This window comes from Gossypium hirsutum, chromosome A06 (assembly GCF_007990345.1).
Source record: "Gossypium hirsutum isolate 1008001.06 chromosome A06, Gossypium_hirsutum_v2.1, whole genome shotgun sequence".
Lineage (NCBI taxonomy): Eukaryota > Viridiplantae > Streptophyta > Magnoliopsida > Malvales > Malvaceae > Gossypium > Gossypium hirsutum.
This window is the reverse complement of record NC_053429.1, coordinates 65,840,543-65,907,769: the sequence shown is the minus strand read 5'-3', so window position 1 is coordinate 65,907,769 and position 67,227 is coordinate 65,840,543. Positions and strand designations below refer to the sequence as shown.

Here is a 67,227-nt window from a genome sequence, read left to right as displayed (position 1 = left end):
ACGATTGCCCATGGTTGTATAAGCCATTGCTATTCCCGAAACCCTTGGTCTGATATCTCAATGGATTTCGTGCTAGGTTTACCGAGGAGTAAAAATGGCGAGATTCAATATTTGTGGTTGTAGATAGTTCTCAAAATGGCTCATTTTATAGCAGTCATAAAACTGATGATGCCGTGAATATTGCTAATTTATTTTCAAAGAAGTGGTCAGGTTGCATGGCATGCCTAGGACGATTGTGTCCGACCGAGACGCGAAGTTTCTTAGCCATTTTTGGAGGACACTATGGGGGCGCCTTGGAATGAAGTTGCTGTTTTCAACCACTTGCCATCCGCAAACGGACGGCCAAACCGAAGTGGTCAATCGGATTTTGTCTACATTGCTTCGAGCTATCATCCGGAAAAATTTGAAGGCTTGGGAAGAATGTTTACCACATGTGGAGTTTGCGTATAATCGAGCTATTCACTCAGCTACCAAATTTTCTCCTTTTGAAATCGTTTATGGTTTCAATCCGTTAACACCATTGATTTAATGCCATTGCCTTCTAACCAATTTGTGCATGTAGATGGAAAGCGTAAAGCTGATTTCGTCAAGCAATTGCACCAACGAGTTCGAGAAAACATTGAGGCAAGGACCAAGAACTATGAACAACATGCTAACAAAGGTCGTAAACGAGTTGTGTTCGAGCCGGGAGATTGGGTGTGGTTGCATATGCGCAAGGAAAGATTTCCTATGCAACGACGATCTAAACTACTTCCGAGAGGGGATGGGCCATTTCAAGTCCTTGAACGAATTAATGACAATTCTTATAAATTGGACTTGCCTGGTGAATATAATGTTAGCGCGACTTTTAACGTTTCTGATTTGTCTCCGTTTGATGCAGATTCCGATTTGAGGACAAATCGTTCTGAAGAGGAGGGAATTATGTGAGCTTGCCTACGAACCAAATGGAGAATGAACAAGAAGCTATTAAGCTGCCCATTGGTCCAATAATGCGAGCTAGAGCTAAACGATTTAAAGTTGCTATTTTAGCATTGGTGGAACGGATTGAGGAAAATGAAAGCAAAGAGCTTAAAGACGAGCTGAATATTTTCAACTTCTTTGAAGTTGAAATTCGTTCTAGCTAATTAAATTGCTGCTGGATTTTAAACCATTTAAATAAGCATTTAATTAAGTCTTATTACAGCTTATTAATATGTTTTTATTTAATATAAGTGTTTAATATGTCTTAATTTAGTTACATTAAAGATGTCTTGATTTCATTTAGTTTGTCTAAATTATTACATGTCTTAAATCTGTTCAACCGAATTTGTGTCATGCTTTATTAATATTTAAGTTGTTTCAATGTTAAATTAGGATGTTCACATTATGTATTTACTTAGTTCAGCTTAATTTGATTGAAATTAATTAAGTTCATGTGTGTTTTTAGGTACAGCCAAATTTGAAGATTCATTGGGCAGATTCATGCATGAAGATTCAATGGATGTGAAGATGCATGCATGTTGGGTTCAATGCACCAAATGATACATGCATGGACTATATTAAAGATGGTGTGCTGATTGTTGAAGTTCTCTAAGTGACCATTCGGCCAAAAGAGATGATTTTCCATTCTCCAAAGCTGCCATTTATTTCCTTCACATTGCTGGGTACATTGTGGCTATTCGGTTCATGATGTTCACACCTTATGGTCATTCAAAACCGTCCATTCACACTTCCAAATGACTGTTCAAGTTGCTAATTAATGATGGTAATTTTTCAGCAAGAGTTGCTTCATTATTGACCTTATTAAACTCCATTGGCCGAATGTAGCTGCTGCCAATTTTCCAAGTTCGTTGAAGCTCTTCCTTGGTCTATATTCAGCCGAACATTGATTCAAGACCATTCATGGATCTTAGCTCAAAATTAGTTCAATGTTTACTTAGTTTTTAAGTATTGAACTTGACTATTCGGCTACTAGTCACTTAAGCTATAAATAGTTCTTGAATTTCTTGTAAAAGGACTTTTTGCCAAATTTCTGAATGAAATATAATTTTAGTGAGAAATTCACTCTCTTTATTCTCCAAAGCTCAAATTGACTTATCTTCAACGAGTGGCGTCAATCTGACTTTGTTCGAACTTATCACCCATTGGTGTGGCGTTCTTCATACTGTAGGTTCCTATTTTGCTAAATAGAGGGTCTCGGTTTTTATCCTATTTCCATTTCTTTCTTTGAAACCTTAAGCCCGGGTCCTTATTTGATAATAAGGGTTCGATCTTGTTTCATCGAATTACCCAGCAAACAACAACCCATCAAACTCCTTTGTTCCTAAAGCCATCCAACTTCAAACACCAAGACTTGAATTTGATTCAATTCCGACACTACCTAATTTCGATCGGGAAAGATTACGACTCGTCTTTACATCCGAAACGAGCTCGTATCAGTAACCTCACAAGAACAAAAGTTCTATTAAGTTTAATTGATCAAATTCTGTAACCTTTTACAATAAACAAGTAAGCTATTTATAAGCCTAAAATGCCTATTGATATTCGGCATCTATGTTGTTCACACTAACTTAATTCTGTTCACACAGGTATTTAACATGTTCGCACAAATAGCATTAAAATCCAGTTCATGCTTGAAGATGGTACATGAATTGGCCGAACCATCATGATGCTTCACTTGATGAATTCATGCATCCTTAGCCTTGAAGAATCTCCATAATTCCATGAATGTGCAGCTCTTTAATGATCCTACATCTCCCTTGGCTGAATGAGGCATTAATGTGCCTAAAATACTTGAATGGTCATCTTGAAAATGCATGAATCATGCATGAAACGTCCCATGTATTTTCCCCCATAAATATGATCCATGAATCTTCAAATACATGAGCTTTCAGCAACTCCCTCTTGCATGAACGTCCCAAATGCATGTGCTCCTTTAAATGCCATCCATTGAACCTCAATTGTGCATGCACACTCCCATTCATTGCACCAATCCGTTCATGAACCTGCAGCAAATTAAATCAGCAAGTTAAATGCATTTCAAACACATTAAATTAGCAGCATATGAACTCAATAATTTGCACATTAAATTTGGCCATACATATTAACAATTTTAGACATATTTAAAACAACATAATTAATTAAGTATTTAATTTAGATATAATTAAAACACTTAATTAATTATTTGTCCAGATTTTAACAAATTAACTAACTTAAGATAAACAACTAATTTAGCTAATGACAAATTAAATGGTTTATTTTAGCAAAATAAATGCAAGCTAAAGAAAGCTAAAAATAAGGGCACGTTTGGTTCGCTGTATTGGATTAGAGGTGTATTGGATTAGAGGTGTATTGGATTAGAGGTGTAATGGAATAGATGTGTAATAGCAAATCAACTGTTTGGTTGAATGTAATGGAATAGAGGCGTAATAGTAAAACTGTGTTTGGTTGAATGTAATAGAGGTGTAATAGCATAATGGAGAAAACTAAAATGACCAGAATACCCTTAGCATAAATTTGTTTTGGTAAATGATTATTGTTATTGTTATTTAAATTTTAATAAGATTATTTATTATCAAAAATAAATAATTTAATCATATTTAAACATAATTATTATTTAATATATTTTAATTAAAATATATAATTTAATAAAATTCTTAATAATTAGTAGAAATTTGTTTTGGTAAATTATTTTATTTAAATTTTAATAAGATTATTAATATCAATAATAAATAATTTAATCATATTTAAACATAATTATTATTAAATATATTTTAATTAAAATATATAATTTAATAAAATTCTTAATAATTAATATTCTTATATGAATTTACTCAAATCATAATATATGATACTATAAAATATAAATTAAAATAATAATTATTAAATATATTATAATTAAAATATATAATTTAATAAAATTCTTAATAATTAATAGTCTTATATGAATTTACTCAAATCATAATATATGATATTATAAAAGAAAATTTGAAATAATTAATATTAAATATATTTTAATTAAAATATATGATTTAATAAAATTTAAAATAATTATAACTAATAAATTATATTTTATGAATTTGTATAATTTAAAATAATAATTATTACATATAATTTAATTATTACATATAAAATTAGTTTAATTAAGGTAACCTAAGTTTAAAACAAATAAAATAAAGAATGAGGATTTGGTTTAGTGTATTAAGTATATCTATTTTGTTGACAAATCTAAACTAAGCTTTTTCTAATGACTAGATCGAAAGGGTGAAGAACCCCAATAAACAAGAACAAGTATAACTATTGTTTTCTATGTCACTGTGATCTTCTAATGCAATCCTATAACTAGGAAGAACCGCATATAATTGGTCGGATTGCGGCTTTGAGATCATCGTAAAATCTTTGCTCCGAAAATCTGCTAGCTCTTCTCCTTGCTGCTGTAGCTATCTTGAGTCTTTCAGACTCGGGCATCTTCACGATTTTCAGGACTGCATCTGCATATTCTTCTACATTTTGAGCAAGAAATCCTGTTTGTGTCCATCTTCATCTAAAACAATGTCCATTTTCGGGCCAGCAGAATTATGAGCTGAGGGGAGTCGAGCAAAATGAATATCATTTTAAAAACATTTTTAAAATGGAAAACAAAAGTAGCTCGAATCAGAAATTATAATATCAGTTGCCATGCTAGCTCACCTATAGGTATGGCTCCTGCAGCCATGTACTCTACAACACTAATGCAAACTGTAAACTGGTAAGAAATCACAACCATGTACTCCTGCAGCCATGTACTCCTGCAGCTCCTGAGTTAAAAAAAATCAAACTGTAAAGAGTTTCTAGAACTAATCAAGGTTCCAAAACTGAAACACCGGAACCATTAAAAATTTAGCTTGAAGGTCTATGTAAGTATGTGCACCTTCTCGGGACGAAATTGTGCAACAGATATGATTTTTGGAGTTTCCACCGACCTTTCCAAAGGAAGTGCCTGTTTCAGATGTATTGAATATTTGTTTTTTAATCAAGTTCTTTACTTGATTATATCTAATGTTCCAATTTTAAAAAATTCGATTAAAATTTTTGAACTACATCAACTTAAGAAATTCGATCCCAAATTCAAATTAAATATACCAATAAAAATCAACTTACTACATCACCACTTGCAAAATATAACTCTCCAAACATTACTATGGAGTAAACAAAAAAAAACAGAACATATATATGTCTTACAATTTTTCTTTAGTTTAGAAGGTTTGATAAGTTACCAAACCTCTTGAATTGCAACTACAGCTTCAGCTTGCCAACGATTTATGTCTGGAGCAAATCGGTAGCTAACAGTCCAATACCTACAAAATTCCACATAGAACATCAATTTACTGGAACAACAGTGGTCAGGATAATAATATATGACTTATGTAACTATTACACAAGTAATGGTACTATGACTTGAGAACAATTCAGCGACAACATGAAACTGGAAAAAGATCATCAATACAAACTACTATAGCAGCAATAAAATTATTATTGCAATTCCACCCAAAGTATATGGACGACATCCCATTGCCTCAGCACTAACATAGCACATTATTTTTCTTAATTGAACAATTGGGCAATAAACTGATTTAAACAACAAAGTTGAGCTAGTAAAGGAAGATATGGCAGCTATTAAAAAAAACATATCTTACATCTAGATCATACTTTTTAAAACAATCTTCACATAGTGCCCTATCATATGTCCTCTTTGTTTTATTTATTTTCCACATTAGCATGTTGCATCAAAGCTGGACATTGACAACAAATATGCCCCTCACTATAATCACTAAGGAGGAAATATTTATATTGGTAGACAGTTCCATACTGGTTGGAAAACTACTGGTTTTTTGTTGAGTTAGGAGCTCTGTCAATGGAAGAAACAAATGTATAATGATTTGGTACCGGAAAAGACAACCGAAGCAATGAGCCCAATGAAGTTAAACACCATTTCAAATAACTTCAGAGGTTTCTAGCAAGCAGTGAAAGATTTTATAGGTTCTGGAAAACAAATGCAAAGCGAAACTCAATCATTCGGTTAGTTGATTGTGTGGTTCTGTTTTGGTTTTAGAAGTGTTCAAACCACCGTGAGGCAATCTTAATGTAGAAGACATGAAATATTATAGTTTGTGCGGAAATGTGCATAAGAATATTGTGTATTGTTGTTGTATTTGATTGTGGAGCATATGCACAGTAATCCCAGAATTTGTAATTGATAACTCAAGGAATAGATATGATTTCTGCATTTACCTATTACAAAATGGTTGAGTTGATGTTTATCGATGCTTAATGCAGGCTAGCAAGCAGGCTGAGGACGCTCCCAAGAAGATAATCAGAGTTCAAAAGCGTTGTTGGAGATCCATACCACATTTGTCGAAGCCAGGAGAAACAACTTCGAACTTGATGAAACCAAACAGAAAATCCCCACAGCCTGAAATAGTGGATGCTAACAACATGCTATTGTATTCTCCCTAACTCATTCCTTAAATATAAATAGGTTGTGCAAGCAAGGTAAACCGAATAGCTTGCATAGGCAACTCTAGTTTGCAAATCCAATGAAAATAGTTGATGATAAGTGAGATATCAAACGAAAAGCTTTTGATATGATAACAAAAAGAAGTAATTCAGATTGAGCTAATGACCACATGATAGTCTTAAGATGTGAAAGATAGATGGTAGGAAATCATTTTCATTCACTCTCTTCTGAATCATCACCACTACTGTCTTGTGAATCAATTTTCATAGCCTTCACAACATTGCTTGCTTTAAAATCTTCAACAGCCTTGTCAAAAGTGCACCTCACATGCCTACACATCAACATTAGATTTTGACATGCATCTTTCAATACCTCTCTTGCTGGATCACCTACAAATTTTCACATAGAACAACTAAAGGAACTTGAACCCAACCAAAGTACTTGAAAAAGAGTGTTATATTGAGTTTACCAGTGGTTTGAACTATAATATTAACTCGAGCCTCTAAAGGATGAGGAATACTGTAGCCACAGAATGTAACCCTTGGGCTGCACAACATAAAAATGATAGCTTCCACTTTCAATACAATCACTTAAAACAAAGAAAACCCAGCATGAATCAAAGCCAAAAACAGAGGTGAGTGAACTGACTCTTGATTCAAAGTGAATCTAACAACGTTAGCTATGGTATGATCTTCATCAGTTAAAGAAAAAGTGGCAGGACTATTATCAGTGAAAGACCCGTGTTCTATTGTTTCCTTTAATCCAATTTCTAGATTTCCAAACCAAGAAACAAAACTATTAAAAGGATGAAATTTAATCCAATAATCATTGGGAAAACATATTTTTAAATAAAAAATAAGGTTGTATCTTCCTTACCGGTTCCAATGGACAGAACATAGTTTCACCGATAGAGAGGAACAGAAAACGTGAGAAGGAGGCTGCTTTCTGATTGGTGTTCAAAGTCCAGTTGTAACGCCAAAGAGAGGTAAGACAGAAAGGTAGAAGCGTGAATCGGTGGAGATAGAAAGGTAAGACAGAAAGGTGAGGAGAGTGGAGAAGAAAGGTAGAAGGAAGAAACAGAATACGGTGGATTTGGGTAAGACAGAAGCGTGAATTAGGAGGGTAAAACAGGGACCAAAACTCAATCCAGACCTAAACTGAGCACAAGGAAGGGATTGGAAATCGGTGGAATTTGGGGATTAGATCAGTAATGGAATAGACCCGTATTAGGCTAATACACCCAACCAAACAATGTATTGAGTGGGGCCCACGATTAGGGGTGTAATGGCTATGCCAATACACCCAACCAAACATGTTGTAAGCTCATTGGGTTAAGATTGAGCTGAATTGAGCTTGAGTGAGTTGACTTGAGCTCGAGTGAGCTGGAAACGAGCTAAACAGAGCTTAACGAAATGAAATTGAACTAATTCAGCTCGCATGGATTTGCAAACAATGCTTAGGGAGCTGATCCAAAAGTGTGCCCGGGGCATGGTCGTATCATCCCCTCCCTCTTTAAAGCGATTTGTCCCCAAATCGGGCCATTTACTCGCGAAAAATCATTGAAGATTCTGAAAGCCACAATTAACTCGGATCAAAAGAAGCTCATTCGCATGCCCTCCCTCTTTAGGAGGGTACCACTTCACATTGTCACCTTTAAAAGAATAAAACGAATTAGTGACACGATGAAGATTAAACACAAAGGAACTTTTTGAGATTTGATTCACAGTTTGAACAAATAATCCAATACCGGGGTCGAAAATAGAAATCGTTCTTACCTTTTTCTTCGATGGAAACAAACATAAATCACAAGGCATTTGATAGCTATGGTTTTGGAAGTCAACTTTCCATGGTTCGATTACCTTAGGCAATGATATAGAATGGTGTTCACCGGGGTCAAAGACAAAATTTTCTCTTGCCATTTCAATTTGATTTGGCAATTTCATGACCGACTTCATAGAAAGAGCACTAAGCAACTCAAAATCATTATCATTCAAAACATGTTCGGATCTTTTAGTCCACAGTTGAGAACATCCTCCGAAAACAAAATTTTGATTTTGACTTAACAAACCAACAAGATTCACATGGCTTATTTTCAAACTTAAAGACAAAGTATCATACAAACAAAGATTGTTTACACATTCATTCAAACAAATTTTATGATGCTTGCTTTCTTTCATGGATGATTCATAATAGCAAACTCCAGGATTAAAGACATGATTTTGACTACTCGATCCAAATGGCAAAAAGAGTCCTTTTATCTCCAACAATTTACACAAATTAAACAACGAGGGTGTTAACATACTCAAATTCAAACAAGCAAACCCTTTAAATTTCATTCGAAAAGATTTACAAAAACATGGAAATTTCACACCAAAAATTAGATAATCCACATGATCAACACAACCAAGCAGATGATATGTCAACTTTTGATATCACAATTCCAGATTTTGTTGGTGCTGATTTATTCGCTCTTCATCAAAAATCTTGCCAATGGCGTATTCATCAATACATTTCCTGATGTGATCCGGCTCGGTTGGTTGAGTCGATTCACTTGATTGCCCGATCGTCGACGAGGAATAGTTGAGTTAACGGAAATAGGATGAAATAAGGCTAAAGATGCGGAAGCTTTCAAATGGTTTTAAAGGTTGGCTAAGGTGATGGTAAATTTTAAGGGTAGTAGGCTCGATTTAAGGATAAAAATAAGAAAAATGGAAGTTGATAAATGAAGGCTCGGTTTTGTAAAAAGATATTATAGTTGGGTAAAATCTAGGATAGTCGGTGGAATGGATAAATGAGCTTAAACACCAGAAACGATTCAACACTAAAAGTGTCACCCCGATTTCTATTCGGTTCAAGGTGGGATTGCGGAATTGTAGAAGGTTGAACGCCACACCAAAGCAAGGTGATAAGTTCAAAAGAGAACGATAGATGCCACTAGCACGCTAGATAAGTCAGATCGAAACTCGTACGAATTTAGAGAGGAGAAAACTCACTCTTTGAACAAAGTTCATTCAAATGATCAAAAGTCAAAAGTCCTTTACAAATGAAAGAAAACAAATATTTATAGGCACATAGATGACCATTCAAATTCGGCATCTAGGTGTTCACACAATAATAAAAACGTTCACACTAATGTATTAAAATAGTTCATAAATTCAGCAGATTCATGCACTAGCTGAATGGACACTTTCTTCCCCCTTAGTTTGTGCATGAATGCTTAGTCATAAAGAAAGGCTTCAAGTGACTTGTATGTGCACCAAAAGGTTGCATTCATCTCCTTGGGACGTTCATGCACTTGTATGGACCATGTATCTTCATAATTAAACACTTTAATGGCATGTAAGTTCATAAATGGTAGCATGAACCTAGTAAATTCGTTCTCCCCTTTGTGCATGCACTTAATTCAATCAATGTGTTGAATTATTGAGTTAATTCCTTCCCTTGGACGTTCTTGAACCCATCCATGCATGTGTAGTAGCCTATAGGTCAATTCAAAGTGTGAACATGCTCAAGGAGCTCTATGGTCAACATAGAATTAGTTAGCAGCTACTTCTTGGCCGAATAAGTGCCTTGGAAAGTTAAGAGACAGCCACCATACATGCACTTAAGCCATTCATGCATTCTATCATCCCATGCATTTGATCCATTCATGGACTAGCCTTTAATGTCCATACATGCATTCGACACATGCATGAATTTGTAGAAACATTGCATCTAGCCGTACATGCACCAGCATTTAATACTTCTTCATTCATGAGTGTGGAATGCCCAAAAGAGATGTTTCTTCATTCATACATTGTACTGTCCAAAGGAATGTACCTACATGAAATAAACAAGTCATTAAGACATCTCATGAACACTCATAAATTCGGCATGATGTGAACACATTAATGTCATGCATTAATTCGGCTATGTGAACATAATCAATTTATATAATGACAATGATATATTAATAACAAATATTAATATAAGACAAGTTTAATGCTTAAATGAATATGTGCAAATTTTATTTAATGTATTAAAGACAAAACCGAGTTTAAACTAAAATGAGCTAAGTTTTAGCTCGTGAGCTAAAGTTGAGCTGAGGCTAAACTCCTAAGCTGAAGTTGAGCTAAGGTTTAGCTCGTGAGCTAAATATGAGCTAGGAGTGAGCTCGGTTTAGCTCAGGCAAGTTGGATCGAGCTTGAATAAGCTGGATTTGAGCTAGACGGAGCTCGTGGAGCTGGAAACGAGCTGGGATCAGCTTGCCAACATGTCAATGCTCGGCTTGACAGACTTGCTCGATGAAGTTCGCGGGGCGTGCTCGTATCATTCCCCCCTCTTTTAGGCGACTTGTCCTCAAGTCGAGCCGTTTGTCCATGGGAGAACTTTGACTCATGCATGGTTTTCCTCGGTCAAATGGGATGGAAGATGTCACACAAACCTGAAAAATTCTTACCACAACCAATAAAAAGAAACTCAAAGGAGTCAAATTCAAATGTGTTCGATAGTTCATAAAATATTCATTCAATCGAACATATGCCAAAAATCTCAATTGGACAAAGCAAGCATACATAAATTTATCAAAGAGTTTCGTTAGACCATCGTTACAAACATGAAAACTAAGTTGGATCAAGGGATAATTGGTTAAAAATGATGGTAGGCACTTAAACACATTATTCCTCATCCAAAACATTTTAATTTCTTTAATCGAATATAGTAACTCATTTGGTCGTTTGTCTTGCTCATGCAAGGTATGCCAAGGCCAAAGGTATGCTAATTCTTCCTTTCGTTTTGAACAACATGAGGGGAGTCTCCAAATTCCAACGTAATAATCACATCATCACAATTCCAAAAGGAAAAATCCATCACATCAAAGTATAAATAATTTCCAAACAACCAATCAATGGAATTTTCAACTTCAATCGAAGTGAGCAAAGATATTTGAAAATTTTCAGATGACTTACCTTGACGAATATGAAGAGAAGAAAATTGAGGATTGGGTTTACCTTTCTCAGTCAAAATGAATCTTCTCTCTTTGGATAGATAATGTAAGACAAACCTATTACTTCGATAAATTTGAATAGGTGGTGACGCACCATGACATGTCTTGCTCCTCGAGGGGTGGAATTCACAAAAATAAGACGGGTTAGTATTATCAAAAACTATGGACTTAAATGGAAAAGGAAAGTTACCATGGAAATTTGATTCAATTCCAAAAACATAGGTTGGCCTTACCTTCTCGAAATGAAACGAAAATTTCAAATGTGGCCAAACAAGGTGATTAATAAATGAATCAAAATTGAAACCCAAATCATTGAATTTCACCTTCTTATCAAAAATTCGAACTTCAAGCAAACATAATTTCAATGTAAATGATGCAAAGCGCTTAATGTTTCCATAAAATGAATTCATGTAGCAAATACCAGGCTTGAACACACGAACTTGATTAGGAATTCCAACAAGCAACATATTAGAAGAAGATATAATCAACTCACCACACGAATTATATTTCACTAGTTTAAACACACATGTTGATTTGACAAAACCGAGCATACCAAAATGCAAAGGTTCATACTTCAAGAGTATTAATCGGGAATGCAAATCACTACATGGAAATTTCGTACAAAAACTCAAAGATTGTTCATGAAGAACACAATTGCACATATCATGTGAAGATCTTTTAACATGGATGCCAAACAAAGAATTTTTAACGAACATGCAACTTTTCAAACAGGCAGATTTATCACAAATCAATTGAGCAGGCATATTTAAACATAAAGATTTAACACATGAGTTCAAAAAGTTTGCAGGGTCAAACACATGAGAATTTTTACGTGACAGACTTTGATCAAACATGTTCAAAATTTGCTTAGGGAAAACTAATCCAATGTTGTCAACAAATTTGCCAATGTAGTAATCGTCATAAAAAAAACTGTATATGGCACCTTTTAAAACAAAATCGTTAACAACAGTAAGTGAACAAAAATTATCCAAATCAAGTGACTTTGATTCGATAAACAAAGAATCCTTACCTTCCTTACCTTCAATCGCAAGTGGGTGGTAGTCATTCGCGAACTTACCTTTTTCGAACAACCTAAAACACCTCTCGTTTGGAAGGTAATGTAGATGGAATTGGTCGCACAAACTTCTAGGAACCTGAAAAGTTAACTCACAAGAAGATCGAACAGGTGGGTTAGTGGAAATAATCCTCACTTGCTCACTTGTTTTCTCACTCGATTCTTTTTCTTCTGGATCACTCGTTTCTTTTGTTTCAATTTTTTTTCATCTTCTTTTTCACTCTCAAATTTCTTTTCATTTCCTTTTTCATTTTCTTTTTGCTTTTCAAAGGCTTTTTCAAGTTCTCTCAAGATTCGCTCATTTTCTCTCTTACTTGCCTCTTGCCTCTCTTTTCTTTTTATTTCATTTTCTTTTTCTTCTCTTGCTTTTTCTTTTTCTTTTCTTTTCTTTGTTTTCTCTTTACAAGAATGTACAAAAGAACGATGAGAATACAAATCTTGTTCGAAAGATGAAGAACTATTTGCATATGATTGACAATCAAAACTTCGTGAAGAATACTCCGGGTAAGATTTCTTTGAAGATCTAGTAGGAGTATGTCTTTCTCTTCGAACGCCATCTTGGAATGAATCAAAATCGTAATCGGCTTCTCGTCTTCTCAAATTTCTTGATGAAAAGGACTTTCGATCGAAGTCACTTCTCGAATTCGCTGATGAATATGCGTCATAGTATAAATCTCTTTGTCTCAAAGTAGATGGCGAAAAGGAATCACGATAGGAACTTTTTCTTAAGTAGTAGTCGGGGGTATATCTCCGTGGGGTTCTTGGTTCCGTTTTACGACTTGAAGAAACTCGATCACTTTGGTCTCATTTAGTCGCCATTCTTCGCTTTTCTTGAACCAAATATTGGTATTCCGATTCGGTGAACTCTTCGTATGACATGATTTTTGTTGCTAAAAAGAAAATGTTAGATCACAAAACAAAATAAAAAAAATGAAGTACCTCACCACAAACCTCACAATTTCGCTCGGAAAAAAAATTGGATAACACTCCACTCGTGTTTACACTTGTCTAATGGCTTTTGCTCGCTCTAATGTACTCACCACTCGTGCCTTTTTCCGCTCGTCTCACTCTCGTGAATTCGTATTTTGTTTCAAGAAGACTTATTGCGGCTTAGAGGGTCGGCTTCAAAATGGGTTACAAGGAATAATGTCGAGTGTAGGGTAGGCTGAATAAAGAAGAAAATTGGTTTAAAATGTGGTGTTGGGATGGTAAATAATGGTAGGAAGGGAAACTTGATGATCGGAGTAAATAAGAGAAGAAAATAAAAACTCGCAAGACTTTTCACTTTTTTTTTAAACTTGATTTTTTTTTGCTCACCTTTTTTTTCACTTTTTTTTTGAATTTTTTTTTCAATCAAATTTTTTTTTCAAATTTTTTTTGATTTTTTTTGTTACTCCAATACAATAGTAAGCTAAATACAAGGGAAAAAAATTAAATTACAACTCAAATTTTTTTTGATTTTTTTTTCACGTTTCGAACCTACTTGCGGCCTGATACGAACATCGGTACTCCTCGTTTTAGTAGCTCTGATACCAGATGATGTGATCCGGCTCGGTTGGTTGAGTCGATTCACTTGATTGCCCGATCGTCGACGAGGAATAGTTGAGTTAACGGAAATAGGATGAAATAAGGCTAAAGATGCGGAAGCTTTCAAATGGTTTTAAAGGTTGGCTAAGGTGATGGTAAATTTATAAGGGTAGTAGGCTCGATTTAAAGATAAAAATAAGAAAAATGGAAGTTGATAAATGAAGGCTCGGTTTTGTAAAAAGATATTATAGTTGGGTAAAATCTAGGATAGTCGGTGGAATGGATAAATGAGCTTAAACACCAGAAACGATTCAACACTAAAAGTGTCACCCCGATTTCTATTCGGTTCAAGGTGGGATTGCGGAATTGTAGAAGGTTGAACGCCACACCAAAGCAAGGTGATAAGTTCAAAAGAGAACGATAGACGCCACTAGCACGCTAGATAAGTCAGATCGAAACTCGTACGAATTTAGAGAGGAGAAAACTCACTCTTTGAACAAAGTTCATTCAAATGATCAAAAGTCAAAAGTCCTTTACAAATGAAAGAAAACAAATATTTATAGGCACATAGATGACCATTCAAATTCGGCATCTAGGTGTTCACACAATAATAAAAACGTTCACACTAATGTATTAAATAGTTCATAAATTCAGCAGATTCATGCACTAGCTGAATGGACACTTTCTTCCCCCTTAGTTTGTGCATGAATGCTTAGTCATAAAGAAAGGCTTCAAGTGACTTGTATGTGCACCAAAAGGTTGCATTCATCTCCTTGGGACGTTCATGCACTTGTATGGACCATGTATCTTCATAATTAAACACTTTAATGGCATGTAAGTTCATAAATGGTAGCATGAACCTAGTAAATTCGTTCTCCCCTTTGTGCATGCACTTAATTCAATCAATGTGTTGAATTATTGAGTTAATTCCTTCCCTTGGACGTTCTTGAACCCATCCATGCATGTGTAGTAGCCTATAGGTCAATTCAAAGTGTGAACATGCTCAAGGAGCTCTATGGTCAACATAGAATTAGTTAGCAGCTACTTCTTGGCCGAATAAGTGCCTTGGAAAGTTAAGAGACAGCCACCATACATGCACTTAAGCCATTCATGCATTCTATCATCCCATGCATTTGATCCATTCATGGACTAGCCTTTAATGTCCATACATGCATTCGACACATGCATGAATTTGTAGAAACATTGCATCTAGCCGTACATGCACCAGCATTTAATACTTCTTCATTCATGAGTGTGGAATGCCCAAAAGAGATGTTTCTTCATTCATACATTGTACCGTCCAAAGGAATGTACCTACATGAAATAAACAAGTCATTAAGACATCTCATGAACACTCATAAATTCGGCATGATGTGAACACATTAATGTCATGCATTAATTCGGCTATGTGAACATAATCAATTTATATAATGACAATGATATATTAATAACAAATATTAATATAAGACAAGTTTAATGCTTAAATGAATATGTGCAAATTTTATTTAATGCATTAAAGACAAAACCGAGTTTAAACTAAAATGAGCTAAGTTTTAGCTCGTGAGCTAAAGTTGAGCTGAGGCTAAACTCCTAAGCTGAAGTTGAGCTAAGGTTTAGCTCGTGAGCTAAATATGAGCTAGGAGTGAGCTCGGTTTAGCTCAGGCAAGTTGGATCGAGCTTGAATAAGCTGGATTTGAGCTAGACGGAGCTCGTGGAGCTGGAAACGAGCTGGGATCAGCTTGCCAACATGTCAATGCTCGGCTTGACAGACTTGCTCGATGAAGTTCGCGGGGCGTGCTCGTATCATTTCCATTCCTTTTCAACATTATCAGTGAGAATGAACATTTTATATGGACTTTCATCTTGCGCATCCAAAACATGCATTCCATTGCAAGTTAAAGATAAACAACCAATACCATCAAAATGATATTTTTCAAAAGCAAGAATCTTCTTATCATTAGACAAAACAAATGGATCATCATCAATCAAAGAATGACAAATAGCCACGTCAAAGTTCAAATTCTTTCTAAAGACCAAATCATCAACAGTGTGTCCATCAACAATCGAGTAAGGCAGAAGTGCTTTAAAATTTTCAACATTCATACCTTGCTTACCTTTTGGCATAGGCGAACTAGGATCGTTGAGAACATTACCTTTTTCAGCCAAAATGAACCTTCTCTCCTTCGAGAGGTATTGGAGTTGAAAATTATCGTCACTTGGCCTTCCGGAGACCTGAAAAGAGGAAACAAAACAAGACAAATTCTCATGTGGTTTAGTAAACAGATTCCTCACTTTTTCTTGCTCTTTTGCCTCCTTTTCTCTCATTTGTTTTTCTAACTCATTGTCTTTTCTTTCTTTTTCAATTTTCTCTTTTTCCTCACACTTTTGTTCAATCTCAATTTCTTTTTCGATTTCTTTCTCTTTTTCACATCCTTTTTCAATCTCAATTTTTTTTTCCATGACACTCGTTTCTTTTACACTCTCGTTTCTTTCTTCAATCTCACTCTCTTTTTCAATTTCTTGTTTCTTTTCTTTCATTTCTTTTTTTCGTCCCTCGATTTCATTCCATATATGCTCATTTTCTCTCATCAACATTTCTTGTCTTTCTTTTCTTCTTATTTCTTTTTCTTTTTGCCTCGTTCTTTCATTATAGGATGGAGATGTTACAAATGAATCAGCACGAAATGACTCTCGTTGGGTATAATTGGAACGACTTTCATACAAAAAATGATCACCTCTTCGAGATTGATTCTTGGCGGACGAATACCTCGGTGCATACGAAGGACTACTTGTGATTTCTCGTTCATCACCTCGGAAAGCTTTAAACTCAAAACTTGCTTTGCTTCGTCTTGAGTTCCTCGTTGAATAGGAATCATGGTATGAATCTCTTCCCAAAAAATCAATGGATGTGTGCCTTCGTGATGATCTTGTCTCCGTCTCTTCACCCGGTGATTTTGGCTTCCATCGGGCTCTTTCCTCCACTCGATCCAATCGATCATGCAATTTATCAAATTTTGATTTCACCATTCTACGCATCTCTTGCATCAAATATTGGAATTCTGATTCGGGAAATGTTTCTCGAGACATGATTAAGTAATGACAAGAAGATGTTAGAAAAAAATAATAAAGAAAATAAATACCTTACCACAAACCTCACAAATTCGCTCGAAAAGGAAATAATGATTTTCACTCGCACTCGTGTTTACATTCAAATTTTGGCTTTTTCTTTGATGTAATTTCACTCGTGCCTTTTTCCACTCAACCTCTTCTCACAATTTCGTGATTTGTCTCGGTAGACTTAATTTACTGCTTGAGGGTTGGTTTCAAATTGGTTACAAGGGATAATGTCGGGTGTAGGGTAGGCTGAATAAAGAAGAAAATTGGTTTAAAGTGTGGCGTTGGGATGGGTAAATAATGGTAGGAAGGGAAACTTGATGATCGGAGTAATAAGAGATGAAAATAAAACTCACAAGACTTTTCACTTTTTTTTTGTTCTTTTTTTTACTTTTTTTTCTTTTTTTGCTCACTTCTTTTTTTTTTGAATTTCGATTTTTTTTGATACTCCAATACAATAGTAAGGTAAATACAATAAAGAAAAGAGAAAATAAAATAAAATTACAACTCGAGATTTTTTTGATTTTTTTAAAACTTTTTTTTACAAACCTATCTTTCGAGATAGCTACGAACGTCGGTGCTCCTCATTTTGCAAGCTCTGATACCAAATGATGTGATCCGGCCCGATTAATTGAGTCGGGTTCACTTAAGATGCCCGATCGTCGACGAGAAGCTCGTTCAAATTTGTAGATAGATGGAGTTTGAATGTTTTATAAGTGGAAGGTAGGCAAAATGGGTTCAAAGGATGGGTTTTGGTTTGATGAAAGATAGGTTCGGTTTAACAAAGAATTAAGTTACAAAGATGATAAATAAATGGAAATGGATAAAGAACTCAAACTTTAAGAATGATTCAATACTAAAAAGTATTGCCCCGAGTCTTATATTGCTTAAGGTGAATTTTGATGAAGGATAGAAGCGGACCTTGACCCGTTACCTATATGAAGGTAAGAACCAAAGGTATAGGAAGATGGTTGAACGCCACACCGATTCGGTGATAAGTTCAATGGAGTTCGGATTGACACCACTAGCAAGCTAGATAAGTCACTTCGAGACTCGAACGAAAGAAGAGAGGAGGTAACCTCACAGGAACAAAAGTTCTATTAAGTTTAATTGATCAAATTCTGTAACCTTTTACAATAAACAAGTAAGCTATTTATAAGCCTAAAATGCCTATTGATATTCGGCATCTATGTTGTTCACACTAACTTAAATTCTGTTCACACAGGTATTTAACATGTTCACACAAATAGCATTAAAATCCAGTTCATGCTTGAAGATGGTACATGAATTGGCCGAACCATCATGATGCTTCACTTGATGCATTCATGCATCCTTAGCCTTGAAGAATCTCCATAATTCCATGAATGTGCAGCTCTTTAATGATCCTACATCTCCCTTGGCTGAATGAGGCATTAATGTGCCTAAAATACTTGAATGGTCATCTTGAAAATGCATGAATCATGCATGAAACGTCCCATGTATTTTCCCCCATAAATATGATCCATGAATCTTCAAATACATGAGCTTTCAGCAACTCCCTCTTGCATGAACGTCCCAAATGCATGTGCTCCTTTAAATGCCAACCATTGAACCTCAATTGTGCATGCACACTCCCATTCATTGCACCAATCCGTTCATGAACCTGCAGCAAATTAAATCAGCAAGTTAAATGCATTTCAAACACATTAAATTAGCAGCATATGAACTCAATAAATTTGCACATTAAATTTGGCCATACATATTAACAATTTTAGACATATTTAAAACAACATAATTAATTAAGTATTTAATTTAGATATAATTAAAACACTTAATTAATTATTTGTCCAGATTTTAACAAATTAACTAACTTAAGATAAACAACTAATTTAACTAATGACAAATTAAATGGTTTATTTTAGCAAAATAAATGCAAGCTAAAGAAAGCTAAAAATAAGCTCATTGGGTTAAGATTGAGCTGAATTGAGCTTGAGTGAGTTGACTTGAGCTCGAGTGAGCTGGAAATGAGCTAAACGGAGCTTAACGAAATGAAATTGAACTAATTCAGCTCGCATGGATTTGCAAACAATGCTTAGGGAGCTGATCCAAAAGTGTGCCCGGGGCATGGTCGTATCAAATATGTTGCTTGTTGGAATTCCTAATCAAGTTCGTGTGTTCAAGCCTGGTATTTGCTACATGAATTCATTTTATGGAAACATTAAGCACTTGGCATCATTTGCATTCAAATTATGTTTGCTTGATGTTCGAACTTTTGATAAGAATGTGAAATTCAATGATTTGGGTTTCAATTTTGATTTGTTTACTAATCACCTTGTTTGGCCACATCTGAAATTTTTGTTCCATTTTGAGAAGGTAAGATCGACTTATGCTTTGGGACTTGAATCAAATTTCAACAATGATTTATTTTTTTCTTTTCAGTCCATACCTCCTATTGAAACTAACCTTTTACTTTTTTGTGAATGTAACCCTTTAAAAAGCACGAGCTGTCATGGTGCTTCGTCACCAACCCAAGTTGATCGAGGTAAAAGGTTTGTTTTACATTATCCGCTAGAAGAGAGAAGATTTATCTTGTTTGAAAAAGGTAAAATCGATCCTAAATTTTCTTCTCTTCAAGATCGACAAGGTAAAGTTTATGAAAATTTTCAAATACCTTTACTCTATTCGAATGTTGTTGAAAATATTTTTGATGGTTTGATGTTTGGAAATTGTTTGTACCTTGTTGTGATTGATTGTTGTCTTTGGCCTAGTAGTGATCCGTTTGTGTTGGAAAGTGATTACACAAATCATGTTGTTAATAAGCGAAAGAGTGATTTAGTTTCCAATTGGCCATGGTACACTTTGCGTGTACATTCCCATGAATTGCTATTTTTGAATAAACATATTGAAATGTTTTGGATGAGGAATAATGTGTTTAAGTGCCTGGCATCGTTTACAACCAATTATCCCTTGATCCAACTTAGTCTTCATGTTTGCAACGATGGTCTAACGAAACTCTTTGATAAATTTACGTATGCTTGCTTTGTCCAATTGAGATTTTTGGAATATGTTCGATTGAATGAATTTTTTATGAACTATCGAACACATTTGAATCTGATTCCTTTGAGTTTCTTTTTATTGGCTGTGGTAAGAATTTTTGAGGTTTATGTGACATCTTCCATCCCATTTGACCGAGGAAAACCATGCATGAGTCAAAGTTCTCCCATGGACAAATGGCTCGACTTGAGGACAAGTCGCCTAAAAGTGGGGGGAATGATACGAGCATGCCCCACGAACTTTATCGAGCAAGTCTGTCAAGCCGAGCAATGACATGTTGGCAAGCTGATCCAAGCTCGTTTCCAGCTCCACGAGCTCCGTCCAGCTCAAATCTAGCTTATTCGAGCTCAATCCAACTTGCCTGAGCTAAACCGAGCTCACTCCTAGCTCACTTTCAACTCACGAGCTAAACCTTAGCTCAACTTCAGCTTAGGAGTTTAGCCTCAGCTCAACTTTAGCTCACGAGCTAAAGCTTAGCTCATTTTAGTTTAAACTCGGTTTTGTCTTTAATGCATTAAATAAAAATTTGCACATATTTATTTAAGCATTAAACTTGTCTTATATTAATATTTGTTATTAATATGCCATAGTCATTACATAAATTGATTATGTTCACATAGCTGAATTAATGCATGACATTAATGTGTTCACATCATGCCGAATTTATGAGTGTTCATGAGATGTCTTAATGACTTGTTTATTTTATGTAGGTACCTTCCTTTGGACGGTACAATGTATGGATGAAGAAACATCTCTTTTGGGCATTCCACACTCATGAATGAAGAAGTATTAAATGCTGGTGCATGTACGGCTAGATGCAATGTTTCTACAAATTCATGCATGTGTCGAATGTATGTATGGACATTAAAGGCTAGTCCATGAATGGATCAAATGCATGGGATGATAGAATGCATGAATGGCTTAAGTGCATGTATGGTGGCTGTCTCCTAACTTTCCAAGGCACTTATTCGGCCAAGAAGTAGCTGCTAACTAATTCTATGTTGACCATAGAGCTCCTTGAACATGTTCACACTTTGAATTGAACTATAGGCTACTACACATGCATGGATGGGTTCAAGAATGTCCAAGGGAAGGAATTAACTCAATAATTCAACACATTGATTGAATTAAGTGCATGCACAAAGGGGAGAACGAATTTACAAGGTTCATGCTGCCATTTATGAACTTACATGCCATTAAAGTGTTTAATTATGAAGATACATGTTCCATACAAGTGCATGAACGTCCCAAGGAGATGAATGCAACCTTTTGGTGCACATACAAGTCACTTGAAGCCTTTCTTTATGACTAAGCATTCATGCACAAACTAAGGGGAAGAAAGTGTCCATTCAGCTAGTGCATGAATCTGTCGAATTTATGAACTATTTTAATACATTAGTGTGAACATTTTTATTATTGTTTGAACACCTAGATGCCAAATTTGAATGGTCATCTATGTGCCTATAAATATTTGTTTTCTTTCATTTGTAAAGGACTTTTGCCAAAATTGTTAATGAACATTTGATCTTGTGAGGTTGCTTCCTCTCATATCTCGTACAAGTTTCGAAAGGCTTATCTGGCTTGAGCTAGTGGCGTCAATCGTCTTGTTTGAACTTATCACCAATCTTGGTGTGGCGTTCACCTATCCATCTATCCATATTTTCACCTTAACAATATAGGAACCGGGGTGACACTTCTTAGTGTTGAATCATTCCTGACTTCGTTTTCCATTCCCATCCTTCGACTTATTTTCTTGTTATTCCAAACCGAGCCATTTAACCATCATCCATCTTTGCTACTAAATCGAACCTATTACTAAATTCACCCTACTTTGAAACCTTCCGCTTACCCGTATCTTTTCATTCACTTCTAGTTCTAAAACCCAAAGCACGAACGACTCTCTCGAACGACGATCGGGCAACTAAGTGAATTCGACTCATCATCCCGAGCCGGATCACATCATCCTATTGGCAGCACCCGTTCGAACCCAAAAATCCCTAATTCCTATGGTTTGCCCGATTGGATTTCTTTCAATTTGGGAATCAATTGATTGCTGGAAATTGGGCATTCTTGGCCGAATCAATTCCTTGGCAGATTCGCATCTTTTCTTTCTTCTCAATTTCGTTTGATTCATCGATTCTATTTCTTTTCTTCTTGCTGCTCTTTTAATTGAATTTGGGAATTTTAAATTCAAATCTAATTCGGTTTAATCTTAATCTTTGTTTTTGATTTCAGATCTGTTCGTTTAGGATCTTTCGTAGGAGTTTCTCGTGACTTGGCAACTCGATCTTGGTCCGCGTGCACCTCCCTATCATTTGGTATCAGATTTTGGGCGTTTTGGGTGTTCTTGGTTGATTTCTAAACTGATCTCTATTTTTTAAAGCATAAACAGCAGTTTTACCCAGAAAAATTGTTCAAAAAAATTCATTTGAGTGGGTAAACGTTGTTCGATTGATCTGAAATTTTATATACATGTTTTTAGCACTGTGATTGAATATAAAAAAATTATTCCCGTAAAAAAATCAGTCAAAAAAGTCAAAAAAATCAAAAAACATGAAATTCAATAAAATTTTAAAAAAAGATTCAGAGGGTTGAATTTGGTGCCCAAAATTTCCAGATCAAAAATTCAATATATAAGGACACTCCAGATTTAATTTCGTGATTTTTGGAGATCGGGAACACCTCGAACGAAGTTGTCAAGTTACTCCGTAGTTTTTCGGGTTTTCTGTTTTCAGCAATTTTTATTGATTCTTAGCTGTAGGTTTTCATTTGTTTACCTTTATTCTTCCTTTACATTATCTAACACCTTCTTGTTTCTTGTGTTAGTAGGATTTAAACGTGTGCACAACTTCTTCCTCGGTGCAACACGAATCAATTGGTGTCTCGTCAGTTTTTGGCATCCTAGTGCAAATTAGGATTCTTTGGTAGTTTGGTTCACACTCTCTAATTGGTTGATATAAACTCTGATAAAGAACACACAAGATTGAATTCTACCTCATTGAAAATTTGAATTTTCTTTTTGAGTGATTAACGGTGAGGTTTGATAACTTTTATTTTTGAGTATTGAGTGTTTTGCAGGTTTTAAAAAAAATGTCTACAGGTGATAATAGTGGTGACATATTTAAAAAATTCCAACAACAGTTGGATGAACAGGCTGCTGCTCTTCGAGCTTTGACTGCTACCATCAATGAGGTGCGATTGAATCAAGAACCTCAATATCGATATCCAATCAAGGAAGATAGGGATAACCAGCCCCATAGGCGCGACCCTCGACGTGTCCCTAGAATGGATGATGATTTTCATGATCGTGGGCAACCTTCTTTGGCAAAACCAAAGAGTGAGCAGCAACGAGAACATCTCTTTCATACTCGCTGCCATGTACAAGGGAAGCTTTGTAGAGTTATTATTGATGGTGAAAGTTGCACGAACGTAGCCAGCACGACAATGGTGGAAAAGCTTTGCTTAACCACTACCAAGCATCCACAACCTTATCAACTACAAGAGCTTAGCAACGAAGGCCGATTTAAGGTCACTCAACAAGTGCGCATCGCCTTTTCTATCGGTAAGTATCAAGACGAAGTTGTGTGCGACGTAATGCCTATTCAAGCCTGCCATTTGTTGCTAGGAGAACCATGGCAACTGGATCGAAAGGCCACTCACGATGGTTGTACAAATAGGTATTCTTTCAAGCATCAAGGAAGGAAAATCACCTTAGTGCCGCTCACTCCGGAACAAGTCCATGAGGACCAAATCAAACTGAAAAATTCTGTTGTTACAACAAGTGAGGAAAAAGAAAAAGAGAATGAAAAAGAGCAAAAAGAGATTGAGAGTGAAAAGGAATGTGAAACAGAAAAGAAAATTGAAAACGAAGTTGAAGAAAGAAGAGAAAATGAGTTAAAAAAAGAAACAAAAGAAAAAGACGAGGAAAGGCTAGTGAGGAATGTTTTCACTAACCAAGATATGAATTTTTCTTGTGTTGCTACTTTTCAGGTTCCCGAAAGATCGAAAAATAACTTTCAACTTCAATACCTCTCAAATGAAAGACGCTTTCATACGATCAACTTAGGCAAAGATGAAATCACACCACATGATCCCGAAGGTAAGCGAGGTAAGGAAATTTTAGAAACCGAGTCCAGTGCAAATTTGAAAATTATTGATAAAACTTTTGGTGACTTAGTTCTTAAAAGATCCCCTCATTTTGATCCGATTAATTGTTACTCTTCGATTGTGGTTGATAAAGTCATTACGAAAAGAAGCGTGATTTGTTATTCTCTTGATTTACCTTGTGTAAAATCCTCGAATTTGTCCAAATCTGTTTTGGAGAATAAGGTAACGAAATCTTCCAAATTTGTTTTCAATTTATATTCGTGCCTTAAACAGTTTATGTGGTTGTACATGAAGTTTGAGTTCCATTTGACAAAGGTTAACTCAACAACGGAGATTCGACTACACTATGCCCCCGATGAGCGAAGGTTTGTTTTAAATGAAAAAGGTAAAATCGACCCTTATTCTTTTGCTTATCAAGGGAAGATGCTTGAAACTTTTGAAACACTTTTGTACTCCTCGGATAGTGATAAAGATCTTGTTGATGAACACTTAGATCGAAACGTGCTTGACTGTCCTATTTTATTTATTGATGATCTATCTATTTTGATGGTTGATAAAAAGATTCTTGTTTTTGATAATGCATGTGTGAGTGAATCTATAGACCGTCGATTAATGCATGGTATAATTATGCAACACTGTGAACCATGTGAATCTTTTCAAATACCTACTTGTGACGATTATGTTTACCATTTGATTTATTACTCGCAATTTATTCATGGTTTGTGGGAACAATTTGAGACGACTGAATGCCTTAAAACATGTCCATCTTCGTTCGAATATTTGACGAGGCAGTGGCGAGTAAATTAGATTGTTTGCATGGTAATCTGAATCTGTCCATTCACATGCGTTATACCTGTTCTGTTATACTTATGATTGGACTACAAGCTTGTTTCCGTTGCTATTTACTATCTCATGGATATTATTTTCAGTGGACTCAATTGCCATTAGTCCCGTTCGATAGAGGAAAGTCAGTTCATTTGATTTTTCAGATTCGAGGACGAATCTTTTTGAGGAAGGGGGGAATGATACGAGTCACAAAGGCCCAACCCAAGCTTACGAAGGTGATGGGCTCAAATCAAGAAAATCAAGATTCACTTTCTTGTTTTCAAGAAAATCAAGAAATCGAATCTTGGCCCAATTTTGCTGTTCGGAGCAATTTCAAGAATCAAGAAAATCAAGATTTCAAATCTTGGAAATCTTGGTCCAAGAAACCGAATCTTGCAGCCAAAGCGCGTTGGATCTCCATTACGAGCGTCAATAACCCAATTTCGGTAGGAGATGGATCACAAGCCCAAATTCTTAAAGGCGAGGCCCAATAAGCAAATTCCCAGCCCAATCAAGAAATTTCTTCATACTTAGTTGAAAATCAGGCCAAAATGTCAAAGGGCCCAATTTGTAAACATCTTACTTGTTTAATTTAATTTTTTAATCTTTTGGAGCATTACATGTAAAATTCGGCCCAAAACAGCCCATATAAGTGCATGGCCGAATTTACCTTGTTATTTTATTAATTAGGTTTAATTTTTTATTAGTTACTTGTGAGATTAGGATTTGTTGGAGGCCTATATAAGCATTGGCCAGCCACCCTTTGTAAAAACATCTCATTATTATTTTTTCTATCAAATTTCAGATTTGTTGAGTGCAGAATTTTCTTTGGAGTTTTCTCCAAGAATTCTCTCTTGAGTTTTCTTTAGAAGTTGTTTTAACAATCTTTTGATTGTGGGAGCCATCTTCAACCTTCTTCTTGCCATCGATATTCTTTGGAGGGGAGATTAGAGCCGTTTGAAGAGATTTGTGAAATCTTTCGGGATTTCAAGGATCTTTAGGACTTATCCTTTAATTCTTGCTGTTTTCGATTTCTTTCTTTACTTTTCTTTGCTTATACTTGTGCCGATTTCTCATCTAATATTTTGCTGTTCTTGTTTGTTTTCCAGCATTGATTAAACTCAAGATCTCATCGTTTAAGTTGTTCTCCTATTGGCAGCACCCATTCGAACCCAAAAATCCCCAATTCCTAGGGTTTGGCCGATTGGATTTCTTTCAATTTGGGAATCAATTGATTGCTGGAAATTGGGCATTCTTGGCCGAATCAATTCCTTGGCAGATTCGCATCTTTTCTTTCTTCTCAATTTCGTTTGATTCATCGATTCTATTTCTTTTCTTCTTGCTGCTCTTTTAATTGAATTTGGGAATTTTAAATTCAAATCTGATTCGGTTTAATCTTAATCTTTGTTTTTGATTTCAGATCTGTTCGTCTAGGATCTTTCGTAGGAGTTTCTCGTGACTTGGCAACTCGATCTTGGTTCGCGTGCGCCTCCCTATCAATTCAACACTAGGAAGTGTCACTGATACGAACCGTCTTGGGAAGAGTCGAGTCATATGTAAATTGCCCGATCGTCTACGAGAAGTTACGTTAGATTTAGTTGAGTTGAAGGTATGGTCAAAGTAGAAAGAGGGGTACGAATGGAATGGTAGGAATGAAAGGGTAGGAACAAAAGGATATGAACAAATTGGTCAGTTTAGGTTTGATTAGGTAAAGAAGAGAACGGGTTTGAACTACTAAAGGTACTTTAAGAGCCAATACCGAAATGGTATCGACCGGTTGATTAGGCCTTTTGAGTTCGGTTATAGGTTTGGTAAGGAAAAACCTCGACCCACTATCTAACAAGATAGGAACCTCGGTATGTTGAACGCCACACTATGAATAGTGATAAGTTCGAGTACGACAAAGAACACGGTTGACACAACTAGAACGCTAGGAACGCCAAACGAATCTTTGAACGAAATATAAGAAAAGTTTGCCTCACAATTTTGGCAGCATAACATTAACATAAGTTTCAAAAGTCCTTTACATGAAAATTGAACAAGTATTTATAGGCCTAAGTCTAGGTAGCTGGTTGGCCTTTCATGCTTACATATTAATTAAAGAAAATTCTAGAAAAATGACCCTTAATGTGCATGTCTAGATTCGGCTATGGTAATAGGAAATGAATGAATCTTCATGCTTAAGAAAACTCAAAGTGAATGCATGATATCCAATGGTCACTTGTAGGTTCGGCCAACCTTGTTAAATGAAGGAATGTTTGGCCAAAAAGTATGAATTAATTGTGGACACTCCAAGGGCCATCATGTGTGTGAAACAGAATGTTGAAGAGTCTTTTAGTGTGAACAAGGTGAACCGAATAGTCTTGCCATGTGAACATAGGTGTGAACGAATTAAGGAGAGTCATGGGGAAACTAATTGGCCAAGCTATCTTCATGCATGTGTGAGTGTCCTTTGGCCGAATGGTCACCTTGGAGAATGAAGAGATAGCACACCATACATGAATGGAAACATTCATGAACCTTAAAGACATTGAATATGGTCATACATGCACTTGGCTGAACATGCACCCAAGAGATTGAAGTCCCCCAACCGTCCATGCACCTTCAAAATTCATGCTTGCTTTTAATCTCCATATGTCCATTGCGTTTCTACAAGAAATGTGAACAGAATTAATTCAAACTAATGTGAACACAAATATCAACATTAAATTCGGTTATGACAAATTTAATTATCATCAATAAACACTTTTAAGACATACTTAATATAACTAATGTGAACTAAATTTAATATGTAGGATATTAATTAACTAATTATTGAACTTATTAATTAAAAAGTCAATAGCAGTCAAATGAATTCAAAGTGAACTCCACGAGCTGATGGTTAATTCATGAGCTGAACTCTAGCTGGGCTTAAACTCGTGAGCTGATAATGAGCTGGTCCCGAGCTAATGAGCTAGTCCCGAGCTACATGGGAGCTAACTTGAATTGAAGGTGAGCTCGGTGTGCTGAACTGAACTTGTAGAAAAGTTCAGCATGGATTTCCAAAATGGCCACTAACTGGTTCGATAGGTCTAGCATTGACATCATCCCACACATGCTGAACTAAAGCTATAACGGCTTCTTTAAATTGTTTTGCACGAGCCATTGTGATCGGCCCTTGAGGTAGCACCATCGGATCTCAGCTTGGACTTGACTTATGGGAAGCCATGATCGTATCATCCTCCCCCTCTTGAAAATGACTTGTCCTCAAGTCAGTATCTACATCGAAAGGAGTCAAATCAGAGACATTAAAACTAGCACTAACATTGTACTCACCTGGTAAGTCAAGCTTATACGAATTTTCATCGATTCGCTCAATGACTTGGAAGGGGCCATCTCCTCGCGGCAACAACTTAGATCTTCGTTGAGCTGGAAACCTTTCTTTTCTCATGTGCACCCAGACCCAGTCTCCGGGTTCAAATACAACTCATTTTCGTCCTTTGTTGGCTCGTTGGACTTATTGCTCGGTTCGAGATTTAATATTCTCTCGAACTTTCCTATGTAATTCCTTGAAAAATTCAGCCTTTTTCCTTGCATATGTATAGACAAATTGATCAACAGGAAAAGGTAATAAATCAAGAGGAGTAAGAGGATTAAATCCATAGACAGTCTCAAAAGGAGAGAATTTGGTTGCCGAGTGAACAGAGCGATTATAAGCGAACTCAATGTGGGGTAAGCATTCTTCCCACGTCTTGAGGCTCTTTCGTACCAACGCTCGCAACAAAGTTGACAAAACTCGGTTTACCACCTCGATTTGGCCATTCGTTTGGGGATGACAAGTGGTTGAAAACAGTAACTTCGTCCCAAAATTTCCCCATAATGTCCGCCAAAAGTGACTCAAGAACTTTGTATCTCGATCGGAAACAATCGTTCTTGGTAATCCATGCAGTCGTACAATTTCCCTAAAAAACAAATTAGCAATATGCACAGCGTCATCAGTTTTAGCACAAGAAATAAAATGTGACATTTTAGAGAATCTATCGACTACAACAAAGATTGAGTCCTTCCCTGTCTTAGTTTTCGGTAATCCAAGAATAAAATCCATAGAGACATCGGTCCACGGGGTGTCGGGAATGGGAAGTGGTGTGTAAAGTCCATGAGGTTGGACCTTCAACTTAGCCCGTTTACAAATTAGGCAGCGTTCACAGATCCGTTCCACATCTCTCCGCATTCGCGGCTAGTAAAAATGTTCATGGAGGGTCGACAATGTCTTGCTTATTCCAAAGTGTCCCATCAGGCCACCACTATGCGTCTCCAACATAAGTAACTCTCGAATGGAGCCTTGTGGTATACACAACCTATTTTCTTTAAAAAGAAACCCTTCGTACCTGAAAAATTTCTCAAAAGACCCATTTTCACAAGCAGCATATATATTTCCAAAATCCTCATCATTAGCATACAACTCTTTCATATGATAAAAACCAAGTAACTTAGAATCAAGAGTGGTCAATAAGGTATATCTCCGTGACAAGGCATACATCTCTTTTGCATGTCGTTTGTTGAGTTTATGCTAACCTTTAATAAACTTAAGTGCTTTGTGATCGAAATGAATCACGAACTCCTTCGGTCTCAGATAGTGATGCCAAGTTTCAAGTGATTGAATCAAGGCATACATCTCTTTGTCGTACACCGGATAATTGAGGGAAGCGCCACTTAATTTCTCACTGAAGTACGCCACCGGTCTTCCGTCTTGGGTCAACACAGCCCCGATCCCTACACCTGAAGCGTCACACTCAATTTCAAATGTTTTAGTAAAATCTGGAAGGGACAATAGAGGAGCTTTCACAAGACATTCTTTAATCAAATTAAATGAACGTTCTTGATCTTCAGACCAGTGAAATGCGGAGTTTTTCTTAATCACGCTTGTTAAGGGTGCTGCAATGGTACTAAAGTTGGGCATAAATCGACGGTAGAAGCTAGCCAATCCATGGAAGCTTCGAACTTGGCTAATGTTCGTCGGACGCGGCCATTCTTGAATCGCTTGAACTTTTTCTTGATCCACCTCCAAACCGTTGGCACTCACGACATAACCTAAAAACACAACTTTATCAGTGCAAAATGAACACTTTTTGAGATTAGCATACAATACCTCTTTTCGTAAAGTTTCCAACACCGCTCGTAAATGTGGTACGTGCTCCTCTAAAGTTTTGCTGTAGACCAAGATATCATCAAAGTATACAACACAAAATTTACCAATAAACGCACGTAATACATGGTTCATCAATCTCATAAAAGTGCTGGGAGCATTTGTAAGGCCGAATGGCATTACCAACCATTCGTACAAACCCAATTTCGTTTTGAAGGCCGTCTTCCATTCATCGCCTTCTCGCATTCGTATTTGATGATAGCCACTTTTAAGATCGTGATAGAGGAATGCGCGCGGACCAAGATCGAGTCGTCAAGTCACGGGAAACTCCTACGAAAGCTCTAAACGAACAGATCTGAAAATTAAAACAAAGAACAAGATTAAAAGCAAATCTGAATTGAATTGAAATTCCCCAAATTCAATTAAATGAGCAGCAAGAAACAAAGAAATAGAATAAGCGAATCACACGGAATTGAAAGTATGGAAAGGATGCGAATCTGCCAAGGGATTGATTCGGCCAAGAATGCCTAATTTCCAGCAATCAATTGATCCCCAAATTGAAAGAGATCCAATCGGCCAAACCCTAGGAATTGGGGATTTTTGGGTTCGAATGGGTGCTGCCAATAGGACAACAACTTAAACGATGAGATCTTGAGTTTAATCAATGCTGGAAAACAAACAAGAACAGCAAAATATTAGATGAGAAATCGGCACAAGTATAAGCAAAGAAAAGTAAAGAAAGAAATCGAAAACAGCAAGAATTAAAGGATAAGTCCTAAAGATCCTTGAAATCCCAAAAGATGATGTGATCCGGCCCAGATTAATTGAGTCGTTTCACGTAATTGCCCGATCGTCGACGAGGAATAGTTGAGTTATCGAAAATAGGATGAAATAAGGCTAAAGATGCGGAAGCTTTCAAATGGTTTTAAAAGGTTGGCTAAGGTGATGGTAAATTTATAAGGGTAGTAGGCTCGATTTAAGGATAAAAATAAGAAAAAAATGGAAGTTGATAAATGAAGGCTCGGTTTTGTAAAAAGATATTATAGTTGGGTAAAATCTAGGATAGTCGGTGGAATGGATAAATGAGCTTAAACACCAGAAACGATTCAACACTAAAAAGTGTCACCTCGATTTCTATTCGGTTCAAGGTGGGATTACGGAATTGTAGAACGGTTGAACGCCACACCAAAGCAAGGTGATAAGTTCAAAAGAGAACGATAGACGCCACGCTAGATAAGTCAGATCGAAACTCGTACGAATTTAGAGAGGAGAAAACTCACTCTTTGAACAAAGTTCATTCAAATGATCAAAAGTCAAAAGTCCTTTTACAACGAAAATGAACAACTATTTATAGTGTTCAGCTAGGTAGCCGAATGGCCAAAACAAAGACTTAATGTCTAAGTAATTAATTAGGCTAGAAAAATGCTAGAAAATTTTGGAAATAAAAAACTAAATTGCTGGAGCTAAATTCAGCTGAATTTGAAGCTCAAGGGACGATTTCTAGAAGAGCAAATGCACTTGGAGAAATGGCAGCAGCTAGGTTTAGCCAATTGAGCTTAAATGAGCTCATTAAAATGTAATTCTTGGCTGAAAAGAGACCAGCATTAAAGGTGAACGTGAACAGCCTTGAAGGTGTGAAAAAGGAGTTGGAAAAGTCTTTGGAAGTGTGAACAATGATCAGCCAAATGGTCCTTGGTGTGAATGTGAACGCATAGGTGCTGTTTTGGGAAGTGCATCGGCCAGCTTTTGGAGAATGAATTTAGTTGCTCTTCTTGGCTGAATTAACACCTTGAATTATCATAAAATGAGCCATATCCATGAATCCAACCATTCATGTATTCAGCCATTCATGTATAATCCCATACGTTGTATTGAACCATTCATGCACTTGGACTTTAATGCTCCTTCATGCATTCAGCCATCCTACAAGAAAAAAAACATGAACTAAATTAAGTGCAAATGTATATTCGGCTGAACTAAATGGTATTAAGACAAATTAAATATAATCCAGCCACCTAATTAAATTCGGCTAACACAACATAATTATAACATGTAATAAGCTGACAAGTAATTAAGAGCTATAACTAAATTAACTAATTAACTTAAATAATTAATTTATTCCAGCAAATAAAATTAATTTAGCTAAAGAGCTAATAATGAGCTAAATTGAATTTAAAGCTCAAACGAGCTGAATTAAGCTCATGTGAGCTAAAATAAAATTCGGTGAGCTGAACCAAGCTAAATGGAGCTTGAGGAGCTGAATTCAAGCTGAAATCAAGGGCATCCTTGGCCAGGGTCATATCAAAAGATTTCACAAATCTCTTCAAACGGCTCTAATCTCCCCTCCAACGAATATCGATGGCAAGAAGAAGGTTGAAGATGGCTCCCACAATCCAAAGATTGTTAAAACAACTTCTAAAGAAAACTCAAGAGAGAATTCTTAGAGAAAACCCCAAAGAAAATTCTGCACTCAACAAATCTAAAATTTGATAGAAAAATAATAATAAGATGTCTTTACAAAGGGTGGCTGGCCAATGCTTATATAGGCCTCCAACAAATCCTAATCTCACAAGTAACTAATAAAAAATTAAACCTAATTAATAAAATAACAAGGTAAATTCGGCCATGCACTTATATGGGCTGTTTTGGGCCGAATTTTACATGTAATGCTCCTAAAGATTAAAAAATTAAATTAAACAAGTAAGATGTTTACCAATTGGGCCCTTTGACATTTTGGCCTGATTTTCAACTAAGTATGAAGAAATTTCTTGATTGGGCTGGATTTTGGTTATTGGGCCTCGCCTTCAAGAATTTGGGCTCGTGATCCATCTCCTACCAAAATTGGGTCGTTGACGCTCGTAATGGAGATCCAATGCGTTTTGGCTGCAAGATTTGGTTTCTTGGACCAAGATTTCCAAGATTTGAAATCTTGATTTTCTTGATTCTTGAAATCTCTTCGAACAGCAAAATTGGGCCAAGATTCGGTTTCTTGATTTTCTTGAAAACAAGAAAGTGAATCTTGATTTTCTTGTTCTCTCGAGTATGCATCTAAGGCCTTGCTAACAAGCTCTTGAATGGTCCCATTTAGTTTGGACCGCATTTGTCGGGCCTTTGATCTCATTATTGGGCCTTGTGGCAATGTGAGCCCATCACGTTCTTGAACTTGGATTGGGCCTTTATGACTCGTATCATTCCCCCCTTCCTCAAAAAGATTCGTCCTCGAATCTAAAAAATCAAATGAACTCAACTTTCCTCGATCGAATGGGACTAATGGCAATTGAGTCCACTGAAAAGAATAGCCATGAAATAGTAAATAGCAACGCAAACAAGCTTGTAGTCCAATTATAAGCATAATAGAACAGGTATAACGCATGTGAATGGACAGATTCAGATTACCATGCCTTAATCGACGGCCTATAGATTCACTCACACATGCATTATCAAAAACAAGAATCTTTTTATCAACCATCAAAATAGATTTATCATCAATAAATAAAATAGGACAGTCAAGCACGTTTCGGTCTAAGTGTTCATCAACACGATCTTTGTCGCTATCCGAGGAGTACAAAAGTGTTTCAAAGGTTTCAAGCATCTTACCTTGATAAGCAAAAGAATAAGGGTCGATTTTACCTTTTTCATTTAAAACAAACCTTCGTTCATCGGGGGCATAGTGTAGTCGAATCTCCGTTGTTGAGTTAACCTTTGTCAAATGGAACTCAAACTTCATGTACAACCACATAAACTGTTTAAGGCACGAATATAAATTGAAAACAAATTTGGAAAATTTCGTTACCTTATTCTCCAAAACAGATTTGGACAAATTCGAGGAGTTTACACAAGGTAAATTAAGAGAATAACAAATCACGCTTCTTTTCGTAATGACTTTATCAACCACAATCGAAGAGTAACAATTAATCGGATCAAAATGAGGGGATCTTTTAAGAACTAAGTCACCAAAAGTTTGGTCAATAATTTTCAAATCTGCACTGGACTCGGTTTCTAAAATTTCCTTACCTCGCTTACCTTCGGGATCATGTAGTGTGATTTCATCTTTGCCTAAGTTGATCGTATGAAAGCGTCTTTCATTTTAGAGGTATTGAAGTTGAAAGTTATCTTTCGATCTTTCGGGAACCTGAAAAGTAGCAACACAAGAAAAATTCATATCTTGGTTAGTGGAAACATTCCTCACTACCCTTTCCACGTCTTTTTCTTTTGTTTCTTTTTCTAATTCATTTTCTCTTCTTTCTTCAATTTCTTTTTCACTCTCAATCTCTTTTTGCTCTTTTTCATTCTCTTTTTCTTTTTCCTCACTTGTTTTAACAGAATTTTTCAGTTTGATTTGGTCCTCATGGACTTGTTCCAGAGTGAGCGGCACTAAGGTGAGTTTCTTTCCTTGATGCTTGAAAGAATACCTATTGGTACGACCATCGTGAGTGACTTTTCGATCCAGTTGCCACGGTTCTCCTAGCAACAAATGGCAGGCTTGAATAGGCATTACGTCGCACACAACTTCGTCTTGATACTTACCGATAGAAAAGGCAATGCGCACTTGTTGAGTGACCTTAAATTGGCTTTCGTTGCTAAGCCCTTGTAGTTGATAAGGTCGTGGATGCTTGGTAGTGGTTAAGCAAAGCTTTTCCACCATCGTCGTGCTGGCTACGTTCGAGCAACTTTCACCATCAATAATAACTCTACAAAGCTTACCTTGTACATGGCAGCGAGTATGAAAGAGATGTTCTCGTTGCTGCTCGCTCTTTGGTTTTGCCAAAGAGGGTTGTCCACGATCATGAAGATCATAATCAGTTCTAGGGACACGTCGAGGAGCGCGCCTATGAGCAGGAGGCTGGTTATCCACATCGTCTTTAATTTGATCTCGATATTGAGGCTCTTGATTCAACCGCACCTCATTGATAGTAGCAGTCAACGCTCGAAGTGCAGCAGCCTGTTCGTCCAACTGTTGTTGGAATCTTTTAAATATGTCCTCATTATTATCACCTTTAGACATTTTCAAAAACCTGTAAAAAATAAACACTCAACACTCAAAAATAAAAGTTAGCAAACCTCACCGTTAATCACTCAAAAAGAAAAAATCAAATTCTCAATGAGGTCGAATTCAATCTTGTGAGTTCTTTATCAGAGTTTATATCAACCAATTAGAGAGTGTGAACCAAACTACCAAAGAATCCTAATTTGCACTAGGATGCCAAAAACTGACGAGACACCAACTGATTTGTGTTGCACCGAGGAAGAATTGTGCACACTTTAAAAATCCTACTAACACAAGAAACAAGGTGTTAGATAGTGTAAAGGAAAAATAAAGGCAAACAATGAAAACCTACAGCTAAGAATCAATAAAAATTGCTGAAAACAGAAAACCCGAAAAACTGCGGAGTAACTTGACAACTTCGTTCGAGGTGTTCCCGATCTCCAAAAATCACGAAATTAAATCTGGAGTGTCCTTATATATTGAATTTTTGATCTGGAAATTTTGGGCACCAAATTCAACCCGCTGAATCTTTTTTTAAATTTTTATTGAATTTCATCTTTTTTATTTTTTTGACATTTTGACTGATTTTTTTGTGGGAATAATTTTTTTATATTCAATCATAGTGCCAAAAACATGTATGTAAAATTTTAGATCAATCGGACAATGTTTACCCACTCAAATGAATTTTTTTTGAACAATTTTTCTGGGTAAAACTGCTGTTTATGCTTTAAAAAATAGAGATCAGTTTAGAAATCAACCAAGAACACCCAAAACGCCCAAAATCTGATACCAAATGATATGAGAATGCGCACGGACCAAGATCGAGTCGTCAAGTCACAGGAAACTCCTACGAAAGCTCTAAACGAACAGATCTGAAAATTAAAACAAAGAACAAGATTAAAAGCAAATCTGAATTGAATTGAAATTCCCCAAATTCAATTAAATGAGCAGCAAGAAACAAAGAAATAGAATAAGCGAATCACACGGAATTGAAAGTATGGAAAGGATGCGAATCTGCCAAGGGATTGATTCGGCCAAGAATGCCTAATTTCCAGCAATCAATTGATCCCCAAATTGAAAGAGATCCAATCGACCAAACCCTAGGAATTGGGGATTTTTGGGTTCGAATGGGTGCTGCCAATAGGACAACAACTTAAACGATGAGATCTTGAGTTTAATCAATGCTGGAAAACAAACAAGAACAGCAAAATATTACATGAGAAATCGGCACAAGTATAAGCAAAGAAAAGTAAAGAAAGAAATCGAAAACAGCAAGAATTAAAGGATAAGTCCTAAAGATCCTTGAAATCCCGAAAGATTTCACAAATCTCTTCAAACGGCTCTAATCTCCCCTCCAACGAATATCGATGGCAAGAAGAAGGTTGAAGATGGCTCCCACAATCCAAAGATTGTTAAAACAACTTCTAAAGAAAACTCAAGAGAGAATTCTTGGAGAAAACCCCAAAGAAAATTCTGCACTCAACAAATCTAAAATTTGATAGAAAAATAATAATAAGATGTCTTTACAAAGGGTGGCTGGCCAATGCTTATATAGGCCTCCAACAAATCCTAATCTCACAAGTAACTAATAAAAAATTAAACCTAATTAATAAAATAACAAGGTAAATTCGGCCATGCACTTATATGGGCTGTTTTGGGCCGAATTTTACATGTAATGCTCCTAAAGATTAAAAAATTAAATTAAACAAGTAAGATGTTTACCAATTGGGCCCTTTGACATTTTGGCCTGATTTTCAACTAAGTATGAAGAAATTTCTTGATTGGGCTGGATTTTGGTTATTGGGCCTCGCCTTCAAGAATTTGGGCTCGTGATCCATCTCCTACCAAAATTGGGTCGTTGACGCTCGTAATGGAGATCCAATGCGTTTTGGCTGCAAGATTTGGTTTCTTGGACCAAGATTTCCAAGATTTGAAATCTTGATTTTCTTGATTCTTGAAATCTCTTCGAACAGCAAAATTGGGCCAAGATTCGGTTTCTTGATTTTCTTGAAAACAAGAAAGTGAATCTTGATTTTCTTGTTCTCTCGTGTATGCATCTAAGGCCTTGCTAACAAGCTCTTGAATGGTCCCATTTAGTTTGGACCGCATTTTTCGGGCCTTTGATCTCGTTATTGGGCCTTGTGGCAATGTGAGCCCATCACGTTCTTGAACTTGGATTGGGCCTTTATGACTCGTATCAGATCGATTTTTGTGAAAATCTGGGCTCCACTTAATTCGTCAAGCATGTCGTCAAGACGGGGTATCGGGTGTCGATACTTGATAGTGATTTGTTAATGGCACGACAATCCACGCACATCCTCCACGACCCATCTTTCTTGGGTACAAGCAGCGCCGACACTGCACAGGGACTTAAGCTCTCTCGGATGTATCCTTTGTCTAGGAGTTCAGTAATTTGCTTTTGCAATTCCTTCGTTTCTTCGGGATTACTCCGATAAGCAGGACGGTTGGGTAGTGCAGCTCCTGGTACTAAGTCTATTTGATGTTCAATGCCTCGGATAGGGGGTAGCCCACTTGGTATTTCATCCGGAAATATGTCTTCAAATTCCTGAATCAAAGACAATATAGAAGCAGGCAAGTTTTCAGGTAACTCGTTAGTATTCAATAATGCCTCCTTGTACACAAATACATACATAGGCTGTCTCAAAAACATCGCTCGCCAGATATCACTAACCCTCACAAACACACTCATTTTTCCACTTTCTTTTTCCTCTCCACTTTTTACTTATTTTTGTTTCTTTTCATTTTCTCTCGCATTTTTAGTCTTTTCTTTCTCTTTTTCCTTAATTTTCTCTTTTGCACTCTTTTCTTTTTCTCTCGCTTGTTCCACTGAAAGTTTAAGTTTTTGTTGATCCTCGTACACTTGCTTCGGAGTGAGGGGTGCAAGTGTCATGTTCTTGCCAAGATGTTTAAAGGAGTATCTATTAGTGTAACCATCATGCATCACCCGTCGATCGAACTGCCATGGTCGTCCTAGAAGTAAATGGCCCGCGTGCATCAGCACTACATCGCATAATACTTCATCAGAATACTTCCCGATGCTAAAGGACACTAGGACTTGTTTTGTCACTTTGAGTTCACCGCCATCGTTAAGCCACTTAAGCTTGTATGGATTCGGGTGCTTGGTGGTTGACAGCCCCAACTTTTCTACCATGAGGGTGCTTGCCACGTTTGTACAACTCCCTCCATCGATTATGATGCTACACACTTTCCCTTGCACTTGACATCTCGAATGAAAAATGTTCTCACGTTGTTGTTCGTCTTCCACACTTTGAAGACTTAGGCTTCGCTTGACGACGAGTAACTCACCTTCTACGGGTTGTTCTAAGTCCTCCTCAACTTCAGAATTCGATTCAGGATCGCTCTCTTCCTCGTCCTCCGTTTCAATCTCACCTTCGGCCCTTATCACCATGTACGTCTATTCGGGCACTGACTCGCTATATGTCCACGACCAAGACACTTGAAGCACTTTATGTCCCTTGAACTGGCGGTGGAACTTTTAGGAGCCTTACCTTTACTTGACTCGGCAATAGGCTTATTCGCCTTAGATATTGTTGAAGAATCCTTCGTTCTATTTGTTGGAAAACCCTTGCTTGTGCTTTGGCCCCATTTAGAAGGATTGGTGTTAAGATAGGCTCGGGTGGTACCTTTTCGCTTCAACTGCTTCTCCACTTTGATAGCCATGTGGACCATGTCCACAACCTCAATGTAATGTTGCAGTTCTACGACATTTGCAATCTCTTGATTAAGTCCCGCTAGAAAGCGAGCCATTGTGGCTTCTCGATCTTCTTGTATATTGGCACGGATCATAGCCACTTCCATTTCTTTATAATAATCTTCCACACTCTTCGTCCCTTGGATGAGATTTTGGAGTTTTTGATGCAACTCCCGATGATAGTAGGATGGAATGAATCATTGTCGCATAACCGCCTTCATTTCAGTCCAAGTGGAAATGGGATGCTCCCCGTTACGCCTCTGACTAGTGGTCAACTGATCCCACCATATCATTGCGTAATCTAAAAACTCAATTGCGGCGAGTTTGACTTTCTTATTTTCAGAGTAGTTATGACATTCGAACACTACTTCGATTTTCTTCTCCCACTCAAGGTACGCCTCGGGATCAGATTTACCTTGGAAAGGAGGAATGGAGAGTTTGATATTCTTCAAGTCATCATCTTCCCGCCTTCGATCACTTGTCCACGGTTTCGGGGACGTCTCCTTTCTAGGCTTATGTTAGACCCGTGATTGCTTTCATCTTCACTATTTTCATTAACATCATCATCTTGAACCCTTGGTTGTCTTCGTCGTTGATTGGGCCCTTCACGTCTTTGCCTAGCAACTTCAGGATATTCATCGCGTTGTCTTTGGGCCTCGACTTGCTAGAGTCGATCTTCAAGAGGATTAAGCCTTCGATCAAGTAATCATTCCATCTCACGCAAAAGGGCTTGCATTTGCAAATCTGGAATGTTTCTGACGGTTGTCGCCCTTGTTGTTCTTCCATGTTTTGTCCACTATTTTGGGACATCTATTCGTTTAAGATAGCCTCACAAACAAATCCTCTCAATCCGCTTAGAAAGAAAGAAGCTTGATGACACTCACACTCGTGTTTACACTCTTAGTTCGGCTTTTACCTCCCCTCGAATGCGCTCACGCTCTCTTGCCTTTTACCTCTCTTGACTTTTCTCGTAATTTCGTAAGCAGATTTGTTAAGGCTCGGTCCTTGGTCTAGGTGGTCAGTTCAAAAGGGATAACAAGTGATTGATGTATTCAATATAGGGTAGGCTGAAAGAATAGGGAATTGGGTAAAAAATGTGTCGAATTAGGGAGAGTAGAATAAAAGAAGGGTCGGGAACTATATCAGATCAAAGCTTGACGATCAAATAACAATTGAATTGCATAAATCACTTTTTTTTTCGATTTTATTTTTATTTTTTTCGATTTTTTTTGAATTTTTTTTTATTTTTTTAACTTGTATAACTTTTTTTGTTGTACTATATCGACAAACTAAATACAATAAAACACTTTTGTACATGATTTTTTTTTCTTCGGCTGCGTAGATTTTTGTTTTTATAGCAACAATAACAAACTAATCGAAATGAGAAAACTTCGATATACAATTTTTTTTTCTGAACCTACCTTGGGAATGCTCCGCTTCGAACGTCTAAGCTTCTCGTTTTAGGTAGCTCTGATACCAGATGATACGAACCGTCTTGGGAAGAGTCAAGTCGTATGTAAATTGCCCGATCGTCTACGAGAAGTTACGTTAGGTTTAGTTGAGTTGAAGGTATGATCAAAGTAGAAAGAGGGGTACGAATGGAATGGTAGGAATGAAAGGGTAGGAACAAAAGGATATGAACAAATTGGTCGGTTTAGGTTCGATTAGGTAAAGAAGAGAACGGGTTTGAACTACTAAAGGTACTTTAAGAACCAATACCGAAATGGTATCGACCTGTTGATTAGGCCTTTTGAGTTCGGTTATAGGTTTGGTAAGGAAAAACCTCGACCCACTATCTAACAAGATAGGAACCTCAGTATGTTGAACGCCACACTATGAATAGTGATAAGTTCGGGTACGAAAAAGAACACGGTTGACACAACTAGAATGCTAGGAACGCCAAACGAATCTTTGAACGAAATATAAGAAAAGTTTGCCTCACAATTTCGGCAGCATAACATTAACATAAGTTTCAAAAGTCCTTTACATGAAAATTGAACAAGTATTTATAGGCCTAAGTCTAGGTAGCCGATTGGCCTTTCATGCTTACATATTAATTAAAGAAAATTCTAGAAAAATGACCCTTAATGTGCATGTCTAGATTCGGCTATGGTAATAGGAAATGAATGAATCTCCATGCTTAAGAAAACTCAAAGTGAATGCACGATGTCCAATGGTCACTTGTAGGTTCGGCCAACCTTGTTAAATGAAGCAATGTTTGGCCAAAAAGTATGAATTAATTATGGACACTCCAAGGGCCATCATGTGTGTGAAACAGAATGTTGAAGAGTCTTCTAGTGTGAATAAGGTGAACCGAATAGTCTTGCCATGTGAACATAGGTGTGAACAAATTAAGGAGAGTCATGGGGAAACTAATTGGCCAAGCTATCTTCATGCATGTGTGAGTGTCCTTTGGCCGAATGGTCACCTTGGAGAATGAAGAGATAGCACACCATACATGAATGGAAACATTCATGAACCTTAAAGACATTGAATATTGTCATACATGCACTTGGCCGAACATGCACCCAAGAGATTCAAGTCCCCCAACCATCCATGCACCTTCAAAATTCATGCTTGCTTTTAATCTCCATATGTCCATTATGTTTCTACAAGAAATGTGAACAGAATTAATTCAAACTAATGTGAACACAAATATCAACATTAAATTCGGTTATGACAAATTTAAATATCATCAATAAACACTTTTAAGACATACTTAATATAACTAATGTGAACTAAATTTAATATGTAGGATATTAATTAACTAATTATTGAACTTATTAATTAAAAAGTCAATAGTAGTCAAATGAATTCAAAGTGAACTCCACGAGCTGATGGTTAATTCATGAGCTGAACTCGAGCTGGGCTTAAACTCGTGAGCTGATAATGAGCTGGTCCCGAGCTACATGGGAGCTAACTTGAACTGAAGGTGAGCTCAGTGAGCTGAACTGAACTTGTAGAAAAGTTCGGCATGGATTTCCAAAATGGCCACTAACTGGTTCGATAGGTCTAGCATTGACATCATCCCACACATGCTGAACTCAAGCTATAACAGCTTCTTTAAATTGTTTTGCACGAGCCCTTGTGATCGGCCCTTGAGGTAGCACCATCGGATCTCGGCTTGGACTTGACTTATGGGAAGCCGTGATCGTATCAGTCACCCCGGTTCCTATATTGTTAAGGTGAAAAGATGGATAGATGGATAGGTGAACGCCACACCAAGATTGGTGATAAGTTCAAACAAGACGATTGATGCTACTAGCACAAGCCAGATAAGTCTTTCGAAACTTGTACGAGATATGAGAGGAAGCAACCTCACAAGAACAAATGTTCATTAACAATTTTGGCAAAAGTTCCTTTACAATGAAATGTGCAAACTATTTATAGGCTAATAAGTAGTAGTCGAATGGACAAACTAATAACTTAAAGACTAATTAAATTTAGTTATGAATGCACTAGAATAATCTAGAACAAGTATTTAATGTGCTAGGACTAAATTCGGCTGATGGGAACTCCATTGGACAGCTTCATGTGTAAGCAAAGCATCTTGGATGAATGTGTAGTCTTGGGAACTCAATAACTTGTCTAGATTCGGCCATGGAAGGAATGAATCAATCAAAAAGTGTCTCTTGGCCGAATAGGTGCTTAGGAAGTCATTTGGACAGCAAACAATTCATGTATTTCACCCACATACATTCAGCCATGCATGAACTAGAAGGGAGCTTAAATCTGGTCGTACATGAACATGCAATAAATGCCTTCATTCATGCATGTGTACCGTCCTAAGTGAATTTATCTTCTTAATCCATATGCATGTAATTAACCTCCCATGTACATGAACTTAATTCCCTCCAAGCATTGAACCAGGCCATGCATGAATCTTCTCATTCGTTGAACTTTCCCGTTCATGCATCTCTTCATGAATGTACCTTCCACATTCGACTAACCTACATGAATTAACACACAATTAATTAAAATATAACTATTCATAAAAATCATAATAATTAATAATTAAACAATTTAATGAAATTAACTAAATTCAAACATAATAATTATAAGTCAACTTATGAAGTAAATTCGGCTAGCTCAAAAATAGTCAAAACACTTAATGAGCTAAAATTGAGCTAGGGGTTTCGACATGAGCTGTAGCAAACTTAATTATAAACTAAATTAAGACTTAGTTTATTGAAAGGAAGAAAGAAGGAGCTGAAAGTAAGCTCGGTTGAGCTCAAACGAGCTCAAATGAGCTGAGTTGAGCTAGACGGAGCTCGAGGAGCTGGAAATGAGCTAGGATCAGCTTGCCAACAATGCACGGGTCCTTTGGATAGTTGCTTCAAGCTAATTTCGTGAGCATTGGCCCTTGTTTCGAACCAAGGTTTTGCATTAGAAGCTAAAATAGCTTCTAGGAAATGTTTAGCATGAGCTTGAGTTATAGGTCCTTTAGGCAGCTCGTTTAGATCTTGGTTTGCATTCGAAGATGCCCCGGGCGTGCTCACATCATTCCCCCCGTCTTCAAAGTGACTTGTCCTCAAGTCTGGCCATTTGCTTGCGAAAAAGCTTTCGTCGTCACTAGACCCTTGGTCGTCGAATGGGGTAGAATGGCTCACAATAACCTGAAAGTCACACAAGACTCAAAAAGACAAAATATTAGTCATATGTCCTTCCTCTTTTTGGATAGGCCATTTCAAAGTTTCAACAACAAAATAATGAAGAAGTTTAAGGAAACACCGAAAGAAGAACATACAATCTCGCTCCAGCTTCTTATTCCAAAGTTGGGCAAATAAACTAATGCCGGGATCAAAATTAAAATTTTCAGAGTAAAAAACTAGGTTTTGATTTTGTAATCCAGCCACATGCTTAAATTCAAAAAATAAAGATAAGACTCGAAGAAGATGAGAAGGTAAAACAAAGTTACTTACAATAAGATCACAATGCTTACCTTTTCTTAGAAACAACTCGAATTGGCTTACTCCCAGCTTAATGACTCGGTTTTGATCACTTATCCCAAATTGCAACAAAAATGTCATTTTCACAGATAGGTCGCAAAAGTGAATCAAAGAGACTTTAAACTGACAAATACACAAGCACTCATGTTTCACAAATCCTAGTCGAACAAACAGTCTGAAACATGGATATTTTGCATAGAAATTCAAAGATTTCTCTTGAAGAGCATAATCAAACAGATTAAATATTTCATACAAAAATCTTTTACCACATATATCGAACAAAGAAGTTGTGTTCATGCGACCTTTCAGAAATTCAAATCCATCACAAATCATTTGAATAGGCATGTCTAAACAGAAAGATGAATTCAAAGAATTTACATAGCCATGCTTATCAAAATGTGAAAACCTTTTATCACATACATTCACAATTTGCGCAAGATGAACCAATCCAACAGAATCAACAGAATTGCCGTTATAAAACATGTCATAAAACGAAATCTTCGTGGCATCTATTGAATCAACATCGTTAACATTAATATGTGAACAATAATTAGCCAGATCAAAAGATGGAAGTTTTTCAGAAGTTATGCCATCAAAATCTTTATGAATAATTTTTAAATTAGGCGGCCTTGATTCGATAAACAAAGATTCCTTACCTTCCTTACCTTCGATTTCCAATGGGTGGCGGTCGTCCACGGACTTACCTTTTTCAAACAACTGAAAAAGCCTCTCGTTTTGAAGGTATCGGAGTTGGATTTGGTCACACGGACTTTTAGGAACCTGAAAAGAAAGATCACTAAAAGATCGAGCATAAGTGTTAGTAGAGAGAATTCTCGCTTGCTCACTAACATCATTTTCACTCGATTCTATTATCTCAATTTCTTTTTCCACTCTTTTTTCTTGTTCACATTCTTTTTCTCTCTCAAACTCTTTTTCATTCTCTTTTTCAATCTCATTTTCTTTTTCACTCTCAATCTCTTTTTTCTTTTTCTTTCATTTCTTTGTTTCTTTTCTCGATTTCATTCAAGATTCTCTCATTTTCTTTGTTTCTTCTCTCGATTTCATTCAAAATCCTCTCATTTTCTCTCATAATCTTTTCTTGCCTCTCTTTTCTTTTGATCTCTTTTTGCTTTTCATCTTCTTCTTTTCTCGCTTACTTTTTACAAGAGGTTACAAAAGATTTAGGAGAAAAATCATTTTGTTCAAAAGAAGAAAAATCATTTACATATGATTCACGAACAACCCTTCGTGAAGATCTCTCCATGGCTATTTTCTTTGGAGCTCTTGAAGAGGTGTATCTTTGATCTCGTACATCTTCTCGGAAGGATTCAAAATCAAAATCAGCTTCTCTTCGTCTTGAATTCCTTGATGAAAAAGAATCTCGATCGTAATCTCTTCTTGAGTAGTCGTTGGATGTGTATCTCCATGATGCTCTCGAATCCACTTTTTGACTTGATGACATTCGTGCCCGTTGGTCTCTTTTCTCCACACGATCTAATCTCTCGTGCAATTTGTCAAACTTAGTTGTCACCATTCTTCGCATTTCTTGCACCAAATATTGATATTCTGATTCGGCAAATTCTTCGCGAGACATGATGTTATCACTGAAAGGAAAATTGTTAAGTAAAATAGACACAAAGTCCTCACTACAACATCCTCACGAGTTCACTCAGAAAGAAAGAATGATGGCACTCACACTCGTGTTTTCGCTCATTTTTGGCTTTTCAACTCTCGAATGTTCTCACACACTGATGCGATCCCGGTCGCATCATGTTTCGGTACATCTCGACGACATCGAGATTGGCCTAAACTCGAGGGGCCCAAATGCAAAATGAGACCTTTAAATTCATTTATGCTGTTGGAATAAAGGCTTGATTTATCTTAGTTACTTTAGTCTTTAATTATGTCTTATTTATTAAATACATATTTTAATTATGACATGCATTATGTGTTCTGCATTTAATAAAGTCATACATTATGTGACTCCGATGTTAGTTTAAGTCAGCTTCATTAAATTAAGACTTGCATTAAGTAACTCATTTGTTCATTTAGTTTGCATTTTAAACCATGCATTTAAACATCTTAGTTTAATAAATGAGTTGCTAGACATTTATTCAACTCATCTTAGTTTAATTAATAAGTGTTTTTTGTTGAACTTTATTTTATAGTTGCTTTTTTAAATAATCTAGTTCCTAGGATAATTTATTGATGCATGAATTTAAGTTCATTTAATAATGCTTCTCTTAATTAAACTTGTTGCTAGAATAAATGATGCATAAGTGTTAGTTCATTTATTTAAGTTAGTTGTTAATTTGTTTTAAGCTTAATAAATGAATAAATGTGACGGTTACATGTGTTAATTGCAGGTGACTTTTTAGCTCCCATCTATTATTATTAAAGGCTGTTATGCATTCAATAAGGTGACTTTTCAAGAGATTTCAGTTACAAAAGAGAGGGTTGTTACAAAGAGGCTTTAAATATCGTTAAGAAGTTGTTTCTATCAATTAAAGGAGAGCATTATTCTTCTTTAAATTAGGCAGCAACTTTGTTTCATCTTCCATAACCGTTTTCTTCATAAGTAATCACTACATGCATTCAATTCTCCATCAAAGAAGCTGGTGTCTTTTCGGTTGCTCATGGAGACTTCAAAAGATTTTGAAAGCAACTTAATTGAAGAAGTAAATCACATTGAAGGCTGGAGTTACTTGGAATAGAATTTCTATAGTTGTGACTTTTCATTAGGCCTCATTATTAGCTTCATTAAAAGTGACCTTTCAGCTAGCTTTCCTTTTGACACTATAAATTCATGTAACCTGCCTTTTGAAGGAACACTTTTTTTGGAATATTTTTGTTAATGATATTCTACCAAATTTGTGAGGCAAACTTTTCTCTGTTTTCGTTCAAAGATTTGTTGGCTACCTAGTGTTCTAGTTGTGTCATCCATTTTCTTTGTTGAAAACCGAACTTATCACTACTCGTAGTGTGGCGTTCAAACATACCAAGGTTCCTACTTTTCTAAGTAGCGGGTCGAGGTTCTCATATTCTCCATCTGACCACCTTGAAAACTTATAAACATTTGGGTCAATATTTCTAATATTGGTTCGTGTTTGTTTTTTAGATCATTTTCATTTCCATTCCATTCCATCTTTTCGTTTCATTATAACCAAACCTACAAAAACTTTATATCCATAAATCCATCTACATAAACTTCATATCCATAAACCCATCTTTGAATCCTTTTACATAGCTTTTGCCATTATTTACGTTAAAACATCCTTTTGAACAAATCGAACGCTACTTCTTCGTAGACGATCGGGCAAACTCACATACGACTCGACTCACCCCGAGGCAGATCATATCACACACTCTAGCCTTTTACCACTCAAGCTTACCTCGTAACCTCGTATTTTGTTTCTTTCGACTTGTCTTGGTGCCTTGGGGTCAGTTTCAAGATGGTTACAAAGGTTAGAATGTCACAGTGTACGGGTAGGCTAAAAGAAAAATAGTCTTTGGTGTAGTGTGGCATTTTGGGGGGGTAAAAGTTGCTGGAAAGAAAGATTGAAGGTCGGAACAAAAATGTAAACAAAAGAATAGATCTTGATCACACACTTTCCTTCTTCTTTTTTTAATTTTGTATTTTTTTGTCTCTTTTTTTTAATACTTCACAATATCACTATTACAAGAGAGAGAATGAAAATTACAACTTGAATTTTTTTTTAATTCGAATTTTTTAACTACGAACCTATTCGATCTTGTTACGAACGTCGACGCCTCTCGATTTACAAGCTCTGATACCAAATGATGTGATCCAGCAAAGGTAGATGAGTCGAATTCACGTAGTTGCCCTATCGTAGTTCGAGAGAGTCGTTCGTGCCTCGGATTTTAGTAATAAAAGTAAAATAATGGATTAGAATAAGCGAAAGGTTTCAAGAAGGGTAAGTTTAGTAATAGGTTCAGTTATGTGTAGCAAAGATGGGTGATGGATAAATGGGTCGGTTTGGTTACAAGAAGGAAAGTTGAAAGATGGGGGATGGAAAAATGAACTCAACGTCAGGAATGATTCAACACTAGGAAGTGTCACCCCGGTTCCTATATTGTTAAGGTGAAAAGATGGATAGATGGATAGGTGAACGCCTGATGTGAGCTTGCCTACGAATCAAATGGAGAACGAACAAGAAGCCATTAAGCTGCCCATTGGTCCAATAACGCGAGCTAGAGCTAAACGATTCAAAGATGCTATTTTAGCAATGGTGGAACGGGTTAAGGAAAATGATAGCAAGGAGTTTAAAAACGAGCTGAACATATTCAACTTCTTTGAAGCTGAATTTCGTTCTAGCTAATTAATTTGCTGCTGGAATTTTAGACCATTTAAATAAGCATTTAAATAAGTTTCATTACAGCTTTTAAATATGTCTTAATTAATTTAAGTGTTTAATATGTCTTGATTTGGCTGAATTAAAGGTGTCTAGATGTCATTTAATTTGTCTAAATTATTACATGTTTTAAATTTGTCCAGCCGAATTTATGTGTTATGATTTGTTAATATTTAAGTTGTCTCAATGTTATTTAGGACGTTCACATTATACTTTAATTTAGTTCAGCTGAATTTGCTTGAAATTAATTAAGTTTATGTGTGTTTTTAGGTGCAGCCAAATTTGAAGGTGAAATGGGACAGATTCATGCATGAAGATTCAATGGATGTGAAGATGCATGCATATTGGGTTCATGCACTTAACGATACATGCATGGAATGCATTAAAATTGGTGTGCTGATTTTTAAGTTTTCTATGTGTCCATTCGGCCAAAAGAGATGATTGTTCATTATCCAAAGCTGCCATTTATTTCCTTCACATTGCTGGAAATCTTTTGGCCATTCGGTTCAAGGTGTTCACACCTTAAGTGATAGAGGAATGCGCGCGGACCAAGATCGAGTTGCCAAGTCACGAGAAACTCCTACGAAAACCCTAAACAATTAGATCTGAAACGAAACAGAAAATTAAAAGATTAGATTTTTGAATTTTTAGATCTGAAATAAAATCCCCAAAACAGTAAAGAATCAAATAGAGAATAGAAATAAGTGTTAATAAGGAATCTTGAAACCCTAGAAGAGATTGCGATTCTGCCCAATTGAACACCCAGATAGTTTTCCCCAAATTTCGGCAATCTAATTTCTCCCAAAAAGAGTATGAATGAATCGGCAAGAACCCTAGAAATTGGGGATTTTTGGGCTAATTCCTTAAGATAGAAAAAGGCTGAAAACACAATAAGAACAGAAAATAAATTAGATAAAGATTCGGCACAAGCAGAAATAAAGAAAGAATTGACAGTAAGAAATTAAAAGATAAGTCCTAAGAAGCCTTGAAATCCCGAAAGATCTCACAACTCCCTTCAAACGGCTCTAATCTCCCCTCCAAAGAATATCAATGGCAAGAAGAAGGTTGAAGATGGCTCCCACAATCAAAAAGATTGTTAAAACAACTTCTAAAGAAAACTCAAGAGAAAATCCTTGAAGAACTCAAAGAGAATTTTCACTCAAATCAAATCTGAAATTTTCAATGTAATTGTAATGTAATGTAGGGTGGCTGGCCAAGCCATATAAATAGGCCTTTCAAATGTTTTCCTAATTTAATTAGAACACTAAAACTAAAACTAAAAAAAAACTCCTAATTATTTTAATATGGAAATTCGGCCAAGGGTCTTTTATTTGAGACTCTTGGACTGAATATAAAAATTTAAACTAAGTAAAATAAATAAATAAATAAATAAAAATAAAACTTTACAACTTGGGCCACTTTGACAATTTGGCCTGATTTTCAACTAAGTATGGGTGGATTTCTTGATTGGGCTTGGAATCTTCTTATTGGGCCTTGCCCTCAAGAATTTGGGCTTTTGTGACTCGTATCATTAAGGCTCTTCAAAACCGTCCATTCACACCTGATATGGCTGCTCAAGTACTCTCTTTATTATTGGTAATTTTTCAGCAAGAGTTGCCTCTTGAATGCTCATTTAAACCCATTAGCTGAATGTAGCTGCTACATGCATCTCCAAGATCCATTTGCTTAAGGTGGAAGCTTCATAGTTGGTCACAATTCAGCCGAATCTACATTGCCCATATTCATGAAGTTAAGCTGAATTTTAGTTCAATGTTTGCTTAGAAATTAAGTCTTGAACTTGTCTATTCGGCTACTAGTTGAAAGTCTATAAATAGTTTCTATTTTTCTTGTAAAAGGACTTTTTGACAAATCTCTGAATGAAATATAATTTTAGTGAGGCAATTCACTCTCTTTATTCTTCAAAGCTCAATTGACTTATCTTTACGAGTGGCGTCAATCTGACTTTGTTTTGAACTTATCACCATAAGGTGTGGCGTTCCAACTATACCGAAGGTTCCTATTTTGCTAAATAGAGGGTCTCGGTTTTATCTACCATTTCTTCCCTTTTCTTTGAAACCTTTAAGCCCGGGTCCTTATTTGTTAATAAGGGTTTGTACTTGTTTCATTGGAAACCATTTATCCCCATTTTGCTTCCTAATTCATTTAAAACCAATATAACTCATCTTATTGAATTTTGAACTAAATCGACACTACCTAAATTTGATCGGGAATATAATACGACTCGTCACATCATCCGAAACGAGCTCGTATCAACGCCACACCAAGATTGGTGATAAGTTCAAACAAGATGATTGACGCCACTAGCACAAGCCAGATAAGTCTTTCGAAACTTGTTCGAGATATGAGAGGAAGCAACTCACAAGAACAAATGTTCATTAACAATTTTGGCAAAAGTTCCTTTACAATGAAATGTGCAAACTATTTATAGGCTAATAAGTAGTAGTCGAATGGACAAACTAATAACTTAAAGACTAATTAAATTCAGTGCTAGGACTAAATTCGACTGATGGGAACTCCATTGGACAGCTTCATGTGTAAGCAAAGCATCTTGGATGAATGTGTAGTCTTGGGAACTCAATAGCTTGTCTAGATTTAGCCATGGAAGGAATGAATCAATCAAAAAGTGTCCCTTGGCCGAATAGGTGCTTAGGGAAGTCATTTGGACAGAAAACAATTCATGTATTTCACCCACATACATTCGGCCATGCATGAACTAGAACGGAGCTTGAATCTAGCCGTACATGAACATGCAATAAATGCCTTCATTCATGCATGTGTACCGTCCTAAGTGAATGTATCTTCTTAATCCATATGCATGTAATTAACCTCCCATGTACATGAACTTAATTCCCTCCAAGCATTGAACCAAGCCAGCATGAATCTTCTCATTCGTTGAACTTTCCCGTTCATGCATCTCTTCATGAATGTACCTTCCATATTCGACTAACCTACATGAATTTAACACACAATTAATTAAAATATAACTATTCATAAAAATCATAATAATTAATAATTAAACAATTTAATGAAATTAACTAAATTCAAACATAATAATTATAAGTCAACTTATGAAGTAAATTCGGCTAGCTCAAAAATAGTCAAAACACTTAATGAGCTAAAATTGAGCAAGGGGTTTCGGCATGAGCTGTAGCAAACTTAATTATAAACTAAATTAAGACTTAGTTTATTGAAAGGAAGAAAGAAGGAGCTGAAAGTAAGCTCGGTTGAGCTCAAACGAGCTGAAACGAGCTCAAATGAGCTGAGTTGAGCTGGACGGAGCTCGAGGAGCTGGAAATGAGCTAGGATCAGCTTGCCAACAATGCACGGGTCCTTTGGATAGTTGCTTCAAGCTGATTTCGTGAGCATTGGCCCTTGTTTCGAACCAAGGTTTTGCATTAGAAGCTAAAATAGCTTCTAGGAAATGTTTAGCATGAGCTTGAGTTATAGGTCCTTTAGGCAGCTCGTTTAGATCTTGGTTTGCATTCGAAGATGCCCCGGGCGTGCTCACATCAGTATGTTGCTCCATAAGTTTGATCATGAACCTTCAAAAACATGAACATTAAATAGCCCCTACTTGCATGAATGATACGAGCACGCCCCGCGAACTTTATCGAGCAAGTCTGTCAAGCCGAGCAATGACATGTTGGCAAGCTGATCCCAGCTCCTTTCCAGCTCCACGAGCTCTGTCCAGCTCAAATCTAGCTTATTCGAGCTCAATCCATCTTGTCTGAGCTAAACCGAGCTCACTCCTAGCTCACTTTCAACTCACGAGCTAAACCTTAGCTCAACTTCAGCTTAGGAGTTTAGCCTCAGCTCAACTTTAGCTCACGAGCTAAAGCTTAGCTCATTTTAGTTTAAACTCGGTTTTGTCTTTAATGCATTAAATAAAAATTTGCACATATTTATTTAAGCATTAAACTTGTCTTATATTAATATTTGTTATTAATATGTCATAGTCATTACATAAATTGATTATGTTCACATAGCTGAATTAATGCATGACATTAATGTGTTCACATCATGCCGAATTTATGAGTGTTCATGAGATATCTTAATGACTTGTTTATTTCATGTAGGTACATCCATTTGGACGGTACAATGTATGGATGAAGAAACATCTCTTTTGGGCATTCCACACTCATGAATGAAGAAGTATTAAATGCTGGTGCATGTACGGCTAGATGCAAGGTTTCTACAAATTCATGCATGTGTCGAATGCATGTATGGACATTAAATTCTAGTCCATGAATGGATCAAATGCATGGGATGATAGAATGCATGAATGGCTTAAGTGCATGTATGGTGGCTGTCTCCCAACTTTCCAAGGCACTTATTCAGCCAAGAAGTAGCTATTCACACTTTGAATTGACTTATAAGCTACTACACAAGCATGGATTGGTTCAAGAACGTCCAAAGGAAGGAATTAACTCAATAATTCAACACATTGATTGAATTAAGTGTATGCACAAAGGGGAGAACGAATTTACTAGGTTCATGCTGCCATTTATGAACCTACATGCTATTAAAGAGTTTAATTATGAGGATACATGTTCCATACAAGTGCATGAACGTCCCAAGGAGATGAATGCAACCTTTGGTGCACATAGAAGTCACCTGAAGCCTTTCTTTATGATTAAGCATTCATGCACACACTTAGGGGGAAGAAAGTGTCCATTCAACTAGTTCATGAATCTGCCGAATTTATGAACTATTTTAATACATTAGTGTGAACATTTTTATTATTGTGTGAACACCTAGATGCCAAATTTGAATGGTCATCTATGTGCCTATAAGTATTTGTTTTCTTTCAATTGTAAGGGACTTTTGCCAAAATTTTTATTGAATTTAATCTTGTGAGAATTTTCTTCTCTAAACTTTGTTTGAGACTTTGTTGACTTATCTACCTAGTAGTGGCATCAACCCTGTTTCGTTCACCCATATACTGATACGAGTCATAAAGGCCCAATCCAAGTTCAAGAACGTGCTGGGCTCAAATTGCCACAAGGCCCAATAACAAGATCAAAGGCCCGACAAATGCGGTCCAAACTAAATGGGACCATTCAAGAGCTTGTTAGCAAGGCCTTAGATGCATACACGAGAGAACAAGAAAATCAAGATTCACTTTCTTGTTTTCAAGAAAATCAAGAAACCGAATCTTGGCCCAATTTTGCTGTTCGAAGAGATTTCAAGAATCAAGAAAATCAAGATTTCAAATCTTGGAAATCTTGGTCCAAGAAACCAAATCTTGCAGCCAAAACGCATTGGATCTCCATTACGAGCGTCAACGACCCAATTTTGGTAGGAGATGGATCACGAGCCCAAATTCTTGAAGGCGAGGCCCAATAACCAAAATCCAACCAAATCAAGAAATTTCTTCATACTTAGTTGAAAATCAGGCCAAAATGTCAAAGGGCCCAATTTGTAAACATCTTACTTGTTTAATTTAATTTTTAATCTTTAGGAGCATTACATGTAAAATTTGGCCCAAAACAGCCCATATAAGTGCATGGCCGAATTTACCTTGTTATTTTATTAATTAGGTTTAATTTTTATTAGTTACTTGTGAGATTAGGATTTGTTGGAGGCCTATATAAGCATTGGCCAGCCACCCTTTGTGGACACATCTTATTATTATTTTTCTATCAAATTTTAGATTTGTTGAGTGCAGAATTTTCTTTGGGGTTTTCTCCAAGAATTCTCTCTTGAGTTTTCTTTAGAAGTTGTTTTAACAATCTTTGGATTGTGGGAGCCATCTTCAACCTTCTTCTTGCCACCGATATTCGTTGGAGGGGAGATTAGAGCCGTTTGAAGAGATTTGTGAAATCTTTCGGGATTTCAAGGATCTTTAGGACTTCAATTTACTTTCTTGCTGTTCATTCTTTTCTTTTAAATTCTGTTTATGCCGATTCTTTTGATCTAACTTGTTTATTCTTCTTGTGAATTTCCAGCCATCTTTATTACTCAAAAAGATCGATCGGTACTCATTCTTGGTAGCCAAATTCGACTAAACTTATCTTTTCCAATTAATCTTGTCGAATTCTTCTTGTCAAAACTGACTGTTTTAGGTTGCTGGAATTTTGGGAAAAATCAAGTTGCTGGAATTTGGGGCTTTATTCATCGGTTTAGTTCTTGGACAGATTCGGCTTGTTGAAAATCAATCTTGGAGATCGATTTCGTGTTTTTACATTCCGAAAACATCTATTCATAAGATCTTTGATTCTTGGCTGTTCTTGATTGTTTTGGGGATCTTAATTTCTAGATCTGATTTGTTTTTAATCTTATTCTTTGTTTTGATTTCAGATCTGATCGTTCTTGGATGGATGTGTTTAGTGGACGCATCATGCCTTGCTGCAAAAACGTTTCAAAACTTGCAACCAATTGAGAATCATTACAAAGCAGAAACTTATTCAAACGGTCATGGAAGCAAGTCTTCTCACACTTAAGACCATCACAACAGAATAATATCAATATCCCATTTTCACTATCAAATAAACATATCTCATTCAAAAACTTAATGAACAAGGATTTTGAGAATATAATGTCCGTACTTCGCTTGCTCATTTCAAATTGTACTTGAGAAGTATTAGAACTTCGACAGGAATTCATTTGACATTTCAAAACCTGCATACGTCCATCATAGGCAAACAATGGAAAAGAAAAAATTATCTCATGTTTTTGTGCTCTTAAACTACGCAATTTGGACAGCAAGAATTCATCAAACTTATCAACTTTATGCTTATCAAAAGTCTTGTGTCCATCAACCAAAACAGTTATATCTTCATCGTTAATGTTTTCTTCATCAATCAAGTTGGGCAAAAATGTAATAGAAATTCCAGAAACCTTACCTTGTGATACGAGCACTCCCCGCGAACTTCATCGAGCAAGTCTGTCAAGCCGAGCATTGACATGTTGGCAAGCTGATCCCAGCTCGTTTCCAGCTCCACGAGCTCCGTCTAGCTCAAATCCAGCTTATTCAAGCTTGATCCAACTTGCCTGAGCTAAACCGAGCTCACTCCTAGCTCATATTTAGCTCACGAGCTAAACCTTAGCTCAACTTCAGCTTAGGAGTTTAGCCTCAGCTCAACTTTAGCTCACGAGCTAAAACTTAGCTCATTTTAGTTTAAACTCGGTTTTTTCTTTAATACATTAAATAAAATTTGCACATATTCATTTAAGCATTAAACTTGTCTTATATTAATATTTGTTATTAATATATCATTGTCATTATATAAATTGATTATGTTCACATAGCCGAATTAATGCATGACATTAATGTGTTCACATCATGCCGAATTTATGAGTGTTCATGAGATGTCTTAATGACTTGTTTATTTCATGTAGGTACATTCCTTTGGACGGTACAATGTATGAATGAAGAAACATCTCTTTTGGGCATTCCACACTCATGAATGAAGAAGTATTAAATGCTGGTGCATGTACGGCTAGATGCAATGTTTCTACAAATTCATGCATGTGTCGAATGCATGTATGGACATTAAAGGCTAGTCCATGAATGGATCAAATGCATGGGATGATAGAATGCATGAATGGCTTAAGTGCATGTATGGTGGCTGTCTCTTAACTTTCCAAGGCACTTATTCGGCCAAGAAGTAGTTGCTAACTAATTCTATGTTGACCATAGAGCTCCTTGAGCATGTTCACACTTTGAATTGACCTATAGGCTAACACATGCATGGATGGGTTCAAGAACGTCCTAGGGAAGGAATTAACTCAATAATTCAACACATTGATTGAATTAAGTGCATGCACAAAGGGGAGAACGAATTTACTAGGTTCATGCTACCATTTATGAACTTACATGCCATTAAAGTGTTTAATTATGAAGATACATGGTCCATACAAGTGCATGAATGTCCCAAGGAGATGAATGCAACCTTTTGGTGCACATACAAGTCACTTGAAGCCTTTCTTTATGACTAAGCATTCATGCACAAACTAAGGGGGAAGAAAGTGTCCATTCAGCTAGTGCATGAATCTGCCGAATTTATGAACTATTTTAATACATTAGTGTGAACGTTTTTATTATTGTGTGATCACCTAGATGCCGAATTTGAATGGTCATCTATGTGCCTATAAATATTTGCTTTCTTTCATTTGTAAAGGACTTTTGACTTTTGATCATTTGAATGAACTTTGTTCAAAGAGTGAGTTTTCTCCTCTCTAAATTCGTACGAGTTTCGATCTGACTTATCTAGCATGCTAGTGGCGTCTATCGTTCTCTTTTGAACTTATCACCTTGCTTTGGTGTGGCGTTCAACCCTTCTACAATTCCGCAATCCCACCTTGAACCGAATAGAAATCGGGGTGACACTTTTTAGTGTTGAATTGTTTCTGGCGTTTAAGCTCATTTATCCATTCCACCGACTATCCTAGATTTTACCCAACTATAATATCTTTTTACAAAACCGAGCCTTCATTTATCAACTTCCATTTTTCTTATTTTTATCCTTAAATCGAGCCTACTACCCTTATAAATTTACCATCACCTTAGCCAACCTTTAAAACCATTTGAAAGCTTCCGCATCTTTAGCCTTATTTCATCCTATTTTCGATAACTCAACTATTCCTCGTCGACGATCGGGCAATTACGTGAAACGACTCAATTAATCCGGGCCGGATCACATCATTTGGTATCAGAGCTACTAAAATGAGGAATGCCGACGTTCGTACCAAGCTCGGAGTAGGTTCGTAACGGAAAAAAAATAAAAAAAAAGGAAGTCAAAAAAAAAAAAAATTTTTGAGTTAGAATTTAATTTTTTTCTCTTCCTTGTATTTTGTTTACTATTGTATTGGATTTAAAAAAAAGGAGAAGAAATTCAGAAAAAAAAAATTCAAAAAAAAATCGAAAAAAAAGGAAAAAAAAGTGACAAAAAAAATCGAGTTAAAAAAAAAGAAGAAAAAAACAAAAGTGAAAAGTCTTGTGAGTTTTATTTTGTTTTTTTTTGTTGCTTCCGAGCATCCATTCATTTTACCATTCCCTCTACCCCCCCAAACGCCACACATACTTTGATTTTTATTTTTCTTTGTTTAGCCTACCCTACACCCGACGTTATCCCTTGTAACCCATTTGAAGCCGACCCTCTAAGCCGCAATAAGTCTTCTTGAAACAAAATACGAATTCACGAGAGTGAGACGAGCGGAAAAAGGCACGAGTGGTGAGTACATTAGAGCGAGCAAAAGCCATTAGACAAGTGTAAACACGAGTGGAGTGTTATCCAATTTTCTTTCCGAGCGAAATTGTGAGGTTTGTGGTGAGGTACTTCATTTTTTATTTTGTTTTGTGATCTAACATTTTCTTTTTAGCAACAAAAATCATGTCATACGAAGAGTTCACCGAATCGGAATACCAATATTTGGTTCAAGAAAAGCGAAGAATGGCGACTAAACGAGACCAAAGTGATCGAGTTTCTTCAAGTCGTAAAACGAAACCAAGAACCCCACGGAGATATACCCCCGACTACTACTTAAGAAAAAGTTCCTATCGTGATTCCTTTTCGCCATCTACTTCGAGACAAAGAGATTTATACTATGACGCATATTCATCAGCGAATTCGAGAAGTGACTTCGATCGAAAGTCCTTTTCATCAAGAAATTTGAGAAGACGAGAAGCCGATTACGATTTTGATTCATTCCAAGATGGCGTTCGAAGAGAAAGACATACTCCTACTAGATCTTCAAAGAAATCTTACCCGGAGTATTCTTCACGAAGTTTTGATTGTGAATCATATGCAAATAGTTCTTCATCTTTCGAACAAGATTTGTATTCTCATCGTTCTTTTGTACATTCTTGTAAAGAGAAAACAAAGAAAAGAAAAGAAAAAGAAAAAGCAAGAGAAGAAAAAGAAAATGAAATAAAAAGAAAAGAGAGGCAAGAGGCAAGTAAGAGAGAAAATGAGCGAATCTTGAGAGAACTTGAAAAAGCCTTTGAAAAAGCCTTTGAAAAGCAAAAAGAAAATGAAAAAGGAAATGAAAAGAAATTTGAGAGTGAAAAAGAAGATGAAAAAGAAATTGAAACAAAAGAAACGAGTGATCCAGAAGAAAAAGAATCGAGTGAGAAAACAAGTGAGCAAGTGAGGATTATTTCCATTAACCCACCTGTTCGATCTTCTTGTGAGTTAACTTTTCAGGTTCCTAGAAGTTTGTGCGACCAATTCCATCTACATTACCTTCCAAACGAGAGGTGTTTTAGGTTGTTCGAAAAAGGTAAGTTCGCGAATGACTACCACCCACTTGCGATTGAAGGTAAGGAAGGTAAGGATTCTTTGTTTATCGAATCAAAGTCACTTGATTTGGATAATTTTTGTTCACTTACTGTTGTTAACGATTTTGTTTTAAAAGGTGCCATATACAGTTTTTTTTATGACGATTACTACATTGGCAAATTTGTTGACAACATTGGATTAGTTTTCCCTAAGCAAATTTTGAACATGTTTGATCAAAGTCTGTCACGTAAAAATTCTCATGTGTTTGACCCTGCAAACTTTTTGAACTCATGTGTTAAATCTTTATGTTTAAATATGCCTGCTCAATTGATTTGTGATAAATCTGCCTGTTTGAAAAGTTGCATGTTCGTTAAAAATTCTTTGTTTGGCATCCATGTTAAAAGATCTTCACATGATATGTGCAATTGTGTTCTTCATGAACAATCTTTGAGTTTTTGTGCGAAATTTCCATGTAGTGATTTGCATTCCCGATTAATACTCTTGAAGTATGAACCTTTGCATTTTGGTATGCTCGGTTTTGTCAAATCAACATGTGTGTTTAAACTAGTGAAATATAATTCGTGTGGTGAGTTGATTATATCTTCTTCTAATATGTTGCTTGTTGGAATTCCTAATCAAGTTCATGTGTTCAAGCCTGGTATTTGCTACATGAATTCATTTTATGGGAACATTAAGCACTTTGCATCATTTGCAATCAAAATATGTTTGCTTGATATTCAAACTTTTGATAATAAGGTGAAATTCAATGATTTGGGTTTCAATTTTGATTCATTTATTAATCACCTTGTTTGGCCACATTTGAAATTTTCGTTTCATTTCGAGAAGGTAAGGCCAACCTATGTTTTTGGAATTGAATCAAATTTCCATGGTAACTTTCCTTTTCCATTTAAGTCCATAGTTTTCGATAATACTAACCCGTCTTATTTTTGTGAATTCCACCCCTCGAGGAGCAAGACATGTCATGGTGCGTCACCACCTATTCAAATTTATCGAAGTAATAGGTTTGTCTTACGTTATCTATCCAAAGAGAGAAGATTCATTTTGACTGAGAAAGGTAAACCCAATCCTCAATTTTCTTCTCTTCATATTCGTCAAGGTAAGTCATCTGAAAATTTTCAAATATCTTTGCTCACTTCGATTGAAGTTGAAAATTCCATTGATTGGTTGTTTGGAAATTATTTATACTTTGATGTGATGGATTTTTCCTTTTGGCATTGTGATGATGTGATTATTACGTTGGAATTTGGAGACTCCCCTCATGTTGTTCAAAAACGAAAGGAAGAATTAGCATACCTTTGGCCATGGCATACCTTCCATGAGCAAGACAAAGGACCAAATGAGTTACTATATTCGATTAAAGAAATTAAAATGTTTTGGATGAGGAATAATGTGTTTAAGTGCCTACCATCGTTTTTAACCAATTATCCCTTGATCCAACTTAGTTTTCATGTTTGTAACGATGGTCTAACGAAACTCTTTGATAAATTTATGTATGCTTGCTTTGTCCAATTGAGATTTTTGGCATATGTTCGATTGAATGAATATTTTATGAACTATCGAACACATTTGAATTTGACTCCATTGAGTTTCTTTTTATTGGCTGTGGTAAGAATTTTTCAGGTTTGTGTGACATCTTCCATCCCATTTGACCGAGGAAAACCATGCATGAGTCAAAGTTCTCCCATGGACAAACGGCTCGACTTGAGGACAAGTCGCCTAAAAGAGGGGGGGAATGATACGAGCACGCCCCGCGAACTTCATCGAGCAAGTCTGTCAAGTCGAGCATTGACATGTTGGCAAGCTGATCCCAGCTCGTTTCCAGCTCCACGAGCTCCGTCTAGCTCAAATCCAGCTTATTCAAGCTCGATCCAACTTGCCTGAGCTAAACCGAGCTCACTCCTAGCTCATATTTAGCTCACGAGCTAAACCTTAGCTCAACTTCAGCTTAGGAGTTTAGCCTCAGCTCAACTTTAGCTCACGAGCTAAAACTTAGCTCATTTTAGTTTAAACTCGGTTTTTTCTTTAATACATTAAATAAAATTTGCACATATTCATTTAAGCATTAAACTTGTCTTATATTAATATTTGTTATTAATATATCATTGTCATTATATAAATTGATTATGTTCACATAGCCGAATTAATGCATGACACTAATGTGTTCACATCATGCCGAATTTATGAGTGTTCATGAGATGTCTTAATGACTTGTTTATTTCATGTAGGTACATTCCTTTGGACGGTACAATGTATGAATGAAGAAACATCTCTTTTGGGCATTCCACACTCATGAATGAAGAAGTATTAAATGCTGGTGCATGTACGGCTAGATGCAATGTTTCTACAAATTCATGCATGTGTCGAATGCATGTATGGACATTAAAGGCTAGTCCATGAATGGATCAAATGCATGGGATGATAGAATGCATGAATGGCTTAAGTGCATGTATGGTGGCTGTCTCTTAACTTTCCAAGGCACTTATTCGGCCAAGAAGTAGCTGCTAACTAATTCTATGTTGACCATAGAGCTCCTTGAGCATGTTCACACTTTGAATTGACCTATAGGCTACTACACATGCATGGATGGGTTCAAGAACGTCCAAGGGAAGGAATTAACTCAATAATTCAACACATTGATTGAATTAAGTGCATGCACAAAGGGGAGAACGAATTTACTAGGTTCATGCTACCATTTATGAACTTACATGCCATTAAAGTGTTTAATTATGAAGATACATGGTCCATACAAGTGCATGAATGTCCCAAGGAGATGAATGCAACCTTTTGGTGCACATACAAGTCACTTGAAGCCTTTCTTTATGACTAAGCATTCATTCACAAACTAAGGGGGAAGAAAGTGTCCATTCAGCTAGTGCATGAATCTGCCGAATTTATGAACTATTTTAATACATTAGTGTGAACGTTTTTATTATTGTGTGAACACCTAGATGCCGAATTTGAATGGTCATCTATGTGCCTATAAATATTTGTTTTCTTTCATTTGTAAAGGACTTTTGACTTTTGATCATTTGAATGAACTTTGTTCAAAGAGTGAGTTTTCTCCTCTCTAAATTCGTACGAGTTTCGATCTGACTTATCTAGCGTGCTAGTGGCATCTATCGTTCTCTTTTGAACTTATCACCTTGCTTTAGTGTGGCGTTCAACCCTTCTACAATTCCGCAATCCCACCTTGAACCGAATAGAAATCGGGGTGACACTTTTTAGTGTTGAATTGTTTCTGGCGTTTAAGCTCATTTATCCATTCCACCGACTATCCTAGATTTTACCCAACTATAATATCTTTTTACAAAACCGAGCCTTCATTTATCAACTTCCATTTTTCTTATTTTTATCCTTAAATTGAGCCTACTACCCTTATAAATTTGCCATCACCTTAGCCAACCTTTAAAACCATTTGAAAGCTTTCGCATCTTTAGCCTTATTTCATCCTATTTTCGATAACTCAACTATTCCTCGTCGACGATCGGGCAATTACGTGAAACGACTCAATTAATCCGGGCCGGATCACATCACCTTGTTCACAAAAACAAGAATTAACTTTACCTTTTCCAATCATTACAAACCTTCTCTCTTCGGGAATGTATCGTAACCGCATCATAGGGCTTGAGTCAACCTGAAAAGAATTAGAACGAAGAAAACTTTGGTTAATCAAAACTCTTTTCTTTTCTTCACTCATGTTTCTTTGAATTTCTTTTTCTCTCATTTTTTATCACAACTCGTTTTCTTTTCTCTTTCAATTTCTTTTTCCTCTCGCATCCGTTCCAAAGATTGCTTTAACCATTGTTGATCCTCCACAACTTGTTTCGATGTCAAAGGTGCCAAAGTAAAATTTCGGCCTTGATACTTGAAAGTATATTGATTTGCAAACCCATCATGCTTCACTCTTCGGTCGAATTGCCAGGGCCTCCCAAGTAGTATATGTCCCGCATCATGGGCACCACATCACAAAGAACTTCATCTTCATTCTTTCCAATTGAAAATGGAACAAGAACTTGCTTGGTTACCTTTAGCTCAATTCCATCATTAAGCCATTGTAGCTTGTATGGACTCGGATGAACACTTGTCGGCAAATCAAGTCTTTCAACTAGGAGGGTACTCGCAACATTTGTACAACTTCCTCCATCAATCACTACGCTACAAACCTTTCCACGAACAAAACAACGGGTATGAAAAAGGTTCTCTCATTGCGGATCAAGTTCGGTATCTTGCGAACCTAAGCTCCTCTTAACAACAAGCATCTCACCCTCGACCGCGTACTCCATTTCTTCCTCGGCATCGAAAAGGGTTTCGTTATTGTTTTCAACTTTTTCATTCTCCTCCTCCTCCGATTCAATATCGCCATTTGGTTGAATCACCATGACGCTCCGATTCGGACACTGACTCGCAATATGCCCTCTTCCAAGGCACTTGAAACATTTTATGTCTCTCGTCCGATTTTGAGTACCTTTAACAGCCTTACCTTTGCTATTTTCACCCATAGGTTTGGTAGCTTTGATAGGTGCCTTAGGATCTTTCGTTTGGCTCTCCGTAGCATTCTTGCTAGTGCCTTGGTTCCATCGGGACACATTGTGATGTGATCCAGCCCGGGTAGATGAGTCGAATTCACGTAGTTGCCCGATCGTAGTTCGAGAGAGTGTTCGTGATACAGCCACGCTTCAAGTCCAACCTAGCTCGAGCAAGGAGCCTTTGGAGCTTCCTCAAGGTCCAATCACCCGATCACGAGCTAAACAATTCAAGGAGGCTGTTTCAGCCTTAGTAGATCAAGTTTGGGGCGAGACTTTGGTTGGACGCATTGACGAAGCTTGGACAAACTCGATGAGCCTTCCTTGCACTTTAATACGAGCTGAATTAACTTCCATTTCAAGCTCAATGAGCTCGAACTAGCTCAATTTCATTAAGACCTTATTATAGTAGCTGAAATAATTATTTGAGTCATTTAATTAGTTTATTACAGCTCAATTAATATTCATTATTTATTTGGTTTAAAATCTGGACAAATTTAATTATGCATGATAATTGAGTTATAATTATATGTTATTAATTTGTCTTAATTTCTACAGCTCATTAATATGTTTTTTTATGCATGTTTTAATGTGTCAATTTTATTACATGTTTTAATTATGTCCTAAGGTGGCCGAATTTAATGTGCATAATTTTTGTGTCATTTGCTGCCAAATTAATGTGTTTAAAAATGTATTTGATTTATTGAATAAATTTTGCTGTAGGTACATCCCATTTGGACGTCCTTGGTGCATGAATGAATTAAAAGAAGATACATGTAAGGGGACGGCACATGCATGTTTGGGGAATTAAATTTGGCTGCTGTTTGAAGTATCCTAGGTGACCATTCGGCCAAAGAAGCTATTGTTTCCTACTCCCAAGTTGACCATTCAGCCGACTTTTAATTCTTTTCACATTGCTGGATTCATCTTGGCTGTTCGGTTCTATATGTTCACATATTTGACTCTTCAAAACTGACTTTTCACACTTGTGTGGCTGTTCAACAACTATCTTTAATGTTCCTATCTTTTCAGCCAACAAGTGCCAATTTAAGGAGTAATTTAAGAGCAAGGCCGAACCTGGACAAGACCATTGATCTACCGATGCATTCATCTTTGCAAGGTGCATTTGCTTCATGCTTAAGCTGCCCATTTGAATGCCCATTCAGCCGAATCTTATGGAGGAATTAATTCTGGAATTTTCTTGATTTTTCTTAGCTTTTAAGTTTGTCTATTCGGCTAGCCTTTGAAGAACTATAAATATTTGTTTGTTCATTTGTAAAAGGGACTTTTGACATTTTAATTAGCGAATTGCTGCCAAATTTGTGAGGCATTTTCTCTCAAATTTCGTTCGAGACCCGTAAGACTTATCTAAGCTTTTAGTGGCGTCTTTCCGAGTCTTTTCCGAACTTATCACTCCTTAAACCCGAGTGTGGCGTTCACCTTTGATACCTTTGGTTCATACTTTCCTAAGTATCGGGTCAAGGTCCTTTTCAACCATTTCCAATTCATTTAGGTCCTATAAGTTTCGGGTCGACACTTTTCTTTAGTGTTGGTTCATTCTTGACCTCTTTGAACCATAACCAATTCGTACCAAATACCATACTATTTCATACCAATTCCATACCATTTCGTACCAATTCCCAAATACCAAAACGTACCAAAACCAAATACCATTTCTTAATTATCCTAAACCGAACTCTTCCATCCTATTCATACCATTTCGACTTAAACCAAATCCACATCCAACTTCGCACGAACTTATCTTACTTCTTTGTACACAAATATATTCTAACTCCTTCTCGTCTAATCTACTTCTTCGTTTACGATCGGGAACTAAACGACTCGGACTCAACTACTAAACCGAGATCGTATCATTTGGTATCAGAGCTGGTAAAAACGAGAAGTACGAGCACTCGAAGTCAATTTGAAATAGGTGCGTAAAAAAAAGTTCGAAAAAAAAATTGAAAAAAAAATTGAAAAAAAAATTGCATACGGTTTAGGTGCGGACGAAAAGAACGTGAAAGATCCGTAAAAAAAAAAGAGTCTGGAGACACTTCAATAGAAATTTTTCCAAAATCTCATTTTACACCCTTTTATATCCCCCGTAGTGAAATTTCACGCAATTAAAAAAAAAAATTCGATATAAAAAAAAAAGTGTTTCGAGTTTGTAAGTTTGGCATTTTCTTCCATTCATCTTCTAAGCCACACTTAGCCTAAAACCTTTCTTGTTTCTTTTAGCCTACCCGTAACCTAACATCAATCCCTTGTAAAGCCATTTGAAGCCGACCCACTGAACTAAGACTAAGTCACTACGAGTCGCTTACGAAACCACGAGAGGAAAGTGAGTGGTAAAAGGCACGAGAGGTACATCAAGTTAAAAGCCGAAATTGAGTGAAACACGAGTGGAGTGTTTAATTCTTTCTGTGAGAGATTTTGTGAGGATTGTGCTGTGAGGTTTTTATTTACATGTCTCAAAGTCCTGAACGAAATATGGCGGAAGGAGGTGGAAGGCAACCAATCCGAAACATTGCGCCTGGAGGAGGTGGAGTGCCAGATTTGGCTCAACAAGCTTTGTTACGAGAAATCCAACGCATGATCCGAGGTGAGTTAGAATCTATTAACGAACGGTTGGATCGAGTTGAATTGGGAAATCAACGAGAGCGTACACCCCAAGGGCCGCAAAGAGGGCGAGACCAAATGGAAATCAATCAAGACGACCTATATGATCCGAATGAAGTCGAAAGTGATCAAGGATCAAACATAAGTGAAGGACGAAGAGGTCGAAGGAACCGAGGTAATCGGAATCAAAGACGTATGGATGACGACTTAAGGAACATTAAACTATCCATTCCATCCTTTCAAGGAAAGTCTGATCCGGAAGCTTACTTGGAGTGGGAAAAGAAGATTGAATTGGTCTTCGATTGTCACAACTATTCCGAGATCAAAAAGGTGAAGTTGGCGGCCATAGAATTCTCCGATTATGCTATGATATGGTGGGATCAACTCACTACGAGCCGAAGAAGGAATGGGGAACGACCAATATCCACTTGGGCCGAGATGAAGGCCGTGATGCGACGTCGTTTCATTCCCTCCTACTACCATCGGGAACTCTATCAAAAGCTTCAAAACCTCACTCAAGGTTCAAAGAGTGTTGAGGATTATTTCAAAGAGATGGAGATCGCAATGATCCGAGCCGATGTCCAAGAAGATCGTGAAGCAACAATGGCGCGATTCCTTGCTGGTCTCAACCGAGATATCGCTAACATTGTGGAACTCCAACATTATGTTGAGATAGTGGACATGGTACACATGGCCATTAAGGTGGAGAAACAACTCAAGCGAAAGAGTACCACTCGAAGTTTTCCTACCCCAAGCACAACTAGATGGGGGCAAAGTTCGAGTAAAACTAATCCACCAATCCGTGCCAAGGAGCCAATGGTGCCTACTAAAGCAAACAAACCTATGGGCGATACGAGCAAAGGTAAGGCAACCGATTCATTTGCTAATCGTTCAAGAGATATTAAGTGTTTTAAGTGCCTGGGAAGGGGCCATATTGCAAGTCAATGTCCCAACCGCAATGTCATGGTGGTTCGAGCAAATGGAGAAATCGAATCGGAGGAGGAAGATCTTGAAGACGAGCCCAAAATCATTTCTGAAAGCGATGAAGAAGTTGAACACGCTCTTGATGGAGAACTCCTCGTTGTTAAAAGAAGTCTAAGCATCCAAAGCATCGACGATGAACAACAACGAGAGAACATCTTCCATACTCGTTGTCAAGTACAAGGAAAGCTATGTAGTGTCATCATCGATGGAGGAAGTTGTACGAACGTCGCGAGCACTCTCATGGTGGAAAAATTAAATCTACCAACCACCAAGCATCCAACTCCGTACAAACTTTAATGGCTCAACGATGGAGGAGAGTTAAAGGTGACAAAGCAAGTTCTAGTCTCCTTTTCCATTGGAAAATATTCCGATGAAGTGCTTTGCGATGTTGTTCCGATGCACGCGGGTCACTTGTTATTGGGCCGTCCATGGCAATTCGATCGTCGAGTTATGCACGATGGTTACTCAAATCGATATTCTTTCAAGCATCTGGGGAGAAATGTAACCTTAGCACCATTGACGCCAAAGC

At 36.7% G+C, this 67,227-nt stretch overlaps 1 protein-coding gene and 1 long non-coding RNA gene across 2 annotated transcripts; both read right to left on the bottom strand.

The window, feature by feature from the left end:
• Positions 1-4,152: 4,152 nt before the first annotated feature.
• On the bottom strand, positions 4,153-4,960 carry LOC121230597 (uncharacterized). The gene is made up of 2 exons (XR_005928578.1): positions 4,669-4,960; positions 4,153-4,561 (listed from the first exon to the last, which is right to left on the bottom strand). It is a non-coding gene; the product is annotated as an uncharacterized lncRNA (long non-coding RNA).
• A 1,643-nt stretch (positions 4,961-6,603) lies between these two features.
• LOC107944352 (DNA-directed RNA polymerases I and III subunit RPAC2) lies at positions 6,604-28,570 on the bottom strand. The gene is made up of 4 exons (XM_041115412.1): positions 28,330-28,570; positions 7,124-7,244; positions 6,945-7,021; positions 6,604-6,864 (listed from the first exon to the last, which is right to left on the bottom strand). Exons 1-4 carry the CDS (start codon positions 28,568-28,570, stop codon positions 6,689-6,691), a joined length of 615 nt encoding a protein of 204 aa, XP_040971346.1. The 3' UTR covers positions 6,604-6,688.
• Between the last annotated feature and the right edge of the window lie 38,657 nt (positions 28,571-67,227).

What these genes read in the sequence shown, in the direction of transcription:
- LOC107944352 (XM_041115412.1), bottom strand. Translation starts at nt 28,570, where the DNA reads ATGAGAAAAGAAAGGTTTCCAGCTCAACGAAGATCTAAGTTGTTGCCG. An exon ending in AGATTCACTTTGAATCAAGA is followed by an intron (nt 7,022 to 7,123) that starts GTCAGTTCACTC and finishes TATGTTGTGCAG; the next exon opens with CCCAAGGGTTACATTCTGTG. An exon ending in TATTATAGTTCAAACCACTG is followed by an intron (nt 6,865 to 6,944) that starts GTAAACTCAATA and finishes GAAAATTTGTAG; the next exon opens with GTGATCCAGCAAGAGAGGTA.